This window comes from Urtica dioica, chromosome 6 (assembly GCF_054948205.1).
Source record: "Urtica dioica subsp. dioica isolate 48M chromosome 6, U.dioica_male_clone48M_v1_H2, whole genome shotgun sequence".
NCBI classification, from domain to species: Eukaryota; Viridiplantae; Streptophyta; class Magnoliopsida; order Rosales; family Urticaceae; genus Urtica; species Urtica dioica.
The window spans coordinates 4,069,482-4,140,402 of NC_142761.1; the positions used below are offsets into that span (position 1 = coordinate 4,069,482).

Sequence of the window (70,921 nt, forward strand, 5' to 3'; positions counted from 1 at the left end):
CCTAGAGAAAACTAGAAAAGTTTTATGCACTGCCTTACCGTCCAGTAATGCTTTATTATTATCATCGTACTACTTAAAAAAATACCAATAATAATTAGTGGTCAGAGCTAAGGATCGATTTCATCATCTTGGAGATTAAAGATTTCAATGAGTTTTTTTTAAAGAGACTTAGTATTTCCAATTACGAGTTTTTATTGTTTTTCTCAATTTTCTTGTTAATTTTCAAGACGGAAATTCTAATAAGTAGATGAGATTGTGAAATCCCAAATTTTAAGCTTAATTAAAACGCTAAAATATTTGTGTTCGAGTGACGTTAGTAATTTTTTCTAGTTAAGTTGTAGTGAATGATTTATTTACGTTGTAGTTTTTGAAGTCTTAGTTTTTATGTTTGCTTTGGCGTGTTTTTTAATTTTAATATACTCTTTAGCATACAAATTATGGATATATATTGTATATAAATTATATATTATAACTAAGTTATGTATATATATGTTATATACATATATATATATATATATTATATGATTATATATCCTTAATTAATTTATTTGTACGTATATATATGAGTAGAAGTAAGGTTAAGTTTGGGCTTTTAGGGTTTGTGCTTTTAGGCTTTAATATAACATTCAATTTTTTTTAACGCTTTCTCTCAGTCATCTCTCTTCCGTTTCTTTTTTTCTTTGAAAATTCGTATCCCTAGATAGACAACTCAATCCTTGAAAAAAAATAAGTATGTATTTCTTCTATCTAGTTCGGATTCAATAAAAATAACTTCTTAAAACGCTTATTGTGGTTTCAAAAATCGTTATTTTGCATTGATTCTTTTTGGAAAAGTTAAGTTTAAATGTCTTCTATCTAAATCATTAATCGAAAAATGTTTTTATGATACACTGAATATTTTACGATTCTTTTAAAATCAATGACCAGACCTGATTCGCTGGTCTGACCTATTTCCGATTTTCAGACTTTAAAACGTTTACTGTGGATTCAAAAATTATTATTTTGCGTTGATTCTTTTTTAAAACTCTCTAGTTTTACATGTCTTATTTTTAAAAAAGTCATCGAAAAATATTTTCATGCTATACATAATGTTTTTTTGATTATTTTACGATCGGTCCGTAGGCCAGTTTTTCACAAGTTTTTAAAGTAAGATGTTATACTTGTTTTATTATTAATAAATAGTTCTGATTTTCTTTTGGCCCTGGTGCCTTCACAAAAAGTTCTCAAAATCATGTTTTATAGTTACTGGAATTTTTACAAAAGTTATGCCAGAGTTTTAGTTTTTCCCTGAAACCCTAATAGCCAAGGTATTTTCGTAATTTCACTTCGAATCTCGTTCGAAAAATTTCCAGAACCTAAAGTATGTCTTGAATCCTTTCCTTAGCTGATCACCGATAGCATTTTATCCCAATTAGGTTCTGAGTCGTTTTGAGCGTCCATTTCCTTCGACGATCTATCCAAGTGAGAATAATCTCACTACAACACAGATTAGTTCAAAATTAAAATGATGATTTGTAATTCATGTTATAGTTTGTTTAAAGCTTTATATGTTTGGGTAGGTTTTTCTTTATTTGATTGTGCGATTGATTATAGTATTGAATTTATGTTTAGTCAACTATGCAGTGTTAAGTTAAAGTAGATTTGAGAATGTACATGTTTTATATTTTTTTTAGTCATGTATTGTTGAACATATGTTTGAAAGTTTCTATGTACATGTCAAATCAGTATGTAACGTAATTTTTAAAAGTGAAAAGATAAAGATAAGTAAGGGAGTCGTATCGCCTCGAGAGGTATTAAGGAGAAGTTTCCCGGGTCGAGGCTCAAATGGGGATATTTCTCGGGTCGAGGCCCTAATAAGTTAGAGATAAAGCGAAGTGTGAGACTTTATAACCCTCATGTCTTCGTATCTAAAGTATACATTGAAATTGGTACGACTACCCTAGGGGCACCCCGAACTAAATGTTGATAGAATCAAGAAAAGAAAGGTCAAGTCACCGATTAGTTTTAAAATACTAATAATCGGTTCATGCATTGCATTACTTTTTATTTTGTGAGCTTTATATTATTCTCGCTGAGCGTAAGCTCATTTCTTCGAGAAAAAAATATATGTCTGTGTTGTAGGTAACAACTTGCAAGGAACTGAGCATGGTGGACTAGCGGCGTCGATTGCGAGAGGGTTGGTTTATGTTTTTCATTTACAGAATAAGTCTTCCGCTACAAGTCTTTAAGAAATAAATTTTAAAGTTTTTATTTTTAATTATTTCAAAGTTACGAAGTTTCAAAGAGTTTTCTAATTTGGTTGAGATTTAGATTATGGATTATATTTTAGTATGTTTGCTGCTATGTTTTGTTTCAAATTTGTATTTTCAATTTTGGTTAAGTACTATCAAATGTTTGATATGCAATCTTCATATTTTTCTTAAATGCTTTTGTTTCTTTTTAAGATCTTTAAAATTTTGGTTCGTCTTGATTCGATGTGTTTTGAAAAAAAAAAATTCCTCCAAGTTTTCTAAAGAATTTTCTAAAATTTTAAAAAGTAAGATAAGTAAGACGGTCCGAAAAGTCGGGTCGTCACACCTAGAACAAAATTATGTTGTAATTCTACATTGATGAAGCTACGGTTTAGCCTTTCTAATTAAGGAAAAAGTGAAGTGAACAAGAAAAATACATGTATATTGATGTTGACATCACAGATCTGAGCCAAGTAAAATTCCTCAGTATCAACACATGCAAAGCACACCTCATTGATTTCACACATTACAATATCATTATAACATGTTACGTACACTGAGGAATAAAATATGGAAGATGGGTTCGTAGCGACATTTTGTTGAAAAATGAGAGTGCAAGAAGAGATCATAGCATGAAGCAATGGACTGAGGCAATCGACGGTGGTGAGAGTTCACGCAAGTGAAAAGGAGGCGAAGAAAGTCAACGTTGACATCAAAGTCTCGAAGGAGGACGAGGGACCAATCAGTGCAAAGCTTGGAACCGCGCGAGAAGGGAAACAAGCCCACACGCAAGTTGTGAAGCTCTGGCTGTGCTCAAACGCTTACGTCCACTCTTCTTCACTCCTCCGCCCCAATTTTTTTTTTTTTTTTTTGTAGTTGAATGAAGAAATAATGATAGGATTGTTCAGAAGAAATGAGATGAAGGTTCTAGGAAAAAAATTAAGGGTAAAATAGTCCTTTCACATGGGATTCACTAGTAAAAGTGTCCTAAATTATACTTCGATAGTTTTTGGTCAAAAACATCAAAAATACTATTAGATAAGGCTATTTCCCTTAGATATTCAAGTATATTAATGAAAGAATGTTAAAAAAAAAAAAAAAGTTATACCGTGTGATACAGTACCCACGCCAAATATAAGGGATACTGTATCACACGGTATAAATGCCGTGCACTATACAGTGTGGTTGGAGGAATATTCACACCATATTTGAAGTTATACCGTGCCATCGGAGATGATCTTAAAAAGTGCAAATTTCCAAAATTTGGTAGTTTAATTACTCAATTAATTGTTTATAAAAAGTGCAGTTTGGATGCTACGTAAGAGTCACGTCTAAACTTACTACTGAAAAAAATTAGAGGGCAATACATGAGCACAGTATATAAATATTTTTTAACATAAAAATTAAAAAATAAAATCACATCCTAAATTTAAAATTAAAAAAAAATTAATTTAAAAATCGAAATTTGCAGTCTAATGAGTAACAAAACATAACAAGCATCTAAAAAAACAAATCCGAACTCAAAACAACTACTCATAACAAGTCAAGAACTCAAAACTTGAACATATTATACCCAAAAAAAAAAAAAAATCAACATCAAACAATATATATAAAAAAAGCTATGAAAAACTCACCGCAGCGGTGGGAGGAGAAACCCGAGAAAACGGTTGAATGTGATAGAGCCCTAAACAATCCAAGCACACATTTCATCAACAAAACAAAATAAAATTTATTTACTAAATAAACAAAAATTGTCGGCAGAGATATTGAAGGTAACTAAATTAGTATATTGAGGTCTTGATTGAAAAAGATATCACTGTAATTAAGAACAAAAACTTCTGGTGACGCCTTACAGTGTCGGGGAAAGTCCTTATGTCGCCGCTGTTTCTTAGTCCAAATTATAAATCAACAGTGACCAATTTTGAAGTCGCAAAAACTGAATTTCATTATTTATATTTTATTTCCTAATTATTCCAATTTCATTTACCTACACTTTTGGTTTATTTATTAGGTATAATTACAAATGACACTAAAAAAGAAACTACTTGATTTTAAATGATTTGTATATACTATAACACATGAGTGTAGGTATTATTAGGTGATCTCCTAAGTAAGATTCATAAATTCTTGGCCTAATCAAACTTGGGGAAAAGAAAAAAAAAAGCAATAATCAAAGTGAATACATAACATTTAGGATTGGTTGGTGTATGATCATCATAGGGGGATATTTTATTGAACATATATTTAGTTATTGGTTCACTTTTATTTAGGTTATTGGTCATATTTTGGTGTCTTTTTTTTTCTTTTTCTTTTTTTTTTTTTTTGGAGAAACGTCAGATTAAGATATCATAAGTTTTCAGAAACATGATGTGATTTGTGTTATTAATTGAATGTGATTTGTAGATTCAACTAATTTTTTTTTTCTTCATAATAATAGCAGTAATCATAGGGTAAGAGATACATAATTTATTTTCTGAAGAGTCTCTGGTTTGAATCGTTGACTTGCACTAGGAGTTTGCTCTCAGCAACATGTGCCGAGTTAGAAGAAAAACGTTGACAGGTTATCGATTCCGTGATCTGTGTCACTGTGAACGATCCATATGTTATGAAAATGGATATGAATGGACACAGGTTCAATGGTCTCAAGTTCAGCCTTGAAATTTAGGATCAGCTGCTTTTTTTTTTTCTTTTTTTCCCCACTTATCACAATTCCCTATTTGGTGAAGAACATCGTGTGTTGATTCAAGGCTCGATTTTAGTTGTTGCGTTATTAGATTGAGTTTACGGGGATTTTGATGGGAGCTTCCACAAGGCTTTGGAATTGGATAAAGATCTCTCTGCTGCGTTACTCGGACCTCGATCCCAAAGGTATTGATTTTTTTCTTGGCTCTATATATATAATTTTTTTTTTCCTACTTAAGGTCAAAGAATGGGTTCCTATTTTCGTGTTTTTTATCGTTGCAGATGGTCGGCTTATGTGGTCGACGGGAAGATCAAAACTCTTAACGTCAAGGAATCACCGTCTGACTTTAAGATGACCGATGTCGATGTTATTTTGGGTCAGCTTGGCTTGTTTTTAGGGATTCTTTCTTCAGCTTTATCAGACTCATGAGTAAAGCCAATGGTTTTTCCCGGTTCTGATCGGTCTGATCCTAATTCAGTCAAGGCGTGAGAGGCCCTATTCGCGATCCACTATGAATAATCACCAACTCCGGTGAGAGTACACCAAACTCCGGTAACAAGATCAAGCTTTGAACAATCGCCGAGCAATAACAACTCCCAATCACTCTTTGTTCTCTTGTTTCTCTCTCTGATTGGGATTTACAATTCAGGAATAGGATAGATCAGTTAGAACGGCTCAAAGGCCCTTAAACACAAACTAAGGCTCTCCGATAAGACAACCTTGCTTACCGCAGCAAATGGGCGAGGTGCGAGTTGGTGGAAAATGGCGATTATCAAGCACATTGTGTCGATTTTTTTTTTTTTTAGAGGTTTAGCCTAATTATCAAGCTATGCACCATAAGGATTGTTATCACTCTAGTTGTCTTAAGAAACTGGGATGTGAAGTAGCTAGATGTTAATATCGCTTTCATGAATGCATTACTAACAGAAGATGTGTGCATGGCATTAACCTTGTTTAAGCGGCCTCAAATTTGGCATTACCTATGTGAGGTTTCAACTTTCAACAATTCCAAACTTGACACTTCCATTGTTTATCGAGGCTCTTCTAAAGTGGAGAGACCGTAGGCAACTTTCAAAGTTGCCCACTATTGAAGTTTTTTTTTTTTTTTTTTTTTGGGTTAAAAGTTGCTAACTAGTGATGTGGAGGGATATTTTATAAAATATGTGTCAAAGTGGGATATTTAGCATTGGAGTTCTTAGAATAAAGTCCACCTCAGCTAATAACTCAGCTAATGCAAAAGCAGACACCGGCTAACTAACCCTGATCGTACATTCTTACGCAGTTAGACTAATTCATCGTATTAAGCTAACCTGTAAGGTAAAAAAAAAACAACTCAGTCAATGAAAAATGATCCAGTGCGATTTTCTCTATGAAATCTCCCAAAACAATTTCGTTCGTCTTTCTACACTAAATGTGACACACTCAATAGTGTCTTTTATTCTTAGTTTTAATTTTTGGAAAATTTGTCAATTCTTTTACTTTTCCGAAAAGCTGTAAATTGTCGAAATAAATCTCTTTCGATATTTTTAATTTCTCTAAAGTTTTCGTCCAACGTTTCTATCCACTTCTGTCAAATGAACCAATTCGGTGGCTTTCATTTCAAATAACAAATAACCTGCGAAATTTCAAAAAATAAAATAAAAATAAACGGGATTTTAAATTTCTCTAAAATTTCTGTTTCCGTTTCTATCGACAACTTACAGGTCTGTAACCGATCATCGATAGTCAATATTTCAATCATGAATCAGAACAAACTAGTTAATACATCATTCCGTACATAAAAATATATCGGTAAATAAAGTATTAAATATCAAGGCTAGTAAAAGGCAAACACAATGCAGGACGCATGTAAAAAAAAAAACCAACCAGTGGATTGGCCTCTCCAAAAGTTACATCACTTGCATTGCACTCTATTTTACTCCGCACCGATCACTGTTCAATCTGAGCAAAAAAAAAAAAAACGGAAAGTTTAGGAAGTCCCTCGATTAATGTTTTCAGGGTTTAGGGTTTATGAGAACCTGTGGCCGAGAAACTTCGACTCTTCCCGGGATAGTAATCACGGAACCCACTTCGTGAACTTTCGCACCGTTCTTGCCGAGAGACTGGATGAGAGCCGCATCCAAGACTCCTTTCCCTTTCGAGGAAGAGAGGCTCGCTGAGACGGTCGGGTCGGTTTTCTTCGAGGCGAGATCGAGCCGCTCCATCATCCTCGCCACTCCAGCGCTCACCTCTTTGCTGAGCTCTTTGACGGAGCTGTTACGAGCGAGAATCTTCTCCTTCAGCCCTTTGGTGCCTTTCGAGAAGGACTCCTTGTATCTATCGACAAGAGAGCGAGAGAGAGAGAGAGAGAGAGAGAGAGAGAGAGAGAGACAGAGAAGAACAATGAGTCGTGACGCAAGAGGGTAACCGTTTTTTTAGAGTATTTATCGAGTGTTTCCTATACCTTGCTGAAGCGGAGGACCACTTCGATTTGATTGAGTCGGAGAAAGTGAGGATCTCAGACGATGGGTTTGACCTCTGTGAACCAGCAGACGGTGACTGACTGTACAGAACCCTAACAATAAAGCAATGAAAAGTTCAGTAAACTGTACAGCAACAAATCTCGCCTCTCGAAAAAAGCAGAACCAGTGTCTCTAGCATCCAAATAAAGACTAACACATAAGGTGGTTCTGAATACAAATTACCCGCAATTCAAGAGGTGGTCCAATCTCTCTGATTAAACCAGTTTATTAAAAATATATCTGACAACACTTCTCATAACCCTACTGACTTATTTTAATTAATAAAAATGAAATTTAATAACAAAAAATTAGGAAAATAGCCAACTTAAACGTTTGACATTGCTAAATAGTCAACGTTTGGTAAATCTTAGGTAAATAGCTGTAAATAATGACGTGGCCTAATATATGGAGGTGGCTATTTATCTAATATTTACGTCTGTAAATGCATGAAAATGGCATTTACCAAACGTTGGCTATTTAGTAATATCAAATGCTTAAATTGGCTATTTTCCCAATGGACTATATTAGTTACCCATCTGAGTCTAACACATAACCACTATGCATTGTACTGAAAAAAGGGTTCATATTTAAAGTCCTGATTTGGGCATGTACCTGGGCTTGAAAGCAACTCGACTCTCGACGTCAATCGTGGGGATCGCAGGAAGCGATGGCTCACCGTTGAGAGAGGGTGGCGAGCCAGAAGAGAATGGCCTGGGGCTTGAATCACGACACCCGTTTGGTGGGGTTTCGTAATCTTGCTCGTCGGAATTCGCAGGGGAAGAGTGCAATAATTCATCGGGACGAAACAATCCGGAATTGCGATGCCTCTCTCTCCCCCGAAGCCGAGCTATGCTCGCCGCTGAAGCCAGATGCTGCATTATGCGGTCGTCGAGAACAAATTCATCCAAGGAATCCTAAAAAAATATATCATTACTCGTTAGTGGTCGATCGAGCCACACCACACACGTGTATTCATTCACACACAAGGAAAAAAAAACTCTCACATTGTCAGAGTTCCCATTTTCTCGGTAATAATGGATGTTTGGGGCGGCCCCCGAATCGGTATTTCTTGACCTTGAGCGCCTCTCCTTTTCCACCGCAGCTAGAAGCTCTTGGCTACGAGTATTATTCCATTAAAAAAAAATAGTTCAATACAGATCGATATAAAGCACGAAGTTGAACATTTACGCACAAGAATAAAAATTGCATACCTAGCCGGATCATTTAACGAAAGTGACTGCCAGCATATCGGGCATTCTTTGCTTCTTTGAGACCTGTAAGGTACAATATCACCTTCGATTACAATATGAACTTTTAAGACACTTCAATTGAGAGAGAAAACAAAATTTACTAAAAAATTACAGAATGCTCACCATTCGAGAATACAATGAAGATGATAGTCGTGTTTACAGTTGGTGATCTGAAACAAAGGAAAGGCATACAATGTTCATTAATTTTTATTAATACTACCATTACTAGTTATACGTTACAATCAACTCAACCAGATACGACAGAGAAAAAAAGACATTTCATTTCATTATCAAGCATAAGTCTTCTTCTTCGACAAACGATTCAATCACCACAGAAAGAGACAAAATCCAGAACCAGAATTCACGATCCTCTCTACGCACAAAGCAGATCATGTGACGTCACTGTCGCTGCAACGCTTTAATCTTCGCCGGATGATCGGTAACAAAAGCATAAAGGATAGACAAATTTTAATTAAAAAAGACCTGAATTGCACGAAGCTCGTGAATTCAACTCGTAGCTCGGTTCAGTTACGGAAAGGCTAAAATAAAAACAATACGAGTCTAAAACCAAACCCCAATCGCTAATAATAAATCATATAAAAGAAGAAGAAGAATAATAATAATAAGACCATACAGTGGCTGGATCGTTGGAGTTGAAAAGCTCGAGGCAAATACTGCAACAGTCTTCTTGGAGGTCGTCGTCTCCGGAGGGAAACGCGATCGCCGTTGAAATCTCTGCAAAATCTGGTGTCGGAAGCGGTGATGATGATGAAGAAGAAGATGCGAAATTGGCCATTAGAGAGAGAGAGAGAGAGCAATGTGTATCTGTTAGAGATAAAGGGAATAGAGGAAGATACTTTGTGAAGATGAAGAAGAAGAAGAAAAGAACCCTAGGAAAAGTACAGAGAGGGAAAGATGAAGAAAGAAGAAGATGAAGAAGAAAGGTAAAGACAAGAGAGAGAGTTTCGTGTGAGTGTGTTAGAGAGAGAGAGAGAGAGAAGATTCTGTGTGAAAATGGTCAAAAGAAAGAAAAGGAGAGAAAAAATGAACTCACTAAAATTGTCCGATTCACACGCTCTTGTGACTTTGATAAAATCAACATCGATCTATTTTTCCTTTCTTTTTTTTTATCCACCAACAAAAAATAAAATGAAATCTTTGCAGATTTTCTTGCCCGTTGATTTCTTTTCCTGAAAAAAAAAACCCTAGGAAAATGTAGAATTTCCATTTTAATATATAAGAAAACGCTTTAATAGCATTTTTTTTTATAAAAAGAAATTCAATATGCATGGGATTTAATATGGATGAGAATCATTGGCTTTTATGTCATGAAACTTTACTCATAAGATTCAGGGACATTATGAAACAAAATAATTTATTTTTCTGATAAAAAAATAATTTATTTGAAAAAATAAAAGAGTGAAGATATTTAAATAGGGAAACTTGATAAATGAAGGTTAGCGAGAATCAAGGTTCTTTTATATATAGGAACTATCACGTTTGAAAATTAAAGTTCTTATTTTGCACTTAAGAAAAATCAAGGTTATAGATATTTGAAAGGTTCAAACCAAGGACTGAAATAACAATGGCAGATTTTGTATAAAAATTGAAAATTACGGTCATCGATGAAAATTGCGATAAAAAAATTGAAACATTGCGATAAAAATTGCGTTGATCAACGAAAATTAAGTTAAATCACGGAAATTACGAAAAAAATAACGTTACAATTTTTTTTTTCTTTTTATGTATAACAATTATGAGACATATTGTGTATTTTTCATTTTATAAAATATTGTTTTCGTTTTTTAATTTCTTAATCCCATGGTCAGCCTAAAAAAATGACATTTATGTTGGCTTTTATTCAGGGCAGTTCCCCACTTCCTTCATCTTCTAAAAAATGACACATATTAGAAGAAAAAAAAAATAGAAAAAACAAATTCTCGAAACAAAACACCGGACGAGAGAAATGGTGTTCCACGAATTTTCGAAGTTGTCACCGAAATATTATTTTTTTTGTACGAACATCGTCAACTTTCTGTCGGATCGGGTGATATGACGTAAAAACAACTCTCAATCCCTAATTTTAAAATCGAACTAAATTAACTAATAAATTCATACATCTCAAATTACGATTTTGATTCCTAGATTTCACGTTTGAATTAGTGATTTTTATTACTTTCGAATGTCAACTTTTAGCATTTCCTATGTCTGAGTTCTCTATGATGTTTGAAATTTCAGAGATTGTTATTTTTCATTTTAAATCAATTACATATGGGGGACTATAAAGCGCGAATAAATAAAAGTAAAATGAGGTTCACACACACACACATATATATATATATATATATATATATATATATAGTCGAAAAGTCAATAAAAAATATGTGTGGCACAATTATCTATTTTATAGTATAGTTTCGTCATTTTAATTAAACAAATGGTACAAAATAAAAAAAATTAAAATAAAAGTTAAACTCGACATTTCACTTAAACACATGGTATATATGTGTCATTTTCCCGCCCTTTAATGGGAGGCTTTAGAAAAACGACATAATTTATCATCTAATACTTGTCGTCTAAACCCTCCAAACGACAAGGCATTTTAGCAGGGGGTCCCAGGAGAAGTCCACAGTTATCTCTTCTGCTCTAATCTAACTTCCAAATCATCACTCACAGAAGCTTCATCAATGGCGGTTCTCTCACCTCCTCAGCTTCTCTCTCCTCTAACCTCCAAAACCCTAGTTATCCCTCTCCGCCTCCGACATCCCAACCTGAATCTCCTCTCCTCCACTCGCCGCCGTTCCCAGGCTCTCCGCTCCGCCCCCGAACTCTTGGCCTCTCCGCCGATCTCCGGCGACGAATCTGACCGCCGTAGCTCCGTCACTCTCCGGCGCCTCTGCCAAGACCACGTCCCCGAGCACATTTTGCAAAGGCAAGTCTCTTCTTTCTCAAGTAATTATAAAAAGCCAAATTTGTTCGGTTGAAGATTCGAATACGGTTGTTTCTGTTTTCAATCAGGATGGAAGAGATTGGGTTCACTATGCCGACGGATGTGCAGAAGGAAGCTTTGCCGACTCTGTTCTCTGGTCGCGATTGCGTTCTTCACGCTCAGGTCTAAAATCTCGCTGATTTTTCAAAGCTGAATTTGTTCTTCATTTCTGTTGAAATTATCAATCACGAACGTGTGTGAAAAAAAACCTTACTGAATTGTACCTCTAATTAGGCCTTTTGGTAAGAAAAACAAAATGCAATTTCCTTTGATATTTACTTGATGAATTTAGAGTAATGTCTAATTGAATTCATTGGTTGTGGTTTGTGTTGTAGACAGGTTCTGGGAAGACTCTGACATATTTGTTGCTGATATTTTCCGTTATTAACACTCAAAGGTCGACCGTTCAAGCTCTTATTGTGGTTCCCACTAGGGAACTTGGTATGCAAGTAAGAACATGAAGCCATTCTTGACTTATATTCCCACTTTTTGTCTATTCCTCAAGGTTTCTGAAAATTACATTCTTTAAAAGGGGAATATGCTTGTGGTTTAGGATAGTAACAGTGTAGTTTAAAGAATTTTTTTTTCCTTTTAGTTTGAGATTTGAAGTTTAGTGGGTGAATTTTATTCCTCTTATATGATAAGGTTACGAAAGTTGCTCGGACTTTGGCTGCGAAGCCGTCGGAAGGTGATTTGGAGCAGAAATCTTGTACGGTGATGGCTCTTTTAGACGGTGGAACGTTGAAAAGACATAAGAGCTGGCTAAAGGTTACATTCATGTTCTTGTTATTTCTTCTAATTTAGTTTTTGGTGGGTTTGAGAACGAAATGATTAACATGTGCTCTATCGTAATTTTCCATTTCAGGCAGAGCCTCCAACAATTTTGGTGGCGACCATCACTAGTCTGTGCCTAATGCTGAATAAGAAAATTTTCACTCTTGAATCACTGAAGATTCTTGTAATCGATGAGGTATGTAAAAATTGGATATGTTAAATATTATGGGACATTTCTGAGTTGTTCTTCAATTATCATAAGGTTGTGTACACTTCGTATATTCTATCCACTGATCAGGATCTGTAAAGAATATTTCGGGAGCTCTTTGATTGAACAAATGTAGATTTGGGTTAATCGAGACACCATTAGCTCTCCTGTTAAAATCCCGATCTAAATGCTCAATGCTTTTCTCTTATAGTCTCCCTATTCTATAGACTAATACAACTTCTAATTATTCTATATTTAGCCCTCAACTATTATTTTGTATCTAAGATCCTAACATATTCTTTTAAATAGATTCTAACAAACTATTTGTGCTTTAATTTTAAACAGGTTGATTTCATGTTCGGCTCTTCAAATCAAGTCAGCTCTCTCCGGAAGCTTCTGACATCCTACTCCACGATCGAAAATCGCCAGACAATTTTCGCTAGTGCGTCTATTCCTCATCACAGACGATTCGTACACGACTGTGCTCAGCAGAAATGGACCAAGGTTTGTATACTACATTTCTTAATTTAAAGTGTTTTGATATGACTTCAGGGAAACCAATAATTAATTTAGTTAACTGTTTAGGACCAGAATAAGTATGATTTAGAGGAGGAAATAAAATGATTTTGGTTTAGGTTTAGCCTTTAGGGAAAGTTAGGAGTCTACTGAATTTTCACTTGTCTTTTATTTTCGTATCGTTTACCCATGATTTATTAAGGTTTTTATCATATTTCCATTGAGATATTAGGGTTTCGTGTTTTAGGGTTTAGAATCTGGCTAAGGCTTTTGTTGCATATTGGGAGAGTTATGGGTCTCTCAAACACCTGGTTATCTTGTATTTTCTAATCGCGTATCGATGAAATTCGAAGTTTCTTATCATATGTCCATGAGGTATCAGAGTTTAGGGGTTAGACAGAGCTTGGTTAAGGCTTAGCCTTTGGGAGAGTTACAAGTCTCTCGAATACCTGGTCATCTTGTATTTTCTTGTCATTTATCAATCGAATCCGAAGGTCCTTATCATATTTCCATTGATATCAGATGGCAACAAATCTTAATATCTTACCTGTACATTTATGCCCTCTAGAGCGACGTTGTTCATGTCCATGTCAATCCGATTCAGCCGATGCCCTCATGCTTACATCATCGATTCGTTGTAAGTACTTACTCAAGTCTATGAATGAGAAGTTTCTTGAATGATTACTTCCTACCTATAGCTATACCCTTATTCATGTCGTCTTAACCAGGTATGCAACAAGAAAATGAGACACGAAACGTTGTTATCCTTATTACATTCCGATAATCCAGACTCGGGAATTATTTTTGTGGGCGAACAGGTTTGATTTCGATATTACCCTTGAGCTTTATCACTTAAGTTTTTCATTGTCCGAGTGGGCTGGCAATCTTTCTTAATGTTCAGTCCGAAAAGTCAAAAAAGGCCGGGAATGCACCGCCAACGACTCTGTTAATGGAGTTTTTGAAGGCCAACTATAATGGCGGTTCAGAAATCCTCCTCTTGGAAGAAGACATGAACTTCCATTCAAGGACGGCTTCGCTATCAGTAAGTAATCTACTATTGTGTTCTTTTTGTATATCAGTGCACTGATCCATTTCGATAGATCTCTTTAAAGATCTCTCGGGATAGAGTTATTGTAGTAATTAGTTGTTTGTCTAAGGGTGGTTTTATAATAATGATGGAATGCAAATTGTAAGAGAGTGATTGGATTTTAGGGTTGGGGCAATTGTAACAATTAGCGGATAGTTAATGGGTCGACATAAAATATTAGGGCTAAGTGGGTAAAAGTCCAATTTAAGGGTTGCTCTTAAATAAAATAGACACAGTCTTAAAACTTAAATAGATATCTAGTTTTTTTTTTTCGTTTAAAATTCGTATGCAGTTAATCTTCATCAACCACGGTTAATTTAAAGTATACCATGTATCAGAAATAGGTCTTCACCGCGGTGTCAAAATAATCTTCTCATCGAGATGATCGCATTGGTACCAAAAATTATTTAAAACTAGAGGTCTAGATCACAACTTATGTGTTTTCTCAGACTTTATGACGAGAAGGAATAGACATTTATTTTATTTATAAAAACTGTTGACTATTAACTTTAGAATGGGTTGATAATTGGACTTGTATCCAAATTTCTTCAAAATAATAATAAGTTGTATTAGTCTTTAACATAGAGTTACAAGCTTTTACTTGAAAGTTTTGAAATTTGTTCCATTTTTAATCGATACTCTATCGATACAAAAATCAGGAAATGAGACAAGGAGGCGGATATCTGCTGGTTTCGACGGACCTGGCCGCGAGAGGGGTTGACCTTCCGGAAACTACGCACATTTACAACTTTGACGTCCCGAGAACTGTCACGGATTATCTTCACCGAGCGGGTCGTACGGGAAGGAAGCCATTTTCGGACGAGAAATGTACGGTCACTAACATCATAGCCTCGGAGGAGAGGTTTGTTTTGCAAAGATTCGAGAACGAGTTGATGTTTGAGTGTGAAGAGTTAGCTATAGAGACGATTCAAGCTAAGTAAAATAAAGCTTTTTAGCACAAATAGTATTTGAACTGTATATGAGTGACATTTTGGTACTTAAATTAAATTTATGAGCTAAGATGGTCTTTAAAAAAAATTGGTTTTGTAGTATTTTAGTCATTTTCATAAATAATATACGATGCATTTAAAATGAAATCAAACAAACAATTTAAAGCATGTTAACAAACTCAAATAACCTGTTTATAATTTAAAAAAGTACCATTAACACACAATATTCCCAATGATCCAGAATAGTTAACTTCTATTTCGTGTTTTTAGAATTTAGATTTTGATTAGTTATTTAATAACAAATTCCTCAACTTGAAAAATATGTTTTAAGTTTTTAGGTGGTGGATTTCACAAACTTGTAGACGAAAATGCTAAAAAATTAATAGGTGTGAGAATTATTTTGCTTAAAAGATTAGTTTAGGGACCAAAATGTGTAATAGTTCTTTTTGACTATTTACACTAAACAGCCAAAAAAGTGAAACATTTGTAGAGCATAGTCGATGTTTTTTGGAATATAAATATGCAATTTTTTTGTTTGCATTATTGTTAATGTGACACATTCTGCAGCAATGTTATAGATATGAATTTTACAGATACAAAAATGGCAACTCTTTTCTTTCTTTTTCTTCCCTATACTATTCCTACCCAGAAAAGGAAGGGAACAAAAAGGTTTGTATTAGGATGGGAGAAATGCAATATATATATAATTAAATCACCATTCCATCTTGAATTATTGAGTTTTTTTGTATGACGGTTACACCTGATCTGATGTAGAAACCTTCTGCTGATCTATCACCTTCTTGCACTCCCTGGTATCAGAAGAAAAAAAAAGAGTTATTATGAAACAACAAACCATAAATATGTTTACACTCCAATTAAGATAGCTTTGTAAATAATATGTCTTACGTCTGCATTTGCAATCACAACATTCTTTCCAATTCTTGCATTTTTGTCAATGATGCACTCTCTGCAACATTATACAGTAAAAAAAACATCAAATTCAATTCACTAAGCTATTAAGAAGAGGGTAAAAATATATACATATATATATATATATATATAGAGAGAGAGAGAGAGAGAGAGAGAGGTATACCTGATCTTTGTATTTTCTCCAATGCCAATAGGAGGAACTTTCCCATCAGCCAACATTTTTGCCACCTCAGCATCCGTTTCATAGTAATCAGCACCAAGCATTACAGTGTCCTGCAATTACAATTATTATTATTAATTTTTGGCTCATTGTTAATTAAGCTGGAACGGAAAGAGAACAGAAATTCTCTTTAGTTCCAATAGAAAAATAGAATCGAAATTCTGTTCTGGTTCCAACCGGTATCGATAATTTCAGTTCTGCGGATAGTGACAGAATGAAATTTTGGTTCTGTCCGTGCTCTTGTTTTTTTTTTCTTTGTAAGTATTTTGGTTTTTGTTTTTCGAAAAAAAAAAACCTGAACGGAAGTTCCATTCCGTTTTGGTTGGTACCGGAATTTCAACTAGGACGAAACTAATTAATTATTCTGTCCATTTGTCTAGGATTATTGTCAGTTAACATTAAAAAGCAAAAAATCACTCTTTTTGACAAATAATTTTCCATTTGCTTATTATTATTACCTTCAAGTGAGCGTTAGAGTTTATCCGGGATCTGATTCCGACGACACTGTGCTCTACGAGACAGTTGTTCAAGAAACTACCGTGAGATATGATCGAATCAACTATCTGCATAACAATAAACAGTTGATGATCAGACAATCATTCTGTTTTTTTTTTTTTTCTGTCTTATCTTTAATTATTATTTTCCAGACTCGAAGCCTGACCTTGCTGTTGTCGATCTTGGAGGGAGGCAGGTTTCTTCTCGAAGTGTACATCGGCTTTGCTGCGTCGTAGAAACTAAACCTTGGTGGCTAATAAAAAAAAATAAAAAACTTCCATAAAGATCCTATCTTTTTGTGAAATGTCATTAATTTAGAACACGTTAACTTACAAACTCGGTAAGAGCAAGGTTGGCCTCGAAGAACGATCTGATAGTCCCTATGTCTTCCCAATAATCGTTGAACAAGTAGGCCTGCAATAACAGCGAGTCAAACTTCAAATGTAAGCTTGGATGAAAAAAAAAAAAAACCAAAAAACTCCGGGTTTTTGAGACAGACCTGTACGACAAATTCTTTGGCTGAGGCAGGGATTATCTCCGACCCGAAATCATTTGCCGTGGGAAAACGCCATCTGTGTCATAAATAAAAAATAAATAAAAAACCCACACGAGGTACGACATTACTTAGGTATGGAAATTTTTATAAAGAATATTAGTGTTTCGGGTCTTACCTTAAGAGGTTGAGAAGTATCTCTTTTTTGAAGACATAAACTCCCATGGAAGCGATATACGGATTCTTCGCGGCCTCTTCCTTTGAAAGTCCCAAAACTGTTGTGTCTACTTGCTAATTAATGATAAAAATGAGAATACGATGAATTCAAGTTATAGCGATTATAATATTTTTTTTTCTTTTTTTGGTAATGTTACCATTGCCCTCAAATCGGCTCCTTTAGGCTTCTCGCTGAAAGAGAGGACTCTTCCTTTGTCGTCTATCTTCATCAGACCAAAATCCGAAGCTCGGCTATATCAAGAGAATAAAAAATTATGAATAAAATCTTGTAATTTAGTTTCTGAATAGTTTGATTGTGAGACTCTATCAACCTGTCATCCATTGGCAAGCAAGAAAGTGTAATGTCTGCGCCGCTCTGCCGATGATTCTACAAATTGGGTGTACGGATTTTTACTCAGACTTGATCTTCAAGCAATCTCTTCAGCCGAAAATTAGGAAATAAAAAATTCATTGAAGAAAGATTTGCTTACATCAACAAAATCCATGTAGTCCATTCTATACAAGTGGTCTCCAGATAGAATGAGAACATCCTCAATATCCTTACTTCTCGCATCCTACAAAAGAAAACTCAATAGCTTCATGAGCAAGAAACAAAAAAAAAACAAAAAAACAAAAAAAACCTTCGAAAAAACTTATACTGTTATTTATTAAACATACCTCGAAGAGCCAATGGAATTGTCTCACGGCGTCTGCGGTTCCCTGGAACCACTTCTTCCCAAGCTCTCCTGGAGTTTGCGTCGCCGCCAGAACCTGATATATATATATATATATATATATATATATATATATATATATAATATATATATATATTTTAAAAAATCGAAACAATGTATTTAATTTATTACAAATAAAATTAAATAATGTCGCACCTCAACAAAACCGTCTCCAAAATTAACACCGCTGCCATAATTGTAGGCGCGAGCGAGGTGTCTGTTGAGAGAGGCCGAGTTGAACTGAGTGAGAATGTACACTTTGTTGAGACCGCTATTTATACAGTTGCTCATCGGAACATCAATAAGCCTGTACGACCCACCTATAGGAACCTATAAAGGAAAAAGAAATCATGTAAAAATTAATTATATATATAGATATAAATAGAATCTTGCATAAGAATATTAGGGTTTTTTTTTTTTTTTTTTTTGCTTACAGCGGGCTTGGCACGACGCTTGGTCAGAGGGTAAAGACGAGTACCTGCTCCGCCTCCCAAGATAATCGCGACTACCGACTTTGGGTCGGCTTTTTCCATTTCTGTGTTCTTCATCTGAATTGAAAAAGAAAAATCACAGTAGAAATTATTATGCCATGATTGGGAAATGTTCCATGTAATTTTTGGTTTTGTTAGTCAAATGGTGACAATGCTTAACTAGATCTATAACTTTGGGCTGCAAATGGAGTGTTGAAATGGCATTATTTTTTGGGAATTTGACTTGAATATTGTTATCTTGAAAAAAAAAATAGAACAAAATCAACTACAATTGTGTTTTTTTTTTTTCTAATCCGTTATTAAATTTGTCACAAAGCCCTGTAAAATTGTCACAAAATACTGGATTTTGTGACAAGTTTAGTAATAAATGTGAAAAAAAAATAATTTTGATAAAATAATCAACATCTACGATAATGATATTCATGTCTAATTCAGGTATAATATCCTATTGAAATTTAAGAAATTGATGTGATGGTTGGATTGTCTATGTGATATGGTATGGATCATCATGGTATTGTGTGCTTGATTGATAGTAGTAACAGTAAGTAGTAGATGCTCTCAAATACAAAATTAATTATATGGCTTCAAATAATGTCAAAGCATTCCTCACATTAATTATTAACTGTCGCTAGGTTATGATTGACTTTTGTATCCATTCTATGAAAAATACTAATTATCAAGTTGTCGATGAAAATGCCAATCAAAATTCTATAGAAAGTTACGATGAAATATCATCATTAATGTAATACAAAATATCTAAGGATTTCACCATAATTTTGAATTCCCGATGAATTTTTGACGAAATTATCAAAATTTCAAATTATTTGTATTCTGATTATCGGTACCCACCCAAAAAAAAAAAAAAAAAAAAAAAAAAAAAAAAAAAAAAAAAAAACTTACCAATAAAATTGAGTACCATCTCAAGAATGACATTACACTGCACTTACCCAAATTCAATTATTGTTTCATTTAAGGATGTTTATTTATTAGGGACATGCATGCCTTGATTAACTTTTTAATCTTTACATTATGATAATAAACTCAAAATCCACCAAGCTAACCCTCTCTTGTCAATAATTACTTTATTTAAGCATGCAAATATAGTTAATTTTTTTTATTAATTTTTTATAACTTACATTGTTGTGCAAATGGAGTCATAAGCCATAGGCCATAGTCCATACTTCACTAATAGAACTAATAATCTTCAAAAGTTCAATAATAACTTTTTACTCGTCTTAATAAAAATACATACACATAATAGTGAGATACACAATAATGATATATATATATATATATATATATATATATATCTTACCTTGGCCAGTGTTACATCAGCAGTGAGAGACATGCAAATAGGCTTCTTATTAGTATTATTATAAGTTGCACTTATTTGGACTATTGGCTTTCTAAGCCAAGTCTGTTCTAGCTTCGTTCCCATTGCCTCTCCATTCCCATAACTCACCAGCCTCCGATTCTTCCCGGCCGACCCGCTGAGCTGTCCGGTGGCCGGAGCAGAAATCCGGCAACCGCCAGAGACAACCATTTTATTTTATTTATTTTATTTGTATGGGGGAGAGATAATATATGGTAGGAATATAAATGTTAACAATATTTTACTAATAATGAACGTTGTTGTTTCTATTGTATATTGTGGTGTAGTAACAAAATAAATAAATTAAAGGGAAATATGAGAAGAGCAATGAAAGGCCTTAACGTGGAAACGCTACGTTATCCGAAACGGATTGCATCCACTAGTTTTGTGGTTTCGGGGTTTTGTCTTTGGCGTCGTATAAAATGTAGGTTTAGAATTACTTGTACATCCTCGTCTTTGGCTTCAATTTACGATTCCATACTCTCGTTGATACGGTATAATGCTTTATGCTGTTTTAGCGGTGATATTTCTATTTTGTATAGCAGTCAAACAAATAAGATATTTTGACAATATTTGATACATTGTAAATCACAACGATGTAACGGTTTGCTTTTTGAAAGCTTATTAGTCGGCTTAATTGTTGCCGATTTAGGTATTGCCATATATATACACACATATAGGAAAATAGCTAATTTAAATATTTGATATTGCTAAATAACTAACGTTTGTTAAATCTTAAGTAAATAGTCATTTTCATGTATTTACAGATAAATAGTCACTCCCATATATTATGCCACATCATTATTTACGGATGTACCTAATATGTACCAAACATTAGCTATTTAGCGGTCAAACGTTTAAGTTGATTAATTTTTTTGATATATATATATATATATATATATATATATATATATATATATATATATATATTAAAGTATGTGAGGAGCTTCTATTAAAAATTAGTTAACAAAATTCGAGATTAAAGACACCTACCGATTTTTGATATGGTACAACTGCAAATAGATTTTAGATTGCAACGTATTTTAACATTAAGATCCAATGAAGATCAGCAATGTACTAGTCTAATTGAGATGACAATAACATTGGAAACTTAATTTTGAGAACATGCTCAATTATTTTGAGTTACTCTCATCGACCGAAAAAATTAAACAACCGAGATCCACCAATCAAGCAAAAGATCGTACATCTTATATAGAGAACTTCTAAATAGTCTTTTCTTATTGGAAGCTTGGAAGATAGATAATCATATCCATTCACAAATAGAAAATAAAATACGAACGTAATCGAAACAAACATGAAAATGTTGAAAAACCAAAAAGTCAACCACGGCCCTATGAGAAAACTCGAAGCCCATCGCCGAGCCCCAAAAGCCACCACTGAAGACGCCGCTCCTCCAATGAGGTCTAAAATACAAGGAATGTAGTGTCAATATTTCAAGGTTCACGTCTCTCTATGTGTTGGATCACAGAGTCACCAAACTTGAACATCCTAGTTCGTGAAGACACCAACATTAGTCTTGGGTGGGTGACTAGCATGGTTCGTATTAGAACCCCGCCCGTCAAGACCCACTCATCCTTTCTTTGTACTGTATCCCATATGACTCAATCACTACATATCCCTTATGATTAAGCATAACGCGTCTAAAGGTAGCTTTTTAAATCGTGGTCAAATCCCAAGGCTCAACCCTAGACGGATGCTGGAAATAACCAAGTTGGAGTATAGTAGGGTAGATGGAAGTTATGATAAAGAGATGAAATGCATAGAGATCTTAAATAATTCATAAACCACCACCTCATTTGCCTATAATCTTTTCTCAGTCAAACCCTTGTCAGCTCGCTTTCGATACACCCTCGTCTAACCTACAACCACTCAACATCCACCGCCCCATTTGAGCTGACCATGTCCCACCTCTTTGTGACATCTGCCGCGATAAACCATCGTTGACTTGCTAGACGAATTCCCCTCGCTCAAACTTTGACTACCCAACATTTGTCATTTCTTGATAAGTACATACTTTCATACATAATATATATTATCTTTCATTTATTTCATTTTTCTTGCATCAATGAACATCCTCGTCGCAGTGTTAAACTATTATATGGCGGGCAGGCCCGACCCAACCTTAAGAGTTGTAAATCATTTTTTAGGCCCACCAAAAATTTAAACTAGCAGCACAATATCAAAATAAAAAGCCAAAAAGAAATCATAACATGTAAAACACTAAAAAGCCGATTTGCTCTATTTAATGGGTATTCATTCATTTATGTATTCCATATAGATTGATGTAGTGCTATCAATTGGTCTGACCGTTAGTGAGTTAACAAGCTTGACCTTTTTCAAAAAAGAGTCGAGCCAAACCGAGCCCATTGAAGGACTTGGGTGGGCCTAGGGTGTAGACCCATAAGTCCGGCCTGGCCCGGACCCTCAAAGAATTTCAATATGGGCCCGGTTCGGGCCTTTATTAAATATAATTTGGGCCCAACTCTATTTATATTAAAATATACTTTATTTTTTGTTTAAAACTTGTGTCTTTATGTGCAATTGTGTTTTTCAAAGGACGGAAAAAAAAGCATATTATTTCATCACAACGAATGAAACAAAAGCAAAAAGATTATGTATGCATAATTATAATTCTCATGCTCAGGATCAATCTTATTTTTTCACTTATTTGTGTTGTTTTCTTTTTATATTTAAATTATTTTTATGTGTTTGAATTTTTTTAATTGTTGGGCAGTGTCATTATTTTTTTGTTAGAATATAAGTAAAGAATAATTATGTCGAGTAAAATATATCAATTAGGGTATGGTAAAACTAATATTAAAATTATACGTAAAAAAATTTGATTTAATCTAAAAGTTACTCTTGTTTGTTTTATAAAAACAAATTATTTTTTTTATAAATATCTTATTTTAAATTTCATTTTAGGCTTCAAAATATGTTAAGCCTGCCATGTGTGAGGGTTGTAGTCAAGGGTTGCCCAAGCTATTATGTGATCTCAGGTAAGAGTAAAAATAAATTAGATTTTTTAAACATATATTAAAAAAATTAGGCATTATAACTTAATTTTCCTAAAATTTAAAGTATTTTTCCCTAAAATTTGAGGCCTTTTTTTATGTTTTTTTTTTTTTTCACAAAAAATTCATGGCTTTAAGTTTAAACCATTGCCTAAGTGACTTAAGCCTTGGACCGCCTGCTGTAATTGTTTGTAGCGACTTTTTCATCATAGATTACTTTTGTGGTCGTCAAACCTTCAGCGACACGGCAATTAAATCTACGACGATGATAATTATTAGAGATCAAGTTTTTCATATGCGTCGTTTATGTCTAATAAGCGATAAGTTGAACAAGTTGTATTTTTCTTTATTTGTTTCATTGTATTTTCCTTTATTTTCCTTATGTTTCTTCATGGCTATATAAAGTCATTTAGTTGTACTTTTCTCATGAGTTTTGGAATAAACATTTTCACTCTCAATCATTCAAGATGAAAATTAGTTTTCCCAATTCTCAAATCCAATCTATCCTAACCTAGAAATGTAATATGGTATCAGAGCGAATTTCCGCATTCGATTTTCTAGGTTAGAGAAATCCACTTCGTCCTCCCCGATTTCCTCGACGATCGGAAAAGATCTCCGACGCGAGCCCGGTGGAATTTCACGAAGGTCAATTTTCTTTTACCTCCGAGTATTCCGGTTATTTGGCACCTCTTTTTCTCGATTTCAAGTTCTTCTTACCATCGCTTATTCATCGACGGAAGAAGCTTCATCGACGGAGCGCATTGGAAGTTCGGAGTGTTTTTATCAAGATTCTAGTCCGGCGAATTTCAAGCTGTTTTTATCAAGAATCTATTTCCGGCGATTTTCCGCTTTGTCAAGACTTCAAGATCTTTTTCTTTCGGCGATTCAACGTCGTATCAACGGGTTCAAGATCCCTATCCGGCGAGTCCCGCCGTGTCAACAGTCAAGATCTTCTCCGGCGAGTCCCGCCGTGTCAAAGTTTCAAGATCTTTTTCCGGCGAGTCCCGCCGTGTCATAGCCATCAAGGTTCTCTTCCGGCGAATCCAGCCGTATCGAGCCCGTAAGAATCTTCCTCCGGCGAGTCCCGCCATGCCAATATGATCAAGATTATTCTCCGGTGAGTCCCCGCCGTGTCACAGCCGTCAACAGCTCCTCCGATCTCTCTCTGCGAGCCATCCGTGGCCAACGAAACGAAATCTGCCTCTGGCTCGAGTTTCAAGAGAAGAAAAAAAAAAGTGGCGAGCGACGGGCTGTTCCTCCGACATGGTGACGGCGATCGCGACGCCGATCGACAACTCCGACATGATCGTCTCGGCGTCCAGAGACAAGTCTCTCACCCAAATCAATGGCCTCCAGCGATGCTCCGATCTCCTCCGACAACGAGAGGTACGGGTTTCAGCGGTTGGAGACGAACTCCGCCACCCTCGTCGGCACCGTCGGCGCGTACGGGCGCCACGTGTTCCTCTGCTACAATACTCCCGAGGCCTGGCTTTCTGACGTTGAGTCCTCCGACGCTGATCCGCTTCCCAAGCTCCTCGCATCCGCTCCCAACTCTCGCAAGAACGATATCGCCGTCATGACGAAACTGACGATCTGCGAGGGATGCGAAGGAACAGAATTTTTGGACAGAGATTTTCTCGACGCAGCAATGGGTTTTCGCTGATTCAGTCTCGCCGTTTCGGAGAGAAAGTCGCGAGCGATTCGCAGTCGGACAGAGATCTTCTCGCGCTGCATTGGGTTTCTTCTTCGTCAAGACCTGTGTTGTTGCTTCTTCTGGGATTGCTTTCAGCGGAGGTTTTGGGAGTTACCTTTTTGGAATGAGTGAGAAAATCGCCAAGACATCCTCAAACACTACCGATTTCAAGAACCCATCGCTGACGTGGATTATTGGGTTCCTCTTCATTGTCAGCTTTGTTATGCAATTTTGTTCTTCTCAGCGCACTCAAGGTGTTCGACAAAATGCCTCTGAGAGATTTTTTTCTCAAAACAAGACCGGTTCTTCACAAAGTCAATTTTTTCTTCATTCATTCGGTCGAGGTATTCTTCGGATTGTCTTCTCCGATATTCAAGTTCAATCCAAGATGAACTTTCGGGAAAGTTCATCTTGCGGGGGTGTATTAGAGATCAAGTTTTTCATATGCGTCGTTTATGTCTAATAAACGATAAGTTGAACAAGTTGTATTTTTCTTTATTTGTTTCATTGTATTTTCCTTTATTTTCCTTATGTTTCTTCATGGCTATATAAAGTCATTTAGTTGTACTTTTCTCATGAGTTTTGGAATAAACATTTTCACTCTCAATCATTCAAGATGAGAGTTAGTTTTCCCAATTCTCAAATCCAATCTATCCTAACCTAGAAATGTAATAATAATCTCTCTCTCTCTCTCTCTCTCTCTCTCTCTCTCTCTCTCTCTCTCTCTCTCTCTCTCTCTCTCTCTCTCTCTCTCTCTCTCTCTCCGGAATTCTGTGTCGGAGTGTCCACACTGAAAATGTTTTGGTGCGCCTGATAGCAATTACTATTTTATTGTCACCGCTTTCTCAAGGTAAAAAGAATGATCTAATTAAGAGTTTATGTCCAAACCTCATTCTCATGAAGCAACCTGTATTTTCAGTGCTATAGAAATGACAACATCAACAAGGGACCCCATCAATAATCATCAATAAAATAAAATAAATATTAAGACTTTGGAGAACGTACGGGTTGCTACTTCTAGACGATTGTTTGCGTAATAATATAGTTCTTGAGCAAGATTAGAAGTTTCAAGTTTGTACGATTGACTAGTCAAACAGTTTGTGAACTCGGAAAATCTTGAGCATATAGAAGAAGAGTAATGCTTTCTTGTGTCAATTGTCTAACAAATATAAATGATATTAATGAAAAGTTAAGTCCTTTACCGCGTAGAGACTATTTAATAGAAAAAGGTGACATTTCGTTGCAAAACTTGTGGTTTGGGTTTGGCCAAGCAAAGTCTACAATAAATAATTGCCATGGGTTTCATCAAGTCGCTATGTTTTTCAATATTTTAGCTTTGTTTTTACGAAAATAATATGCATTTTTATTATTATTATTATGAGAACAATTAACAAGCAAGTTTGAAACCCCCGTGAGTCAGAAGATCTAAACTTATCCGCTTTGGACCTGAAAAAAGGTTGAGAAAAAAGTCATTGGGCGACTTCATTTGTGGGCCCAAAAAGAGTCGTTTGAAGACAGACACAACAAACGGAAACGACGGTCAATTCTCTCGTACGGTACATAAAGAAACTACAATTTGAAATAGGACACATCATGTCATGTTTTTCCAATGTTATATCTTATGTTATCACTTATGAGGTGCTATTTCGTGCTAGATCCAACAACATCATAGAAAAAATCCAACAATATTGATATAAATCTTTGTATACTATTGTTTCGCTATATTGGCGGCAAAGAGCAAGCAAATGAGAAGACAGAGAAAAAAGATGAAATAATATCGTGGCGTGTATCTGAATAATGCAAAGGATATAGATTGGATCAAGGTCCAAATAAATTGTACGAAATTTTCAACGACCAATACAACACTCAATAGCTATGCCATTGTTGTCAAAGATCCAACTAATCTATATCTCAACATAAAGAAAACGAAGATGGTTTTTCTTATCATGCATAGATTAAATGCTCCTTTGAAATTTAGCACTTTGCATGAATCACTTGCGTCTTTTTCTTCTTCCCTTTATTGTCATTTTTCAAACAGCTAAAGACTATAAAAATTTGACAATTTCGTATGCAAATATTATATATATATATATATATATATATATATGTATATATCGTTATTTAATATATATGTAATCTTTTTAAAAATCGGTATTGATTTAGAATCACAATAGTATAAAATTAAGATTAAAAGATTAATCACACTTAATAAACCGTACTAAACCATAAATTAAATTACATTTCAGCCAATTTGTTCCCTCTTTTGATTAATAGCCCCGTAACAAACATACTTGAAGTTTTTTTTTTTTTTTTTTAATTCCAATTTTATCCTTTAAATTAATATTCGAACTCACGTTATTGCATGATAAATTGATTGAAGAATATCGAGAGCCGAAAAAGACATGTATCATGTAATTTAGGTACAAAATCAACACATGAACCTTCTTGTAATGTATTATCTTTTTTCGTTCAAGGGTGGATTGCGATATTAGCGGTGTATAATCTCTTACGTGTCTCGACGCCATAACTCAAATTTGTCTCCTCATCTGAGCGTCGGGGGTGCGAAACATATATGTTTCTTTTTCAAACAACATATATATATACCTCATTATATAGTTTCGTCCCATTTTCTCATAAACATCAGAAATCATAGCAAGCATCATAGAAATATGGAAAATCATAATTATTAGAAAACATAACAAAAAAAAACACATAAAAGTTTTCAGAAAATATTGATTCAATGTGTGGATACCATTTATTTGAAATATGTAATAAATTGGTTGAAACGACTACCATAACTAGCATAAGCTTTAAAAAAAATCCATGTTGACACAAAGTCCGTGACATCCAAGAAGAGCTTTGAAGTAACTATAGTATAGTCGTGAGGTAATTTGTTATCCAAGGTATAGAACACTATGTTGAACAATTTATCATTACTGCTTGTGCACCGTAAAATAAGGCAAATAGCAAGATAGGGTGGGAAGTAAGTAAATCAACACAAACATGTTGATAACCCAGCTCGGTGATAAAACATAGTACACAGGGCAGTGTGCTTGATGGTGGAAAATTATTCGCTAATCAATAAGACATAATACACTTCGGACTTAGATTCTAAAACTTCCTCTTAGAGCGCGTTTTTCTCAACTCCGATTAAACTGCAACCAAAACTTTCTCTTAGGAATGAGATCCCCTCACTTCTACATATTCTTCTTCCGAAGACTCTTCAACAATGAGCACACAAATTAGACTAAAAAATCTTATGCCGGTACGAGACACGCAAAGATTACAATGCTCTCAAACACATTGAGGAAAACTCAGGCAAGAATGGTAGAGAGATCGAAATTGGAGGACAAAAGATACAATCGATCTAGAATAAACTGTTATGAGTATAAAGCTTGAATAAAAAGATCTTGCTTAAATTGCACAAGATCGAAAAATCAAACCCGATCAAATCTCTAATGAATTCGGAACTAAGAGTTAAACAGGCTAAATAATTTTATATAAAGAAAGATCTTGATCGTGAAGTTTTCATATGTTAATGTATAATATGTTGTTTTGCCAAAACACGAAATATTCCCAAGAGGAATAAAATAAAACTCAAAATAAACCTCATTTCACTGGGTCAAATTGAGAATGTAAACGTGATTAAACTTTATTTCATAAGCTACAACTTCAAATGTGGGTAAGAAATATGAAACTTGATGTCTTGAAAACTAAGGTTTTTGGTTGAAAAAAAAGTGTATATAATTCTTCAATTACCGATAAATAAATAAAAACTAATTTTTTGTCGTAGCATTGCGCATAATAAAAAGGAGAGCTATGCATATGGTTACTTTAGCTTTACTACGTCAAAGTTTTAGCCTAAATACTTCATAATTAAAAAAATAGCGCAAACTTACACAAATTGCATGACTATATAAAACATAGACATGGGTTAATTACTTAATATTTGAATAGCTGACTATAATTTTAATTGAGCCTGGTCATTCGACTATTTGATATAATTTCTTCCACAAATCTATCACACATCTCTTGTTTTATTTATTTATTATTATTTTAAATTATTGGTAATAGAACTTTATAAAGAACTTTTTTCTAGACAACACATCTGAATTCTATTATATAATTGTTTGTTAAGCCATTGCCCTTCAGACATGTTGCGAATTCTATAGTTGTGACTTGAGACTTGTGACTTGTGACTTGTGAATCCATATCTTCATTTCTCTTAATTGTCATTAATAATTTAAGACGAAGCACAAGAAAGTCAAGCCTGATTAGCTACGTAGTTTGACGGCAAAAGGTACGGTTCAAAAACGACGTCGTAATAACTGATTAGCCAAACTGTCTTTGTCAGCTGTGTTGCTATATAAAGCTTGTTCTTAAGCAACAAATATCACGAAATCACTAAAAACAAACAGAAAAAAAATAAAGAGAAAGACACTCAGTTCCTCGACTTCACATTGTTGATTTTTTTATGCGATCTCTCTTGTGATCTTTCAAATTAATTTATAAATTTTCTGTGCCTGTGCTAAGTTTTCAGCAGCAATGGCGTCTTCGTTGAGCAGAGCTCTTATCCCGATTTGCATTGTTTCGATTTTCTTGCTCAGCCACTCAGTCAAATGTGACATTGGTAAAGTTTTTATTTTTTATTTATTTATTTTATTCATGTGCACATCCATAAATATAGTTTTGAATTATGATATGATATGATATATAAGACAGGAATGGCAATTTTCTTTCTAAAATAAGTGAAAGGCTCTGCGATGTCACATTTGGGGATTATAATTTTAACTGAAGGAGATTTGTATCTTTAGAATAATATCTTTGAGAAATATATCTGGTGAGAGAGAGAGAGAGATCTGAGTAGGAATACTGAACTGACTTTTGCTTATTTGATCATTAGGGTTTTTTCATGGAGAAATGTCGTTTAGAAGCTGATAATGTAGATCTAGTTCTTGCGAGAAAATAAGTTTTTTACCACCGTGGGTTAAAAGACCTTGCAGTTGATTTTGTAAATGAGTGCTTTTTGAAAGGGAGAAAAAAAAAGCCGAAGAAGTTGGTCGAAATTCTAAATTGACCAACTACACTTTAATTAATGAGCTAACCATTCCGAGACACGTCTATGGCTAGATCTATATCTGGTGTTTTTCAGATTTAGTCCTTTTAAGTTCATCCATGATAATCAAACCCCTTTATAGTATTAATATATTGCAGTGGTTTTAGATTGTGAAACCCAATATCACTGCTGCAATTTTCAATTTTTTTTTTTATTTGGGTTGAAGAAGTAGACAACGTGATTTTTTTTTTCTGTCATTTGTCAGCATGAACCATATTGAAATGAACTGTTTTCAGTGATCATTCATCGAGGATTAATATTCATCAAACTTAAGATGTGCATTTGATGAGATATCTTTAGGAGATACAAAAAAAAAAAGAGAGGTTCCGTTAGGAAAATAGTCAACTTAAACGTTTGACATTGTTAAATAGCGAACGTTTGGTAAATTTTAGGTAAATGACAACTTTCAGACGTAAATCTTTAGTAAATAGCCACTTTCATATACCAAACGTTTTGACCATTTACATAAGATTTACGTTTAAAATTGGTTATTTACCTAAAATTTACCAAACGTTTATAATCTGTTCAATCGAAATCGAAATCCAAACCCGTATTTCCGTATCATTTGGATCGTTGCAGACGAGGAAGACTCGCTCCTGCAGAGCATCAACAGCTACCGCGCGTCGCTGAACCTGACGGCTCTGACGAAGAACAAGAACGCGGAGTGCCTCGCCGACGAGGTCGCCGAGCAGTTCCAGCGCCAGCCGTGCACGAACTCGACCGGCGCCAACACGGTCCCCGGGACCGAGCCCTCGTTCCCGAACTACCCGACCCTCTTGACCAAGTGCCGCCTCAACATCACCAACACCAAGGCCGGCCAGATCCTCCCGGCCTGCGTCCCCAACCTCGAGGCCACCCTCGTCGTCTCCAACTTCACCAAGTCCCAATACTCCGGCTTCCTCAACGACACCAAGTTCACCGGGATCGGGATCGGCCACGAGGACAACTGGATCGTCGTCGTCCTCACCACCGCCACCCCCGAGGGCAGTTTCGTCAATGCCGTCAACACCGGTATAGGCAATGCCAACATCCTCGCCCCCGATACTTTTCACTCTCTCCTTTTCGTTGCGATGATTGTTATCGCTTCCGTTCTCGTGTTGTGATTGTCCGTGTGCTTTTTGATCTCGTTTTCTGTTTTTCATCAGGCGTAAAAAGACCGCGACAAGCCTTTGTGTTTGAAAACGTGCTTTATTTATTTATTTGTTTATTTTCATGAGACTAACAAGTTTTATAAGTTTCTTAGGTGCTACTGCGTAGAGGTAGAGGGCATATTATCGCTTCCGTTTTTGTGTTATGATCGTCGAAGATCACCCTTTTTTTCCGTGTGCTTTGATTATTGCCGTTTTTCATCAGGCGTAAAGACCGTGACAAACCTCGTGTTTGAACTTTGAACATGCTTTATTTATTTATTTGTTGATTTTTATGAGACTAACAAGTTTTATAAGTTTCTTAGGTGCTACTACATAATCTAGATACGGCATATAATGACGTCCGTTTTTGTGTTATGATCATCGAAGATCACCCTTTTTTTCTGTGTGCTTTGATTATTTCCGTTTTTCATAAGGTCTAAAGACCGCGACAAACCCCGTGTTTGAACATGCTTTATTTATTTATTTGTTGATTTTTATGAGACTAACAAGGCTTTTAAGTTGGCAAATAAGTTTCTAAGGTGAAAAAAAAAAAAAATTTTGAAAAAATGATTATACTCCTACATAAACAATAGGTCGAGGGCATATGCCCCCCTCAATTTTTTTTAAAAATTATTTTACATATATTTCTTTGCATTTTGGTCCAAAAAAACAGCGACAAACCTCGTTTTTGAAGTAACAAGGTTTTTAAGTTGACAAATATGTTTTATGTTTCTTAGGTTGAGGGGTTTTTAAGTTGGCAAATATGTTTTATGTTTCTTAGGTTGAGGGCATATGCCTTCCCTCAAAAAAAAAATCATAAATATTTTACATACAAGATTTTTGCATTTTACTCCAAAAAGTTGTAGTCCTTTGCTTTTTGCCCCTCCTCATCACAAAGCATGGCTCCGCCCGTGTTGAGGGCTATTTTAGAGTAAAATGCCACTCGCGTAATAGTTCAGAGCCTTTATTATTCGAATGTATAGTCAAACGGGAAAATTTTTCACGCAGGCGACCACGACGACGACTTCGATGATCGCGACGACCACAACGACAACGACGACATTCACAACGATCGCAAAGATCGCGACGACCACAACGACCACAATGACATCGACGAGGAAGACGTCCTTCTCCAAAGCATCAACGCTCTCCGCGCCGACGCCAAGGTGTCGGCTCTGGCGAAGATCGAGGCCGTGGACTGCTTCGCGGACGACTTCGCCGATCGGTTCCAGGACCAGCTCTGCTCGAACACCACCGGCTCTCTGGCGGGCCCGGCCTCGACAGACATCTCGAGCTACCCGGACTTGATGCTCCGGTGCGGCCTCAACGCCTCCGGCGGGATCGTCCTCCCGGCTTGCTCCCCCGGCCCGTCCCCGACGAGCGTTCTCTCGGCCCTCAAGGCCTCAAAATACGCGACGTCTCTCACTGACCCCAAGTTCACTGGGGTCGGGGTCGGCTCGGAGGACAACTGGTTGGTCGTCGTTATGACCTCGAACACTCCTCTCGGGCCCACGGGCGGCTCGAACACGCCCAACACTCCGAACCCATTCAACACTGGCAACGCCGTCGATGGAGTGAATGGAATAAACGCCGGTTTCGTCTCCCGAATCAGCTTCCTTCACTACTTGCTTTTGTTGGCGGCTTCATCGGCTCTTCTCATATGAAACTGATTTCCATAAACAGCTACTTAATATAAATATATACACATTAGTTTACAGTTATTTTTGTGCATGTAGGTAATAATTATGGTAATAAAAGGGCCAGCTCTCATGACAAGTTAGGCATTACTTTCGGAGGTTAGACATTTAAGGGCTTTGAATGAGCGATGGTGTGAGTGTTGAGATTATGTATTTTTGTGTGATATTGGTGAGTGAGAGAGTAGAATTATCATAGCGTAATAGATATCTACATACCATGTTCCATATGTATTTGTTGATTTTTTTTTATTATTATTAATGAAGTTTTTATTTATTTATTTGTGAAGAAGGCCAGTTTTTTCTTCCTTCAATGCCCGACATGACAAAATGCATCACTCATCACGCAAATTGGGCAATAAATTATGCTCCTTTCAAAAAAAGAAAAAAAAATCCCCTTTTTTTTCTTTTCAATGATTGAATCAACGGTCATCTTTATATACATTCTTTTTTTTTTTTTTATACTTCTAACATCACACAGAAAAATTTATTCATGCCATGTGTTGTGTCAATAATAAAACAAGTTTATGTAGCGAAACTGAAATAAGCTTATTTCAAAGACTCCGTAATATCCGAAATTAACAGAAGAGAAAACAGATTTGTTATAAACTTGGGTCAAGTCAACTCATCTTTAACCTGACGCGGTTCGCCGAAAAGTAGCTCCGGACAGCAAGGAGCAAAACCCAAGTGGCCTTTGCAATCTTCTCCTTGATCATCAAATGCAAAGCCGAGCTCAACACCGTCTTTAGTATCTGTGCCTGAAGGCCTTTGAAGAAGCCCAACGGGCCTTCCCTTCTCCAAATGCCAAGAAGCGCACCGTGGATCGACCTCCTCTCGGGTCCAATGGCCGCTTCTTCGTGATCTTCTTCTTCCGCGGCTTGAATCATCACCTTAGTCCTGCACAATCGTTCGGGTAAAAAAAGAAAAACGTTTATGCCTTTTGTGTCAAGAATTTTTTTTTAGAAATTTTGGCGCAAATAATCCCCAACCTTTTATGATAGTTGCGTTTTGGTCCCTAAACTTTTTTTTTGAAGCATTTTGGTCCTTTGTAGCATATTGATCCTTTATTTTAAAAAATGATAATTTTTTTTATAAAATTCAACACCAAATCAACTTAAAACATATTTACAAACTAAATAACTTGTTTATAATTTTAAAAAGTTAAAAAAAGTAACATATATAATGCTATTAAAATATAATATTGTATAATTTTCTTAGTGCTTTTAGGCTCAAAATATGACGTAATAAATTTATTTTGTAAAATTAACAATTTAATTTAGTATATAAACATGTTTTAAGTTTATAAAGTATATAATTTCATAAAAATAATTTTTTTTTATTTTAAAAAGGGCCAAAATGCTACAAAATCAATAGGTTAGGAACCAAAATGCTTCAAAAAAAGAGTTTAAAGGCTAAAATGTCACTATCATAAAAGTTAGGAACTGTTTGAGCCAAAAATCTTTTTTTTTAACAGAAATTTAGCGATATAAACCTCATAAACATAAGCGTTTGCGTTTTAGCCAACATTTTGTAAATTTTTCGTAAATAACCAAAAAATTTTGTAAATATTTCGTAAATAGTCATATTTACTAGAAATTCACTCTGGGTTTTTGGTTATTTTGATAGCGTAAATAGATTTACGTGACTATTTACAAAAAATTAACGAAACGTTGGCTATTTCAAAATTTCTAACGTTTCATATGGCTAAATAGTCACTGAACCCTTTTTTTAATTTAAGTCGTTGAACTCGAAATCTGTGACGGTTTTGACCTGATTGCCGGGTATGTCAGAACAGTTGCCACGCATTTTGAGACGGCGCCGAGAACGAAGGCAGAAGAGGCGGAGAGAGCTTTTGGGGATGATGATGATTCGCCGGTTTTTGCGGTTGAATTCGTGTTCAGCGCTCTCTGTTTCAGCTGATCAAACACCGTGTACTGTGCGGCAAGTCAAAGGAGTTTTCAATTCTTAGTAACCGGTAACAAAGATTTTATACGATCACGTGTTACTTCTTTTTATTATGAATCGATTTTTTACATTAGTTGATATCAAAGTTGGTAAAGGTCTCGCGTCAAGGTTATGAGTTCTTCATCTCGTTGTTGGTTTCGAGATTGAACCCTATGACACCTACTTAACATGGTATCAGAGCCCACAAAACTCAAACGAGCACCAAAATGAAAGCTTTACTTGTTCCCATGTGTCGGTCGGTTTGAGATTTTTAATCTCGGAAGTACCATTTTGACTGCGACAAATTTATAATATCTCGCCGTTAAGTGATGACACGTGATAATTAGAGTGAAAGCTCTACACCAGAGACAAGGTTTGTAAGGAACCTGAATATTCCATTACTCACAAAATAAGATAATACAACGATATTTACAAGCTTTCGAGAAGCTTGTTCTCTCTCTCTCTCTAAGAAAAACATCTCAATTTTTCACTCAATTCCTGATTCCCTTTTCCTTCCACTCTCTTCTTAATTATATATCAAGTAACTGCTTAACTAACTATTTATTTATAAATTTATAATTATGATGCTACCCTTAAGGTCCTAACCGTTTCTTTTCCAGTGTCACTTCTATATGGTAAGTGTTCCACTAATACCCGTTATGCTCGTATATAAACTCATGAATTACTCATCTGATTGTCAATTAGTTTTGAGATGGAACCGCATAATACTGAATACAAAACATCGAAAAAAAGAGTGACATAACGTTTCGAAAAGTCACCTGGATCGATGGATTGGACGTCAAGAGGAGAGAAATCCCGAGGCCGCCAAAAGCCTCTCTCCAACTACTCTCCGAAAGGGTCTTCAAAAGCCCCTTCGACTTCCCAAACTCGGTCGTTTGCATCTTCGAAGACGCCGTGTCCAAAGGCTACACAAATGTAAGTAAAAATTACAACAATGCAGGCAAAATAATTATAAAAAAAAAAAAAAAAAAAAAAAAAAAAAAAAAAAAAAAAGAGAGAGAGATTGTGTGACGACCTGAGTGACGACGACCATGCAGGCTCCGGCGGCGGCGGCGATGAGCAAGTTGGCCTTGGTGTCGATGGCTTTGTTTCCGGTCTTTCTAAGGTACAGCCTCTTGAAGAAGCTGTACCCGTAGAAGTAGATGAACTGAGATATGAAGCTCTGGATATTCTTTGTTCCCAGGCCTTGGTACAACGACAAAACTCTTCCCTTTGAAATAGCTTCCCATAGAACATCTGAAACATTCCTGCCCCAACACCAAAAAAAAACAAAAACAAAAAAAAATTAAATAAACTATGGAGCAAAGAAATTGTCTTTAAAATTGAGTGTAAAATAGAAACCTGTATTTTTGGTGATTGAGAGCTCTGAGCTCAGCTTGGTATTTGGTTTTGCAAGTGTCAAGTGGGTATAGAATTGTGGTGCTGACTAGAGCTCCAACGGCTCCTGAAGTGGCCTCCGAAACAGATTCCAGATCAAACCCCATTTCTATAAATTTACGGGTATAACTGCTTTTGAAAAGGGAAGAAAAATTTGGTTACTCCTGGGAGTTTAGCCTTTTTTTTTTTTGGCCGATCTGGGGTATTGATCTAATGGATGATTAATTGAGGTTTGCGTTCGCAGGCAAAATGAAAGTGACGCGTACAAATGATAAGAGTTTCCCATTTCAACCCATCTTTTTTTGGAAGACGTAAAGATTTTTGTAGGAAAAATTGTACAAAACCATTTGAAACATATTGATTGACAAAATAGCCAAAGTTTAAACTTTTCAACAAAGTAGTCAGTTTTACGTTTTCAAATTTTTTTTGACAACCAATATTAAATTTTTTTACGATTATTATAAGCAATTTATCACTTTAAAAAAAATTAATCTTAGAGTCAAATTTTTTTTGAAACCAGATTACTGTACATTTTGGCTATTTCACTAAATTAAGACAAACCTTAACTATTTTGCAAATTCATAATTTTAAATTGTTTATTTAGTTACATCACCCATTTTTGTACTTTATTTATTTATTTAATTTTTTTAAGAGTGCCACTTTAGATCTCTATATTAGAATTGTAGTGTAATTATATAAGAGATAAACATGTACTTGATAAATTTTAATATTCGAGTAATTGGTTTATAATTTTAATTGAAGATAGTGATTTCACTATTCGATATAATTTTCTGTTTGATTTTATATATAAATAATTTGTTTAAATTAAATTTTTCATTAATAATTAGAACTGACTTCGATCATACACAGATCTCAGAAGAGGCTGAAACCTCATTCAAACAAATAAATGTCTTGAAAAGAAAATGAGAAACAAAATATAGACAACGCAAACAAATGAGACAATGCTCAATTTTGTCCGAAATGTCAAATTTACTCCCTTCGGCCCTTCAACGTAGATTTTATGCAACTTTTAAAGTGAGCAAGAACACTGTCAAGAACAGGCATGCCTATGTCAACCTCGAAACTTCGAGGGACTCCAAACTTGACACGCGACTTAACGAAATTTTTCTTCCAACTACAACATATCTTTCTTTTTTTGTAGGACCGGAGATACAACAAATCTAAACCAGCTAAGACACAGATACAAAATAGAGAAAGGTCGTTGTTTGCTGAATTAGTTGGATTCTAGAACATATGTAATGAAGAGTAATCACAGTTAGAGATCAACAACGTAGTGATATAACATGTAATTACTAATTTTTTTTGGGTTATTAAGCTATATAGCCATAGCGCTATAGTGGTTTTCTAAAATAGCTCACCTTTCGTTAATATGTTGTAAATAACCAGAGTCACTTATTTACAATAGATGAAAAGACACTTATATCACAACCGTTTCCCGCCCGATATTATTAGCTCATTAATTAAAAAAGGAAATCAAATTTCGGCCTTAACTGCTCACGCGGAAATCAAAGGATATTCATTTACACCAGAAATAAACCATCACACGTAACCCGAATCTCTACAAAAAAAGAAAAAAAAATGGAGACAAACCCTAAGCGGCGATTCGATATCAAAGGAAAAATCTGACCGGTGTTTGAAGATCTAAGACCGAGTTCAAACCAGACGGCTCAGAATAAGGTATACATGAACGATTTACTTACATGCGACAACAATTTTTAAGAATTTTGGTGGTTCTGAGATTTTTTATCATCGGAAAATCATTTGCTTTATTTCAAGAAGTGGGTAGTTTTGGGTTACGATTGTTTGGGGACGAAAAAGAAAATAGAAATGGCTGTCGTTTAAAGTGAAAATGGGTTTCAAGTGAAAGATTAAAATGAGTTTATACATTTTGTTTCGGTATGAGTTTGTAATTCTTAACTGTTAATAAATTGTGAATTGACAGGCCCTTGACAAGCCCGAAGTTGATCATACTCTGCCAAAAAATATATATCAAAGAAGGTGCCGATTCCACACACCGTGAAAAGATCGGCCGACACGAGCGTGTAGGATAATTTTTGGATGCATAGATTAATCTGTATGTAGGAATGGTGTAATTTTTGTTGGTTGAAATATGACATTATGCTCAGTAAATCTATTATTTACATAACAACTTGCAATCGTTATGACTGGATAGATGTAAATCAGGAAATTATAGCAATTAACAAGAATGCTCAACATATACTCCCTCTAATAATGATACTTTATAGTAAAATTATTGTAAATAAGTCGTAAAATAAGTTGTAAATAAGTTGTAAATACGTCGTAAATAAGTCGTAAAATAAGTTGTAAATAAGTTGTAAATACGTCGTAAATAAGTCGTAAAATAAAGTGGATCATTTTGGACGTCCTAAAATTCTGGAATTTTAGGAAGAACGTTGAAAAGAATTCAATTTGAATTTCAAAAGGTATCAATAAATATTTCGAAAATAAATAACAGATTGCTAATAAATAGAAAAATATTCGGGAACTCAATTTACTGTTAATTTTCCAAAAATAGAAACTAATTCAAATTAAGCAAGCGGTTAAATTTTTGAATATCGCTGGTTATTCAAATTGAAACTTCCTAAACGGTTTCATATTTGATTCAATTTTTTTTTTTAAAAACGGCCTAATAAAATACAGGCAGTCGAAATTAATAAGGGTAAAAATGTAAAAATTAAACAGTTAATAATCTGCCACGTATGCATAGTGGCTATTTACGGAGTATTTACTAAAGATTGACTAATTCACAATTCCTACCGCTTAGGTAGCTTATATAGCTAATTTTTTGTTTTTTTTTCCCATAAGAAGTATTACACTGATGAATAAAAAATAGAATCACATCGACAATCACCCAAATTAGGCTCGGTGTGACTTGTTAAAACAAAATCCTCTCAACAGATTAATATATCTTAAATGTAGGATAGATAAATAAAGGGTTATTTAGTTATATAGCCACACGGATATAGTGGATTGAGATATAGCCCACCTTTGGTTAATTTCTTGTAAATAGCCAAGTAAACTTATTAACAAATTAAGAAAAGCCTTATTTAACACAACCAAACATATATTTTAGGTAGTTAATAGGCTGCCACGTATGCAAGTTGGCTATTTACAAATTATTTACCAAAGGTTGACTAATTTACAATTCATATAGTTTAGGTGGCTTACGTAGCCAATTTTTTTATAAATAAATGTACTCGACAGTTGCACCAGTTTGGTGTAAAAGTTAAAACAATTTTAGTGTTATAAGTTGGAGATGGTTTAAATGAAATTTTCAGAGAAATAAAATAAAATAGTGAATGACAAATAATATGGAACTTCACAAGATGACAAGACAATAAGAAAAATACTTTTGGGAATTTGACAGGGAATCAGTCCTCATATTAAAACTTAAATAGTTCAAGGGTCACATATGCAAATAAAATGACTTAGATTTTTTTTTATTTTATTTTATAATTATTTTATTCAGAGGTTTGAATTCAGATCCCACCTCTTCTCTTTTCCCTCTCATTTCAAAACTTTAATTTCTCCCCCAATCAACACTGAAACTCTCGATAACACAATCCTAAAACCCTTGTTCGTCCATTTCAATCATCAATCGAAATCTCCGACGAACTCGAATCTCTACTCTCTCCGGCGATGCAGGACATCCTCGGATCGGTTCGCCGGTCACTGGTGTTCCGGACCTCTCACGCCGGTGGCGGCGGCGGAGACGATGGCGGGAGTTTTGGCGGATTCGTCGAGAAGATCGGCTCAAGTATTCGGAAATCGAGAATCGGACTGTTCACGAAGTCGCCGTCGGGGGTCCGGGCGCTTCCTCCGCCGCCGCCGATGCCGGCAATTCGGTGGCGGAGAGGCGATTTGATCGGCGCCGGAGCGTTTGGACGCGTGTACATGGGGATGAACCTTGACTCCGGAGAGCTTCTCGCCGTGAAACAGGTTTTCTTTTTATTTTTAAAATTAGGTTTTCAGTACATTAAATTTAATATATGTATATATATTTATTGTTATATTTGCTCTTTGTTTTGAAGGTTTTGATTGCGGCAAAAAGTGCTTCGAAGGAGAAAACACAGGTATGTGTAGCTCTAATAAAAGCTTGGTTAGATGTTTTAAATTGAACTTACGGGTAATAGAAACGTTTCTGCATGTTTTATGGATATAGCTTTGTTAACAGTTTTTACTTCAGATTAAATAACTAAAGAAAGTATCAATTTTGATTTAGATATCTTTTGAGTTAAAGCTTTAGCTGCATTTTAGTGAAAAATCATGGTAAGAATACAGAATTAGCAAGTGTTATGAGAAATTGACTTTTCTTTTTCATTATGGGAACATGCAAATTTCTATTAATGGATTATTGCAAGTAGGGGAATTGTAACTAACTAACTAACCAACTAAGTACTTTGGTAATCAAAATCTTTGTTGATTATAGTTCTTCATCATCTAATGTTTAGTATTATCCTAGTAGATTATTTGGTATCCTTAGAATGGCTGTTCTAAAGTAATTTACTGTCATTTAATTAGCAATCAGATATTGTAGCGTAGTTGGAAAATGAATGTTTTTATGTTGAAATGTCTACTGACGAAATAGGCTCACATTCGAGAGCTGGAAGAGGAGGTGAACCTTTTGAAGAATCTTTCGCATCCAAACATAGTTGTGAGTATCATTTCTTTTTTTGTTTGTGGAATTGGTTTGTGAGTTCTTTCCTTCTGATAGCATTTTTGTTTGTTCTACAGAGGTATTTAGGAACTGCCAGAGAGGATGAATCATTGAATATCTTATTGGAGTTTGTCCCAGGTGGATCTATATCATCTTTGTTGGGGAAATTTGGATCATTTCCCGAGTCGGTAAGTTATTTTCAAGTGGGTTTGAACGATGTATACTTTTCGGTTTGAAATTTGGGTAAAGATCATTTCCATGAATTCCTAACTAAACAGGTCATAAGAATGTATACAAAACAATTGTTATTGGGTCTTGAGTACCTTCACAAGAATGGAATCATGCACAGGGATATTAAGGTAACTTCTCCTCGACTTTGTCCGACCATTTTGCAGATTCTATGTATAAAGTTTCTGTCATTGAATACTGGGTGTGGTCATGTCAGGGCGCAAACATACTTGTCGACAACAAAGGATGCATCAAACTTGCAGACTTTGGAGCATCCAAAAAAGTTGTTGAACTGGTATGATTGTTTAGCATTTATCTCCACATATGGGTTTGCTATATTTTCTCACACACTAAACGATTATTTGCTTCTGTTCATTTCAGGCTACTTTAAATGGGGCCAAGTCAATGAAAGGTACACCATTTTGGATGGCACCTGAAGTTATTCGCCAAACTGGCCATAGTTTGTAAGCATTCAACTTTTTTATACTGCGTAAATTTAATATTTGCACTCTCTCTCGCCAACAAGATTTGGCAAAAATGATTATTTCTCACGAGTACTTGTAGTTGTTTCTTTAGGCAGTTCATGTTAGGCTTACTTTAAACAAGTATTGATTATCAAAAAGAGTAGAGTGATTAAGTAATGACTACAACCTCTTGAAACTTCTCTATGTTTCTCCGTTCAGAACCCCTCTTTGTTTAGAATTATGAGCTGGATTTTTAGAGCATACTTGATTAAAAAAAAATAACCAAAAATAACTATGATAAAGATTTCTCAAGCACACACCAATCTGTGATCAGTAATTTTGAATTACATGAAGATTCTTTACGTTTTTTAAATTCTCAATTGATATACTCTTGCTCCTCTGCAATGAATTTCGTCTCTTGCTCGAGTATGATATGACAGAGTGCAATATATATTACTCCGTAGTTATGTCCATTGCACTCACAATACATTAAAATGTTACAGTTCGGCCGATATATGGAGTGTTGGATGTACTATGATTGAGATGGCTACAGGAAAACCACCATGGAGTCAGCAATACCAAGAGGTATACACATTTCAACTTTTATATTCTCCCTTTTTACAATTTTTTTCTTCTCTCTTCTATGTTGGATTGACTAGAATATTATAGCTCATTTTCCCTTCAAGAATTGTGGACTAAGATTAGATGTTTCTTTCAGGTTCAAGCTCTTTTTTATATTGGAACAACAAAATCACACCCACCCATCCCTGAACATCTCTCACCTGATGCAAAGGACTTTCTGCTGAAATGTTTGCACAAGTATGATTCATTATTTCGTCATATTTTTTTCCCCTTGGGTAGACTAAAAGTCGCTCATTTTTCATCTTTGGATTTAATTATTAAACATATAAAAGCAATGTATATCTTACTATGTGCTTTCAGGGAACCTGATTTAAGGCCAGATGCATCAGAGTTGTTGCAGGTAACATTCAACTGCATATATTCCTTTATTCCCATAGGCCGTGTAGTATTGAAACTAAGCATTAAAGTACATTACAGACAATCTTATCTTTTATGGATCTAGGTGACTTATATTTTCAGTGACATATATTTAGACCTTACATGAGCTCACTTTTTTGTTCTATTGGTAATGGTAATCCATTCTTATGGTATTTTATTTTACTTGTAAACTAACTTACGGAAATTATCTGCAGCATCCATTTGTCACTAGGGAGTATCAGGAACCTCACCCAGTATTCCGCACTTCAATTATGGTCGGTACATTTGCTGTGAGAATGTAATTATTTTTTTTTACTACACTGTTCCTATCTTCTCAGAATTTTATTTTGTTTTGGTAACTTCACCTCCACCAGGATTCTGGAAACGTAAATGTAACACCGGGTGGAAATCTTAGAAGCTCGTAAGTATCTTGTAACTTAATGGCATTTTTATATGCTCTATGCAATCTTGACTCTTGAAGTTACACTGATGCTGCTACTGCTACTGCGTGAACTTTCTAATCAGAAGGTCCTGTGGAGGCTTGAAAGATATATTCGACATGGGTAGTGTGAGATGCTCAACCATATACCCCGATAACTTCTCCGTAAATGGATCGCAATGGAGGCAAAACAATTCTGATGACGAGATGTGTCAGATCGACGACAAAGACGATCTTGTGGGTAGTTCGATGCTCAAGTTCGGATCCGTCTTAGAATCGAATGATTTAAATAAGGTAACGGACATTTTTTTTCCCTCCCACTTTCTAGACACTTAACGCTAAATTATTGACGTAGTGGGTTCTTTTGAATAGAGCTTTAATCCGATGTGTGAACCAACGGATGATTGGCCGTCTAAGTTTGATAAAAGCCTTGAATTGGATGGGAGCGGATTGAATCTATCTCCAAATCGAACAGTTCAAACGCCGGATGTTAGCCCTGGAATAAATGGCGTGGAGAGCGAGTTCAAATTTTGCAACGGCTCGCTTGCCGCTGAGGATGACGAGGAAGTAACGGAGTCGAAGATCAGAGCCTTCTTGGACGAGAAGGTGTAATTTATTGTCCTCTCGGATACCCTCATTAAGGAAAAACGAACTATCTTGATAAAAAAAAAATCCTTATTTTGTCAGGCACTTGATCTAAGGAAACTACAGACACCCCTCGAAGAGTTCTACAATAGAACCATGAACGCAGCTAGTCATCATCCAAGGGTGATGGGAATCCAGGACGGTGAAAACGTTCCTTGCAACTTTAATTTACCTCCGAAAAGCAAGTCACCGAGCCGAATGCCTAGCAGAAGATTCTCTGCTATGGTTGACGCGGTCAAAATGGCCAGCCCTGGGACCAAGAGTCATACAAAAAATGTATCGAATTCCAACGGTGTACATATACGAGCTCTGCAAGAAATCCAGTCACCCCGGCTTAGTGAACGTAAAGATATTGATGCTGTCGTGGAAGGGTCGTTCAGTCAGAGGTTCGGTTTCGTCGCATAATTTTTGTACGCTGTGTAGTTTATTCCCGTGATTTTCTAGCAATCTAAAACGGGTTTTGTTTGAAACAGAAACGATAGGGAAAGGAAATGGACGGAGGAGCTAGTTGAAGAGATTGAGAGGACACGAGGCATGTTTCTTATGTTTCATCATACCTCTTCGAAAATTACAGTTTTATTCTTAGTATCAAATTCGATTAGCTCTCACATGTCATTTTAACAAACACAGCTTATAAATGTGTGGTTTGTTGTAACGAGTAACGCTATATTATCTTAGTTTATGAATTTTTGACGGAAGAAACATTGTGCAGAAATGATGCGCCAGGCGGGTACAGGATCGAAAACATCGTCCCCAAAGGATCCGATTTTAACCCGACAGAGGGACAAAAGGGCCGGGATTTTTTCCCCCGGAAAATGAAACTGTATGTACCCTCAAATTGTATTTTTTATATACATATTTCTCGTACGGAAAGTAAGTTATAGCGTTTTCCGTTATGGGGGTGATCATCATCATGTGTGCATTTCATTTCCTTTGGTGAGAAAAATGGTGTCCAATCGTAAATTGGTCACCTTGTCATGCCTGTAATTTTTTTTTATTTGTATTATTATTTGTCTTCATTATATAAGAATGTCTTGTTTTGGGGATATGAGTCATGGAGTACTTTACTTTGTATCAATGATATATATATTTACCTATATGGAATGGAACCAGTGTTGCATGATTATGTAACATTTTAGCTGATGTTTCTTTATTTTCCAATAAAATTTGATCTGTTGAAAATGATCATTAGATTTTGTACATTTACATTGTTAAAAAAAATGCATTGACTTTCTTGCTTATTTCAGTGATAGACCTGTTAGTTCATTACAAATGTATATATACCGTTATTGTGGATTGCCATCATCAGCAGACTTGTAGTTGTAGATCTCTGGATCGTTTCGCGCCACAGTACTTATGCTTTTTTGGGGTCACATATGTTTTTTATGCGATGGCCTAAAAAAGGAAAGAAAAAAAAAAAAGATTGCTCATCATCTCAAATAATGAAACGTTATTTCCTTGTCACGAAAAAAAAAAAAAAAAGAAGAAGAAAACAAAATAGGAATAGTTTTGTTTGAGCATGACATATTGATGCCGTATTCCTTACCAAAAAAGGAATGAAACACAATACAATTTTTTTTTTTTTAATGCTAATACACACACACCCTAGCTGCTACATAATTTGTCTGCCACACCTAGCTGCTATTATATATATATATATATATATATTTCTTCTTCTAGTCTTAAATTTTGTCCCCGTGTTCTATGACCAGTTAGTCACTAACCAGCACTATTGTTAGGTGTGGCTTTAACCCATCTCTTTCACTGTGTTTGGTGAGGTGTAAAAGATGAAGAAAATAAATAATAAAAATTAATTTCGGGATACGAAAGGAATAATCTCATCTTGGTAATATAGAAATTATGATTGAAGAAAAAAAATGAAAAAAATAAAATATGGGATGTTTACTAAATTTATTTTCAAGTGTAACTATTAGAGACTAATGGATTTGAAAGTTAGACTAATTTAGCCAAAAAAAATTTGACCAATCAATAAATTTCAACAAAATAGGTGAGGTGTATCTAGAATTAGCATAATTATAAACCCCAAACTTGATTAAATCCAATGGTAAATAATTTAAATACGTCGTATACAAATTTGTAATACGGTAAATATTTTGATTTTATTAAAAATTAAGGAAAATGGACATAAAAGTATAGAAATATGACAAAGAAATATAAATAACAAAAACTATTTAAAATTAAAAATAAAAATGAGTGATAAAGACATCAAAATGAAAATCAATTAGAACTAATCACACTGTAAGTATTCCTCTTACAATGTCAATATTTTGTATACAATGTTAAACCTTGATTATTTGCTTAAAACTTAAAATATTGGTAATTTTTATAATCATTTATTTAAAAAAAGACGATTTTTATCAAATTATATAAACGTCTCAAATTAGTTTTTCATTAATAACAATTATATATAGTAGTTATTAGTGAAAAAAAAAAACAGTTACTCGATATGACACGTACTATTTTTATTATACGAATCAATAAATATATTTATTTTCTTTCTTATATAATTTTATTTCTTTCTTCCAATCATAGGCTAGAACGATTTATACATTTATATTGATCGGAATTTATCTAAAGGTGTATCATCATGCGCTTGGCAAATTTATATATCCTAAACTTTTGCTTTGATGGATATTGATTCATAGACCATTCCGCAAAAGAAAATAAAACAAAATATTGCCTCTTCCAAAGCTATCTTTATAGAGTTTTCATCAGCCCAAAATTTCTTCTCACCTAGTTTTAATTTTTTTTTTTTTTTTTTTTTTTTGTCGTGTGTATTTATTCTTGTCTTTGATTGTTGTTGGTGGGTCATATTGAAAATATAATAAAAAAATAAAAAGCTTTATAAGACGAAAAAATATCCTGATAATAATGCGGGTATTTTTATAAATATATATTGTCAGGCATGAGTACGTAGGTGTGAAAATTATAATTAGTGTGTGTAATAGAGAAACATGAGCCGTTCTAATTCATTAAAATGTTGGCTTTATGAGCCGCCTCTAATAATTATCAATGTTTCCTAATCCATTTACACAATGGACCATTATGCTTTTTCTTACCGTAATTTCTTATCAGATGAAGGAAAGGGGAAAAAAAAAGAGAAATTGTAAAATTTAGGCCACTTAAAACTGTCAATTGAGAAATAGCCAATGTTTCAGTTTTAGCTAATAACTAGCCATTCTAACTATTTTAGGCAGTTATATTATCTTTGCATTTAACTATTTTATCCCTGCTTTGTTATATTTTTTTTGTATTGGAAAACTATTATTTTGACAACAAAAAAATTGGCAGGGTTTATTTTTATTCCTTTTTAAGCAAAGATTTCCGCAGATTTTATCTGATTCACTTTTACTTCAGTTATATTTACATTTTTGTGAACGAGTAATCAATGCATTTATTTTAGATAAATTTGTGTTAATGGTGTTTAGCTTTATTAGTTGTAGTTATATTTGTAGCTATGGCAAGCAGTGATGATATTACGAATTCATATCTAACCATCCAGAGATGAAAATAATTAAATGATATCATGTAAGATAACAATTGTCTATTTTTAGTTGTTCTTGAATAATTTAAGTTGTTTTGTTTGACAATATTATTTTGACAACAAGTTTTTTTTTTTTAATAAACATTGCTTATCGTTAGCATTATCAAATTTAAAAATGCTTACCATTTGTTTATTATAGATTATAAACAAACATAGTTTTTTTTTTTTTTTTTTTTTTTTTTTGTAATTGTTGTATTCACACATGTATTTGAATTTTAAACTTGTATGTTTGTAAATAAACTGAATTTTGTTTGTTATTTTATAATAATATGTTATATGTAAGCTTGCCATTTAGAAACGTTGATATGGTTTGTTATTTAATAAGCGATAAAATATATTTGATACTTCACATGAGAGAGGATGAGAACTAATGTACAGTAGAGGGATAATTATTTCAAAATTTGAATATAAGATAGAACAAATAGCATAAAATGAGGAGATGATATAAACGTGACTTTGTCAAGATATTTTGTTACTTTTTATATTTTAATCAATGCTATGTGAATTCATTTATCGATTTGGCACCCTTTCCTATTTACTTAGTCAATCTCATTAAATCTGTTTGAATATTATTTGTTAATTGTCTTGTTAATTATTAATATTTAAATTTAATACCAGCTTTAGGAAGGGCAAATTAGTAATCTATTCTACACTTAATAAGCCCAGTGGCTATTTATTAAAAAAATTAGGGAACCGTGGCTATTTTGCAATAGCTCAAACTTAAGAAGGCTACCATGCTTCGTTTCCCAAAAAAAAAAAAAAAAAAAAAAAAAAAAAAATCATCAGAGATCTATCACAGTGGTTACTTTGAGCAAAAGTTAGAAAAGTTCATTGAATTATTTATATGAGCCAAGTACTGAAAAATACTTGGTCAGGTCAAAATTACAAAAAGCAATAACTTTTGCTCTCTAAATTTATTTCAAATATACACAGTGTACATGTCTATATGTGGTTGAAACTTGAAAGTTATTTTGGAGCAAGAGAGCGTTTTGAAATGAAAAGGCAAAAAAAAGTATTGAATTATGAGCTTAGCTTGTGAATGATTGGAAAAGACAAGAAGGCAAGAAAAGATGTTTTGTGTGGGATGATTTTTTTTTTTTTTTTTTTTTTTTTTTTTTGGCAGTGAGAGCAACTTTTATGACGTGAGACCTGGATTGTGGGAGATTAAAGAGGTGATTAACCAAAACAAAATATAATTGAGTAATAAACTAATTATAATATGATATACTATTCAAACAAAGTTGCATTAAAAAGATGAAAAGTAATGGGACATGAAATCTATTTGGGGATTGATCATGCACTCACGATAGATGATAGTTACCAAAAGAAGTAAAAGACATATCTTATAGTGATTAACTTGTCTGAAGAAAAATAAGTACAAAAAAAAAAGAGAAGATTAATTTTTATCACATGCAAGGCAAAGTTGTAAATGAAAAGCTTAGTTCAATTATTAAAAAAAAAAATGGAACGTCAAATGTGTAAAATCTTTAGCCGACCTTATTGTCATGTACAGCATGAGTCCCGGAAGGCTAATCAGAAATTAATTTTACTTCTTTCTTTTTTTTCTTAGTGAGGCATAATGATTTTGACCATATTATTATGGTCTTTGATTTTGTTGGGAAATCTGGATTCGTGCAAATCAACTCGCAATATATTGGTGGACCATTCTTTTCGGACAAGAGAATATTTTTCATGATATGCAATTATGCATGAATATTCTTGCTTTAGTAGTAGAGGTAGGTATCTCTCTCTCTCTCTCATAGTGGGATAAATTAGTCTCATTTTGAATCACGAAAGCTATTTTATTTGCTCCACTTCCCATCACATTTTTTCTCTTTCAAGAATTACAATATTTTAGGTAATTGTGTTTCATGTCTTTCAGACTTGTCACATTAAAATAAATTATATAATAACCAAATATGTGCATGTTTAGAAAATGAGGAGAAAAAATGAAGGGAAAATATCAGGAGTATCCCTCGTGTTTAATCGAAATGCGAGATTTATCTCTTTTATATTTAGAAATATCAGACATATCTCTTCAGTTTAATATAAATGACATATACCTCTCCTAAAATATCAGACATATCTCTTCAGTTTAATATAAATGACATATACCTCTCCTAAAAAAATGTTATATTACAAATATCACCCTTTTCGTTTATTTTTTACAAAAAAATAATTTGAACTCCTCAAAATACCCTTAATAGAATAAATATTTATTTACTATTTTATTAAAAAAATCAAAATCTCTCTTTATAAAAAAAATCATTAACTTTTTATAAAGAAATTTTTTGTATATAGAATAGAAAATAAAAAAAAATTATTTCATTAAGGGTATTTTGGGGAGTTCAAATTATTTTTTGTAAAAAATAAACGAAAAATGGTGATATTTGTAATATAACATTTTTTTAAATGATGTATATACCATTTATATTAAACTGAAGAGATATGTCTGATATTTATAAAAATAAAGGGGATAAGTCTTGCATTTCGATTAAGGACGAGTGATTTTCATGATATTTTCCCAAAAAGGAAAGAGAGAGAGAGAGAGAGAGAGAGAGAGAGAGAGAGAGAGAGAGAGAGAGAGAAGAAACAAAAAGAACTGGGATAAGATTGAAGAATTTCGTGTGGCTGTAATTTAAAACCAATCCTTTTATTTAGGAATAAAAAAAAAAAACCTTTACCATGTATTATTGTTTTGGACATAAGTAATATATAACTTAATCTTACTTATTGAATAGGCGTCGTGACTTTATTATTATAGCTTTTTATTCCAATAAATAATGGTGCAAAATCTAAATGGTTGATACTTGACATAGTGATAATTGCCAGACAAATTATTTTGGTTCAATTTTTTTTTACATAATATTAATTAATTTTATTGGTGTAGTCTTTTAGCGGATAATGATAAGACATCATAAATTTTATTCGAATTTAATCCGAATACCACAACTATATTACATATATATATATATATATATATATATATATATATATATATATATATATTTAATCCATATTAATGATAGAAACCGGAATTCCATGAAAAGGACAATGCTAAATGCCGGAGAATGTGGAAGGGAAAATATTCATACGTGGACGGAATTAAAACCCAAAATTACACTTACGTATTTTTTATTATATGACAATATCACATGCATATTATATATACCACATAAAATGTGATTTCGACCTTAAAGTTCGAACAATAAAGTTGAGATTTAATGTTATGCTTGTTTATTATGTGTTTGCAGACGTGTCTCCACATGAATACCGACCGTAAGCTTCGAAATGTGTATAAAGATTAGGTCGCTTCTTAGGTGTCATTTTTAAGACGTAACATGCATATTCTTATCCATTTGCATGGAAAGAACATTGAGAGCAAAGGTTCCGAAATTTTGATTACGTCACGTATTTTTATAACAAATTATTAGTTATATGAGTCACATTACATACATTATTATTCTATTTTTCTACTTTTTTACCTTTTAAAATTTCATTATAAAATAGTGAAAATCCGGTAAAGAAATTAGGACACTTCGTTGTTGATGGGAAAATTGTTCATTAGTGAAAGAGCAACTGTTTTATCCATAATAAATTTTGTTAGAGATAATTAAGTCCATTTTTGCCCACTAATTTTTCTTCTTTTTTTTGGGTCCATTTTTGGGTTCTTGTTTTTTCTTTGTTCAAGGTGGATATGGTGGTGGGGTATTAAGATGGGTAAGAGGTACCTCTTTAAGACAAAAGTGGTTTCTTTTGTTGGTGACGCCTTAACTAAATAGACCCACCAACATTAAGATTGAGAGAGAGCTCATTTTTTTTTACTTCTAATAAGCAAGAGCTCAAAAAAATTCTCTACTTCTCTCAAAAAAAAAAAAAAAAAAAAACTCTACTTTGACCTAGCTGTCTTATGTTTTTTTAACAAAATATATAGGAATTCATTAAGCATTTAATATGTATCATTTGCAATCCGTACAATATAGCTGGCAATAATTGAATTTTATGTCATTTGTTAGGATAATTTGTGGCATATTATATGTATTTTGTGCTTTTGTTCCACTTTCTTTGTTCGCAAATGATACATATTTCTTTGTCATTATGTATTAAACTAGGCTACGTCTTTTTTCTTTAAATTTATTTAGGGGTTTTTAGTATTTATATAACCAAAAAGGATAAATGTTAACGCACTGATGCCACTAACGCACTTTTAAGGGGAGAGACACACATATGAGTCCGGTGATTGTTGCGATAATTCACACACGCAAACGTACGTGTCGTCCAAGTATACGTGTAGAAGTATGAGCGTCGAACTCACGAGAAATAGAAATTCAACTATTTACTTTAGTTTGTTACGAATTGATTCCAAATAAACGGGAGATGGTTTTGAATAGATTAACGAAATTAAATATATAAAAAAATAATAATAATCATGAGTTCTCAATAAAGGGAAAATAGGGATCATGACTTCAATGAAAGAAAAGAAAAAAGAAGAACAATTAGATTCGAGTTCAAGAGACTCGTCGGATGCATCGATTCCATCGAAAAACATTTTTTCTCTCTTCAAAAAGCTCTCCAAAGTAGCCAAACAATATAATAAAAACTAAAACAAAGGGAAATATGTGTTTTTGAGGATACGAGGTCGAAAACATTTTTTCTCTCTTCAAAAAGCTCTCGAAATTGCATTTTTTTTTCTTGTAGCTGATAATGTATCATCGTGAATTATTGACTCCGCTGCTACAAACCATAATTGCTGCTCCTTGACTGGTTTTAGGAAAAGCAAAAGCTTAGAGGATGACAACTTCTGCTTCAAGTGGGGTGATGGGAGCGTAGTGTCTATGAAGGCTGTGGGATTCGTGACGCTGTCTTTTGAAGACAACACTTTAAATTTGAATAATGTTTATTATGTTCCTTCCTTTGGGAAAAACCTAATATCTGTTGCTCAACTTTTCGAGCAAGATTATTGTTTGAAGTTTATAAAGAATGGAGTTCGTATTTCTCTTTCAAATTCTTTTGTCACTGATGCATGCATGCATGTAGGGCTTTAGTGGAAAAGCAAACTGGCAAACAGATCAAAACTCTTCGATCCGATCGAGGTGGTGAGTATATGTCTTGAGAGTTCGATGACTTTCTTAAAGAAGAAAGTATTGCTTCTCAGCCTACCGCACCTGGCACACCTCAACAAAACGAAGTGTCAGGGAGAAGAAACCGAACTCTCATTGAGATGGTCAGATCAATGATGAGTTACTCATCATATGGCGATAGTCTACTCACAACTTTTTCAAGTTTCATTAACAAACCAGGTTTTATCAAATTAAGTTTCATTCTCCTCTCTCCCCATGAGTTAACCGTGTCACAAAACCAGGTAATTCATTCACAAAGTCTCATCGGCAATATAGAAAGTTTCAAACAATATAGAAAGTTTCAAATCAGGTAATTCATTCACTTAAACAATATAGAAATTTTAAACAACCAATCGACAAGAGATGAGTAATTGAACCTGATTGATTTCACGATGTTCAATCCGCAAGAGAAGATGTTCAATCGTGAGGAGATCTGATTTTGATTTCACGATGTTCAATTGGCAAGAAAAGATCTGATTTGGGCACCAGAGGTCGGAGGCGGAATTAAGCTTAGTCTGTTTAAAGCTCTTCTCTTCTCCCCATAATCAGAGGGAAAAAGATTCGGGAAAAATAAATTGGAGAAAAAAACTTAGGTCAGAGGGAAAATATTTGGGAAAATATAGTTACATAGATCGAAGACGAAGAGAATTAAGAAGTAGGGCTTACCTCGGATTGGGTCGGTGTGGCCTGTGGTGTTGGTGACGAGAACCGAAACTGTTCGACTAACGCCTTCGGTGCGGTTTGGGTTGAACCGAAGATCATCGGGTCTGAATGGGTGGGTTTGTTCGGACAAATGGGTCGGATTGGGTTGTCGGATTTTTCGGATCGGCTGACCCGATGTACATGCCTAAATAAAATTATAAAATTTTTGAAAAAGTTGCATAGATCTTAAACAGTTAAAAAAAATTCGTCTTGTCTCTATGCCTTTTTTTTTTTACTTTTCTAACCGGGTTTTATACCGCATACTTTTACGTCTATGATTTACATAATTGGTCCATTTTTTTATTTAGCGGAAGAAAAAATGTTTTTAAGAGCTCAAAGTTCATGTCATTTCTATAATTTAGTTAGCTGATTTTTAGACTTATATTAAAGAGATTAACCTAATCCAAGAATATCAGTATACAACTTAAAATATACTATTTTCGCGATAGAAAGTTTAGACGCTTTATTTTGCGATTACTTTCAAAATAACATGTGATTTCTACTTGCTCCCTCCTGCCTTTTGAGTTATTAAAAAGAAAAACTATTTGATATGGTTGACGATGAATATATATAATTAATTTCATAAAAATTAAACATATATTGAATTATAATTGTATGAACTCACAGCATATTTGTTACACCTGAATTGAATCAATATTGACTTGTAATAAAATTAGATTGATATTCAAAGAAAAAATTGAAAAATAACCTGTTCGATCAAGTAATTAAAAGGAAGGAATATATCATACTTTGAACATTTACAAAACACCCAACAAAAAAGTAAGTCAACAGATCGAACTCGTACGTTATTCAATATTTATGTATCTATTCTTAAATAGGGGTTTTTTTTTTTTTTTTTTCAGAACTCTGTAGCTTAAGAGTTAATCTTTAAATTACGGTCTAAGTTGCCAGACAACTTATTTAATAATAGTACAATAAACCTTCCGATCTCCTCTGACCTCTCCTAGTTTTTTTCAAGATTAAATTCTGTAAACAAAATTTTATATTTTAATATATACATGTATGTATACAAACAATACTAGCCATCTCTTAGTGACAAGTTTATTCTTCATATTATATCATTGTCTATCTCATTCCTAAATATGATCTGATTAATTTCTAGATCGGGACTTTAGACAGTTCATGAGTTTTCTTATATGTTTTCATTGTCCAAAGTTTTGGTTGGCGTAGTTGGAATGAGAGAAGGTGCGAAATATGAGAAGCGCTATGATTATGACATGGAAGAAGAGAAGTATCGATGGAGACGAATAAGCGCTAGTAAAACCAACGAAAGGATCTAATCGACCTCACTAGAGTTTCCATCATCGCCACTCGCACATAGGATACGCTCATTTTCTCCGATCGACCACCACTGTCGCGTTGGTGGCGCTCCTAGTATATTTGAAATAGCCTAGGAGATAAGTTTAGTGTGAGATAGAGAAGCTTATTAATTGGTGATCGTTAAAGTGCTTGCTCTAAAGGTGTTAGAGATGTGGACGGTCTGGTCCGGTCTAAAACCGTCTTAATAAGTGGAAAAGACCGTTGTAAAGTTTTTAAATTTTTGGACCGTACCAGGCCATGTAATAAAATTAAACTAAACCAAACCGCTTGAAACTAGTTCTGTGTGGTTTAATATGATTCGAGTATTTTTTTTAATTATTGGTGTGATTTCAAAACTATGGCCATTAGAAACTTTTTAAACGAAATTCATTAGAAACTTTGACCATGACATAAGAGTGATTATTTTTATGGTAGCAAAATTGTTGGAAATTAATCATGTTTCACTAATGCGGAAAATAGAATCCTAAACGATTTAGATATAATGAAAATACAAATAACAGGTTTAGTTTCTATTTTAATTAAACATATTGATGAGCTACTAAAAAAAAAAAAAAAAAAAAAAACCCTAATAAGAACTATTCTAAGTGTGGAATGCCCTGTGTTGGTCGAAAAGTCCACTACCCCAAACCCCTTATTTAAAGCCTTCTAGTTTACCCAAATAGAATATGTACTTTCCTGATTTGATTTAATCTTATTCTATTTAATATGAAATATTTATTCTATGATTAATATAAAACAAATGTCTTCAAGATACATTAATAAATAAAATATTCCGATCATATTTAATATTTATTTATTTCTTGTATTAGAATATATTATTCAGGTAACTGAATAATATATAATATCTCCATCATATTCTCAGTAAATAATATAATTAATATATTATTTGTTTATCACAATAAGATATAGTAGAGAATGTCTTCATGATGCTCACATAAATAATTAGTATATTAAATATTCACTCAATTGGATCATATTCAATATACAATATTTATTTCTTATTTGAGAAAAACTTCAATTTGATCAAACAAATTTAAGGCCCACGTACAGTGATGTACACGCCTACCACAAGCCTCATTGTGTCTTGTGGGCTGATTTAAATTGTTCTTTTTAGGCTCATTTAAATCTTAGTGATATTCCGAAGTTAACTTATTCGTAAAGTATCTTATTACGAATGCGGAAGATGTTGCAACTAAATTGTGGTACTGAGCTTGTAGTCAAATCACATATTTACTACAAGAGTATCCTTGTCCATCTCGTCAGAGCCGACTGGGGCACGATGGACCTAATAACTCAAAGCTAGATGAACACGAACGAGAGTGTAGGCACTATTACCTTTCTTATTTTCGTTTCATCAAATCTTGGTGATATTCCACTATAATAATAAGACTAAACCTCTCAAAGTTATCAGAATTATATATACTCTATCATTTATATAAAGTGTCCATTGATATAACCAGTACATATAGTCTACCCTCCAAGTTCAGCTTGTGACACGAAAGGGTCAAATATACCATTATACCCTCGAGTCACTTATGTGCCCTGAGTGTCACCGATTCCCCTGGTAAAGATTCCTTTGTCACGCATAGTGCAAATGTGCGCTCAATCTAACGGTTCTGGAATCGAGTATTAGGTTAGCGAACATTGACTCTCTTTATTAAGAGTTGGATTCCACTTTTTATGTTTTCATTCCATCATTGATTATATCCTGGTCTCCTAAAATATAACTATACAAGCATCTATGTAGCTGTGGACGAATGAATGAAAGAGTCGAGTGTATAACCCCGACTTCCAAGAGCACCTCAAGATTTAAGTGGATCTATATTATGATCATCAGTTGTGATTGCGATACGTGTCATCGTAACGGTCACTTATTAAACGATGTACTTAATTGCAACATGTTCAGGTCATGTAAAGAGAACTTATACAGAATGCTCTCACTCAGTGAACCGCATATGTGATATCAAATCTAACTAGTTAGGTATAGATCTATCACTGACCAGTTTAAGCGTTCCACCCGAGACTTATATTTTTCACATAAGATCTAAAGATATAAATTATACAAGATATATTACATCTAGTCAAGTGATAAAAATGAATATTTATTTTATTAAATTCAACCGATAAATGTTTATCAGATGCTCTTCTATTAGGCAACAATCCTAACAATACTTTTCATCACACGCACACACACACACGCACACGCACGCGCACACACGCACACACGCACACACGCACACACGGGTCAATTTTAGCTCTTCATATTTATTTGTGGTTCCATTTTAGCTCTTCATATTTATTTGTGTGTCCATTTTAACTCTTCATACACACACACACACACACTTAGGTTCTTCAAAGATTGGGTCAATTTTAGCTCTTCATATTTATTTGTGGATCCATTTTAGCTCTTCATATTTATTTGTGGGTCCATTTTAGCTCTTCATATTTATTTGTTCTTTATATTGATTTCTTTCTTCATTTTTTTTAATGTTTAGGGTTTAAGATTTATATTAAATAATATGTTTTATGTGAAATCAAGTGGAATTGAAGTTTAAAATATGATTTCCATGTTTTTTTTTTTTTTAAGTTTTTACAAATTTGTGAATTTTTGTAGGTAAAGATTTATTGGCAACAATCCTAACAAAAATACCTTTCATCATTAGTCCTCTCTCTCTCTCTCTCAATTAGGTTCTTCAAAGATTGAGTCCACTTTAGCTCTTGATATTTATAATGATATTAACTTTTGTTTGACATGCTTAGGGTTTGAAGTTCGAACGTTAGGGTTCTTTGAATTTAGAAGAAAATATATTTAAGAATCTTTCAAATGTAAATTATTTTTTTAATTTATTAATGTTTTATATACCAAATTTAGATTTTTTTTAATTTATTATATTTTTTTTTGGGATTTGAATTTGATATTGTGGTACGTAGTTACACTACTACAAAAATAGGATTCTACAACGCTTAAAAAACGTTGTAGAATGATTCTACAACGCTTCTTAAGCGTTGTAGAATCCTGCGTTGTAGAAGCTTCTACAACGCTTAAAAATCCGTTGTAGAATCCAACAGCTTTCTACAACGCTTAATTATCCGTTGTAGAAACTACGCTTCTACAACGGAATCTTAAGCGTTGTAGAAGCTTCTACAACGGTCTAATTCCATTGTGTAATTTTAAAATATTTTCACACATGTCGCCGCGGCGACGTATATTTTTCGCCGCGGCGACGTGCTTCTACAATGGATTGATTTTCCGTTGTAGAAGGACCTCGCCGCGGCGAGAATTATACGTCGCCGCGGCGAGTTATTTGCCGCGGCGAGGTACGTTCCGAGCCGCGGCGAGAACATTCTACAACGGATTTTCAATCCGTTGTAGAAGCACGTCGCCGCGGCGAAAAATATACTTCGCCGCGGCGAGAAATTCGCCGCGGCGACGTCAAATCTTAGCCGTGGCGAGATGATTCTACAACGGATATAATGCGTTGTAGGAAGGCGATGAATTTTTTTTTTAAAACTCGCCGCGGCGAAGAAAAAATCTCGCCGCGGCGAGACTAAGATTTCTAATTTGCTTGCTCTCGGTATCTTGTCTCGCCGCGGCGAGAAGTATAGTTCGCCGCGGCGAGAATCATTTATTTTCAATCCACAATTTGTTTTTTACACGATACTAGCACCTGAAAATAATCTTCAATACAAAAAATATCTAATATATACATTCATCTCAAATATCCTCATCTTTAAAACATTCAAAATCTAATATATACATCTTCGAAAAAACTAGCTAATCGTCACAGTTAATAAATGTTTGTACATAAGTTACCCATTCTTCCCTAACTCTCTCTAAATCCTCTTTTGTATAGGATTTCTTATTTTCTAATTTTCCTACACCTCCTACGACTATATCACGCATATAAGAAATGACAAAATACCCGCATTCCGTGTTTCCCGTTTGTCTCGGAGCGTCCCAAGCCTTGATGTACGTTGATTGCCCGTTACTATTGGCGTTTTGATGCTCGAGCTTGAAATCAACAAGAACCCTATATAACACGGAGATTATAAGAGAAAAAACATCTAGAACGGTTTATAATAAAAATTATTTAAGAAATCAAAATATTACCTTTTTATCAATCGATTTAAATCTGTTGGGATTTTATTTCTCAACGGGTCAAAGAACATAGCGCTATTTCTCCAAAGGTCGAGGACAACGAGCATCCAATGCGCACCTTTGTTATACGGCATCAAAACTAGTTCACCAAATTTGCAATGTCGTACCACGTTTCCAACGTCCTTGACTCGTTTTGACAAATAAGCCTCCTCGTCGTCATTTTGTATATACGAACTTAAGCTCGGATTTATAAAACAAAAATTTCGAGTCTTCTTCGCCTTTTCTAGCCTCGATCGTAGATAGCTATGACAAACAAATATTTAGTTGATCAAAACACTAAATATTGAATATTGATATTAAAAAACGCATATAAAGAAAACTCTTACTCCATATAAACCGTTATGCTCCCCGCGCCAATTTCCAAGTATTGCAAAAAATCGGAAATGTCTTCAAATGACACCGGAATCGGGATAGCCGCGAGACTTGGACTAACATTGACCATAATCGCATCCCCTTCCGGTAACATTACTTTGTTGGCATGTTGAGCGAGCAATCGATACTTTGGATTAATCACCTTGTACGGAATCTTCTTAGCATCATCGATGCTAGCTTCACTCTCAAAACCGAGCTTTGAGAGTTGTTTGACAACCGGACCGCGACTCTCTATTCCCGAGTCCATTTCCATGAGTCTCTTCGGCCACGAGACAAACCCGCCTATAGCATCTTCAACGGTTTGAGCTTCTTCGGTGGGAATTGGCAATTTTGCTTTTTTAATCAAAACCCCCAAAACGGCCACGCGTAAATTTCCTTCCTCCAAAGGTGAGAAATGAACTACGCCTCCATTCATGTACGCTCGCCCATTTGCAACATGAATTGTGCCTCCGAACTCGGTGTCATCAATGAAAAGAAGACACTCGACGCTTTCATCCGAACTCGGTGTCACCGGCGTGGTTGGATTCAAAGAGCAACTAGCACGGACACTATTTGGTTTTTCCACAACAATAGGATCGATCTTCGGACGATCATCAACAATGATAGGATCGATCTTCGGACGATCATCAACATCGTCGTGTTCTAAGCGAATCAAGAATTTTATCAATAACTTAATACCAAAACATTTATCTTTAATAAATAGATAAAAAAAAAAATTGAACATACCTAAAGAGACCGCTTCATTGACGTGTTCTTCAACATTTGCCATCTCTTTATCATCAACAACCTTCGCGTTGAGATTCTCTTTCACTTGCTCGACACTAGGCGACTCGACATTAATGCTACCATTTCCACCGAATGCCTTCATCACCAAAGACTTTAACTCGCTCATTTCCCGACGCATCTTCATTACTTCTTCGTTGGGCGTTGGAGGAACAAAGTACTTAAAACGCGACGTGTGTTTGGATTGACCGCAAACTCGCGACGTTCCCAAAGCTTCTTGCAAAACACTCTTTCCCGATTCCGGCAACCATGTCCCTTGCGATGCTTGTTGTGATAACGTTTTCTACACATAAAATTATTTGAAAATAAAATTACAAGGTTAATTGTTATAACAAAGGTAAAGAACTTACGATTTTTTCTCCCATCAATTTGTCTTTCTCATCCTTGTAGTTATCTACGTCTTTCATTCGCGAGTCAATCCAAAGTTCCTCTTTCGTAGGCCATTCCCCCGTTTAGTCATGCTAGTAAGAAGTAATCATATAATAAATTAAAAAATAATTGCAACATTTGAAATAACTAAAAGAAAAAAATGAATCTAACCTTTTCTTGATCAAGCTTTCGATATCCATTTCGGCCCGTTCGAGATTTGTACACACTTTTTCCGATATTTGATTTCCCATGTTCCGATGTTTGTTTGAACATTTCGGTTCGTCTATACTCAACAAATGCTATCCAATCTTCTTCGGTGATACTTGTATAGTATTTCAAAATACAAGCCGGTCTCTTTAAGGCGATTGGTTCGTTGATTATGTCTTTGAGTAGATCGTTGTATATCTCATGACGAAATAACCTTGCGGCTTCTCCGACTCTCATAAGGCAATCGTGTTTTTGTTCGATAGGAATCGTAAATCCTTCTTGCATTTCGTTCCAAATCCGTTCTTTAATTTGGGCGTTGTCTTTACATCTCCAATCACGCATTGAAAGTGGAACGTGTTCTCTTGCTAACACGCCAAAGTAACTCGACAACTCATCACCCTCTTTACCGATTGGTTGCCCTTTATCATCAAATTGTACCGGGATTTTTTTACCAAGTGTTTTAGCCTTATTAACCCGACCCATAAGAGTGTTTCTTCGTTTTCCTTGTTCATCGGAGTTAAGCGCTAGTTGTCTTCTAATTTTTCTTTTACCACTACCGCTAGAAGTAGTAGTAGTGGACGACATTGAATCTAATAAACAAAATTCAAATCATAATTCAATTTTCAACTCAAATGTTATCACAATTTCAACTCAAATGTAACAAAAATCAAATATAAACTCAACTCTAATCACAATATAAACTCAAATCCAATCCGATTCTAAACAAAAACACAATTTCAATCTCAATTCAATCTACTATCAAATATATTTCTCAAATCAAATCAATATCAAACTTCAATTCAATAAACTCAAATCCAATACAATATCTCCTAATTTCAAATCAATATCGAATTCACACTAAATAAGTCCATGTAAAAATGTTCAAAAACATTACCCGGAGTTGGACGAGCACAAGGGCGGCGAAGAAAAAAGGTGGTGAGGCGAGGTGAGGGCGCGCGGCGAGGGAGGGCGGCGTGGGCGCACGGCGAGGTGAGGGAGGGGGCTCAGCGAGAGGGCGGCGTGGGCGCGGCGCACGGCGAGGAGAGGGAGGTGAGGGTCGGAGAGAGGGAGAGAACGCGCGGGGCGAGGGCGCGGTGGCTCAGCGAGGTGAGGGACGGAGAGAGAGAGAGGGGCCGAGAGAGAGAGCGTGGTGGCCGGAGAGAGGGGCGGGGCGGCAAGAGAGTGGCGGAGAGAGAGAGGGACGAGAGAGATGTGAGTAATGGAGATGAGAAGAAATGAGAATGAGAAATGAGAGGGAAAAAAACGCTAAGTATAGATATGAATGGGCGCGGGTAGTTAAAAAAATTTGAAACTTTCAGATTTTTTAACGCTCCTACAACGCTTATTCTAAGCGTTGTAGGAGCTCGCCGCGGCGAAGTGTATTTCTCGCCGCGGCGAGATGATTCTACAACGCTTAGAATAAGCGTTGTAGGAGCCTCGCCGCGGCGAAACCAAATTCTCGCTGCGTCGAGAGTTACCCAGAAACGTCTCGCCGCGGCGAAAATGTGTCATCGCCGCGGCGAGGTAACCCTAGATGTCCTCGCCGCGGCTGTATACAATTTCCGCCGCGGCGAGACCTTTCTACAACGCTTAAGCAAGCGTTGTAGAAGCCTCGCCGCGGCGAAGGCTAATTCCCGCCGCGGCGAGGAATACATTCGCCGCGGCGGGAATTGTATGATGCCGCGGCGAGAGTATATGTCTGGAACATGGTGCTCTCGGTAAGTTTTTCGCCGCGGCGACGACTTGTTCCCGCCGCGGCGCAGGACTCCTGCCGCGGCGGGATTTGTACCTCGCCGCGGCGTGATATGTCGCCGCGGCGAACGCATATTTTTGCCGCGGCGAGGACATTCTACAACGCTTATGGTAAGCGTTGTAGAATGTCTCGCCGCGGCGAAGTAGAAAGTTCGCCGCGGCGAGTGACACGAGACTGGTGATATAAATTCTCATTTATGGTCTTTTTCACTTTGAACTCTCTCATAACCTCACTCGAAAAAATATTTCCAGTACCTTTTCTACTCATTCTAGAGCGTCCTCGTTTACTAGTCTCATCTACACATTCAAATCTTGTAAGTTCTTCTTTAACTTCTTCTAATTGTTGTTCTCTTGATAGTTTATACTAATTAGAATTGGTAATTTTTTGTATAATTAGGGTTTTTCTATGAATATGAGGAAGTGGATGTGGGAGAATAGATTGAATGAGATATATCGGAAAGGTGTAGATGAGTTTTGTGATTTTGCTAGAGAGAACATGGTAGATTTGAAATCTATTCGTTGTCCTTGTATTAAATGTGGAAATCATAGACATTTTTCGATTGATGTTGTTCGGACCCATTTGTTTGCATATGGAATAATGACCTCGTATCAAAGATGGTTCTACCATGGTGAGGTTTTTCGTTCTACGGCAAATGAGGATGATGTTGAAGATGATATTGATGATATGTGCGGCATGATGAATGATTTGGAGGACGATTTTGTTGAGCGACCGGAATTGTTTGAGTCCATGATGAATGATGCGGAGACACCATTATATGAAGGGTGTACAAGCTATTCGAAGTTGTCATTTTTAGTTACATTATTTCATTTGAAGGCGTCGGGGGGTTGGACTAACACTAGTTTTACTCTATTGTTGGAAACACTGAAAGAAGCATTTCCGAAAGACAATAAAGTACCTTTAAGTATGTATGAAGCAAGGAAGACTTTGGGTACATTAGGCATGAAGTACGAGAAATTCCATGCGTGCCCAAATGATTGTGTTTTATATAGACACGAGTATGAAGATCTAGATGAATGTCCGACGTGCAAAGAGTCACGGTGGAAGAAGGGTAAAATTCCATGTAACGGGGTTAAAGGAGTTCCAGTTAAGGTACGTACATTTTCATCACTTGATTAGGAAATACATGTAGCTCATATTCATTATTTATTACTGATTTTCGTTAAATATATTTCAGTCGTTATGGTACATTCCTCCAATGCCGCGCTTTCGTCGAATGTTTAATAGTGTCAAACACGCGAAGAACATGGTTTGGCACTCCGAAAAGCGTATCGATGATGGTATGTTGAGACATCCTGCTGATGCTGCACAGTGGAAATCATTCGATTTAGAGTATAAGGATTTCAGTGTTGATACTCGAAATTTGCGCCTTGGTCTAGCTTCTGATGGAATGAACCCGTTCAGCATGATGAGCAGTAAATACAGTGTTTGGCCAGTTATACTTGTGAACTACAATCTCCCTCCAAAGCTATGTATGAAGAGAAAGTTCTTGATGTTAACGCTTTTGATTTCAGGACCGAATCAACCAGGAAATGATATTGATGTCTATTTGGCACCGTTGGTCGATGATTTGAAGATGTTATGGGAGAAAGGGATGGAAGTCAAAGACGCTTACCGTGGAGATTCGTTCAACTTAAGGGCAATGTTAATGTGGACTATTAACGATTTTCCGGCCTATGGAAACTTGTCAGGATACTCTGTGAAATGCTCGATTGGTTGTCCGATTTGCATGAAAGACACATCTTCCATCCGTTTGAAGCATGGTAAGAAAACTGTTTTTCTGGGTCATAGAAGATTCTTACCAAGAGATCACTCGTATAGAAGATTGAAACAAGCGTTTGATGGAAATTCAGAAGAACGACCCCCTCCTAGAATTTTGTCTGGTGAAGATGTCTATGAGATGGTTAAAAACGTCAATGAAGTGCTTGGGAAAAGAAAGCGGAGTGCTAGTACTAAAGAATCGTTCAAAGAGAATCCTTGGAAGAAGAAATCGATTTTCTACGACCTTCCTTATTGGAAGACACACTACGTCCGGCATTGTCTGGATGTTATGCACATCGAGAAAAATGTTTGCGAATCGCTTATTGGTACACTTCTTGATGATCCAAATAAATCGAAAGACGGAATACAATCTCGATTGGATCTCAAAGAGATGAATATAAGAAGCATTTTGCATCCCGAGGAGGGGGGTGGGAAAAAAACAAAATTACCACCGGCAAAGTACACTCTAGATCGAAAGGAGAAAAAGAAATTGTGTAACTGGTTTGCTTCTATTAAAGTCCCCGAAGGTCATTCGTCAAACTATAAGAGGTTCGTGTCTTTGAAAGATTTGAGACTTACTGGAATGAAGACGCACGACTGTCATGTGCTGCTACAACAAATGTTGCCTCTTGCTTTACGAGGAATTGTGCCAAAAGATGTGAGGTTTGCAATATCAAAGATATGTGTATTCTTTAACTCGATTTGCTCGAAGGTCATCGATCCAACTCGATTGGATTTAATGCAGTCAGAATTGGTGAAAACTCTGTGCTTGCTCGAAAAGATCTTTCCACCTTCGTTTTTCGACATAATGATCCACTTAACCGTCCACTTGGTACGTGAAGTGAAATTAGGAGGGCCCGTGTTTTTACGGTGGATGTATCCAATCGAACGTTATATGAAAGTGTTGAAAAGCTACGTGAAGAACTACAATAGGCCGGAAGGGAGCATAGTTGAAAATTACATAGCAGAAGAGTCGGTTGAGTTTTGTTCTGAGTATTTAGCTAAAACAGACGAAATTGGGTTACCCAAGAATACCAATTTTGATTCAAAAGCTCTATCTAAAGGTATTTTTTTTTAACACTTTATTTGTTTATTTAAATTATATATGAACATTATTTTTAAGTATTTGTTTCATTATATATAGGTAGTTATTCGATCGTCAACCGAAAAGAATGGGAGCAAGCAAGTCTCCATGTGCTACACAACGTTTCCGAGGTCAAGCCATTTGTGGATATTCATTTGAATGAGTTGAGAGTGAATAATCCAAAGAAGGGTAGAAATGAAAAATGGTTGCAAGAAGAGCACAACCGTTTGTTTCAGAACTGGCTTGGAAAACGCATATTTATAGAGGCAGGACATTCATCTACGTTGAGTAAACTATCTGGCGGGCCGTCCTCAATGGTTACAAGGTACACTGCTTGGTCTGTTAATGGTTTTACATTTTACACAAGGGAACGAGACAACAAGCATCCCGTACAAAATAGCGGTGTTACATTGTTTGCTGAAGCTTTACATGTTTCGTCGGCAAAAGATAAGAATCCAAAACATGCTTTTATGAAGTATTACGGATACATTGAAGATATTTGGGAACTTGATTATTGCGGGTTGCGAGTCGCATTATTCAAGTGCAAATGGGCAGACAATAATCACGTTAAAGTTGATAATGAAGGAGTTACAATTGTCGACTTTAGACGGATTGGCTACGAGAATGATTCATTTATTTTGACTTCGCAAGCAAGTCAAGTGTTTTATGTTTCCGATCCAGCAAATCCTGAGTTATCGTTAGTGGTTCATATGAAAGCGAGAAACGGTAACGAAGAAGAAGACGAAGACATGTCTAGCATTCCTCCGTTCACATCAGGATTACCGCCAATTGATCAAGAGGTGGATGATTTTAATGATGACGATGTTTCACATCTACTTCGTAAGGATATAGATCCTATTTTTGTTTGATATTGAACATTTAGATAATGTATTTTCATTTTGGATTTTATGTTATTCTCCTGTGGACAACGTTATTTTTCATTCAAAATTTCTCTATACAATGTCATTTACATTTCTCCAACATCGCCGCGGCTGAGTACATCTCTCGCGGTGGCAGGATAATCTCGCCGCGGCGAAATACAAATCCTGCCGCGGCGAGGGACCTTCTACAACGCTTTAACAAGCGTTGTAGAAACCTCGCCGCGGCAACGTATATTCCATGCCGCGGCGAGGTCATTACGCCGCGGCTGGAATATCACCACGCCGCGGCGAGACAAGTTCTTAAAAAACACAGACTCTCGGTATAAAAATATCAAACTCTCGCCGCGGCGAGATACAAATCCTGCCGCGGCGAGGACCCTTCTACAACGCTTAAAAAAGCGTTGTAGAAACCTCGCTGCGGCAACGTATATTCCATGCCGCGGCGAGGTCATTACGCCACGGCGGGAATATCACCACGCCGCGGCGAGACAAGTTCTTAAAAAACACAGACTCTCGGTATAAAAATATCAAACTCTCGCCGCGGCGAGATACAAATCCTGCCGCGGCGAGGACCCTTCTACAACGCTTAAAAAAGCGTTGTAGAAACCTCGCCGCGGCAACGTATATTCCATGCCGCGGCGAGGTCATTACGCCGCGGCGGGAATATCAACTCGCCGCGGCGAGGATATGTTCCCAAATATGAAGGCTCTCGGTAAGTTTCTCGCCGCGGCTATAGCTTATTTGCGCCGCGGCGACACGTTTTCGCCGCAGCGAGAAAACTACGCCGCCGCGGCGAGATTCTGTTTTAAAAAACGCATGCTCTCGGTAAGTTTCTCGCTGCGGCGACGTGTAAGTTTCGCTGCGGCGACGACTTTCTACAACGCTTTGGAAAGCGTTGTAGAATGTCTCGCCGTGGCGAGGTAGAAAACAGGCCGCGGCGAGAGTTATACGCCGCGGCGAAATGTCTAAGTCGCCGCGGCGAGATTAGAATAGAATCACCTCACCCTACACATTTTTACTTTCTTTCCCATTTTAAACTTGGTTTTCAACAGAAAAATTATCATTCAAGTAAAAAACCATCACACATTCAGATTTCATAATTTTTAAATATTAATCAAGTCTCAAACACACATTAACTAAAACACGAGTCTTAAACATAAACAAACCATGCGAGTCTTAATTTAAATTTAAAATGAAGCTTAAACAAACCAAACGAGTCTTGAATTTAAAATTTAAAGTTGGTGTTGTTGGTTTAGTCGTCATTCGGTGGTGGTGGTGGTGGTGAGTGCGCCGGATATTGAGGAGGTGCCATATGCGGTGGCCACTGTGGTGGTGGGTACGGATAATCGGAGTATTGAGGATATGGAAGAAATAACACCTGGTTCTCTTGGTTGATGTCCCACCGAGAGTAGAGATCGTTCAGTTGGTTGATGTGAGAGGCGTCATACTCCGCTTGTTGGTGCATGTACTGTTGCGTGTGTTGGAACCCGCCGACGAGATAGTTGGAGCATTGAGCTATGTAGTCGATGGTGGCGGGGTCGACTACCGGAGGTGCTGGTAAGAACAATCGAGGCTCGTTGACTGGTGGTCCCTCTTCCCCTTCCTCCTCCTCATCCTCCGCTTCCTCCTCTTGTGGTTCCTCCCTAATCTTGTAGCGATCGATGATGTTATTCGTAATAGGCCCCATAGGACCCTTGATCGTATCCCTTTTCGAGCGTCCTACCCCCGCATTTGTACAAAGGCCGGTAATGATCGACGGATATGGCAAACCGTGGCGTTCATTAGTATAGTCTAGACTCTTCATCCAATTGTAGATGAATCGACCGACGTTGATAGAATGACCTTTTATGATGCAGAACAACACCTGGATACGGCCCTCGTCAAGAGTGGTGAAGTGCTTGATCGGATAGAGGCGAGCGCAAACAAAGTAAATCCAAGCTTTAGCAATCCTGGTGAGTTGGTCACGCTTGAGTACCCTTTTCCCTTTTTCAAGGACCCAATCCTCTCTTGGAATGCACAACAACCTCGCCATCTCCTCGTGGTTGCAAGTTCTCAACCATTCCCGATAGCCTTCATTCTCGAAAGGCACATCTGGGGTCCCAAGCAAATCGTTGATCGCTTCGATGCTCACATCGACTTTTTACCTCGGACCGTCACAACATCTCCATTGTGATCCGGTAAGTTTGCGTAGAATTCGTACACGAAGTTTAAGTTCGTCTCGAACTCGGGAACGGCACAATACTCCACCCATTCATGACCAAGAATACTGTTGCGTATTGACACTCCTATCTCGGTGTTAGAGCTCACATTGAATCCCCGCTCAGGGATCACACTGCGCGACGAGATTTTGTCGTAACGATCCTCCGCGGCCTTGCTGGTGAAGATATTCGTGTTATAATCTGCTTCAGGAGACGATTGACGAGCTCGCTTACTTTTACTTTTACTAGGACCTTTGGAAGTGCTCGGAGCCGTGGCGCCCGCTGGATTTTTTGTTCGAACCATTTTTCACCTTCACAAAGCATAATCATAAAAAATTCAATCTCGACATCTACAATCAACATAACCATTTTAAATACTAACAATGTCACAACAATCACAAATTCTATATCAATTCCAACTTCATTTAAACATAACAATATCAAATTCATAAACAATTCCATTCTAACACAAATTCTAACTCAAATTCATTCTAACACAAATTCTAACTCTAATTCATTCTAACACAAATTCTAACACAAATTCTAACGTCTCAAATTCATTCTAACACAAATTCTAACTCAAATTCATTCTAACACAAATTCTAACTCAAATTCATTCATAATAAAATAACAAACCCTAATTTTGTTAAATCAATAACCACCTTAAATCAATAACCCTAATTTTGTTAAATCAATAACCACAACATGCAACTCGGGGAAATAACATGAAATCCATATTCAAAAACACGAAATCCATATTCAACAACACGAAATTAAATCAATAACCACCTTAAAAACTTAGAAAATCATACCTTTAAAAAGAGAGTGAGAGGCGGTGAGAGAGAGAGAGGCGCGAGAGAGTTGGGCGGCGAGGACGTGGCGAGCGAGAATGGCGGCGAGGATGTGGCGAGCGAGAATGGCGGCGAGGACAAGGCGACGGCGAGAAATCGGGGCGGCGAGGACGTGGCGAGGGATTTTGGAAGAGAAAATGAAGACAGAGTCGGCCGAAATAGTTTGTCTCGCGTTTGTATTTTGAGGAAAATGAGAAAAAAAACTGAAAACTGGTTTATATAGTGAAAACCTAAAAACCTCGCCGCGGCGAGAATATGTCTTCGCCGCGGCGAGAGGATCCTACAACGGATTTTCTAACCGTTGTAGGATCATCTCGCCGCGGCGGGAGTCCTACATCGCCGCGGCGAGGAAGTTTCATAGAAAACTGCTAGGCCACGGTATCCTTCTCGCCGCGGCGGAGTATATTTCCAGCCGCGGCGACATAATCTCGCCGCGGCGAGGGAGGACCATCGCCGCGGCGACTCTATTCTACAACCCTTTAAAGAAACCGTTGTAGAATTTGTCGCCGCGGCGAGGTTTAAATCGTGCCGCGGCGAGGTCTATCCTTCTACAACGCTTTGAACTTGCGTTGTAGAAAGTTTTCGCCGCGGCAAAAATCACATGGTGCCGCGGCGAAGGTTCTACAACGGGTTGTTGTAACGTTGTGGGAAATCTGAAATTTAAGTTCTTCTACAACGCTTTTGTAAAGCGTTGTAGAATCACCCAGATTCTACAACGCTTATCCATAAGCGTTGTAGAAACACCCAGATTCTACAACGCTTTTCCATAAGCGTTGTAGAATCACCCAGATTCTACAACGCTTATGTAAAGCGTTGTAGAATCCTTAGTTTCTACAACGCTTATGTTAAGCGTTGTAGAAAGTCCGTTGTAGAATCTCATATTTGTAGTAGTGTTAGTCAATTATTTTTCATTAGGTTTTCTTTTGTAATAATTTATTAGTGAAAGGTATATATGTCATTTCAAATTTTATAGTAGTTTATGGATATTTAACAATATAAATGAAACGGTCAGCATGTAGTAAATTTTATAATTTAATTTGACTACTTACTAAACCGGTCATTTTTATACCTTTATATCACCTTAATATTAACGTAGGATTTTGGTGGAGATAGCCTAAGCACGTGTAGCAAATAACTCTTTATTTAATTATAAAAATACTACGCATGATATCAATATAATAAGAAGCCGTAAAAGTTTTCCGGGACACAATATGGTCAAAAGCTATAAATCATCAATTAAGTGGGAAAATGTCCATAATCATGTTGTTTCTTTCTGTACATGTAAGAAAGCTTTTCTTTTTTATATTAATAAAGTAAATTAAGAACAACTATAAAACTTAAGTAACAAAATCATTGGCTAAACAAAATTTGAAAGACATTAAATCTACTTTTAATTTTAAATAGATCAAAAAAGTGAACTACAAATTTTCAAAAATTGACTAGAAAGGCTACTGTTTTAATACGTACTCGAATCTTGATATGCTTTCTCTAAAATAAATTTTCTTTGAAAAATTCACGATACGACGAATCTGATTTTGACGCACTTAGTTGTGGGTATCAAGATTGAGCCGAAAAAAGTGTCGGGGCTTCTTCATTTTTTGAATTTTGTTGCGTCAATTTTTTTGTGCATATACCCGAATTATAACTTATATTTTCATATAACGAAAACCCTCTTTCTTACTTATGATTTTTTTTCTCATCTTGGATTTTGCACATCAAATTTTTGTATTCTGTTATTTTTTTTTTCTATATACAGATTGATAGGTTTTCTCTTTTAACTAGAGATGTCTCATTGGGTTCACTGATTTTTTTTTTTTTTTTATGAACACTGATTTTTATTATAAACAGGAGAATTATGCTTAATTTTACATAACTCACAGAAAAACTTACACCCTGAAACCCTAGATGATTTAGGAGGGGATCTCTTCTTCTTTTTTTTTCACTGGAAGATATAGGAGGGAATTAATGTGTGTAAAATTCTCAAAATATTTTTATATGTGACTGAGGTCTCTTCCCAAAGAAGACCGCAAATTAGGTTATTGATTAAAGCTCGCTCGCGCAAGTTTTTATAATATGTCAATTTAACCTATACCACATTCATGTATTCAAATATGAAATCAAGCTATTAATTAA

General features: G+C 35.5%; 6 protein-coding genes across 8 annotated transcripts; 3 read left to right on the forward strand and 3 right to left on the reverse strand.

Annotated features, from left to right (window-relative positions):
- Positions 1-6,479: 6,479 nt before the first annotated feature.
- On the reverse strand, positions 6,480-9,690 carry LOC149393010 (E3 ubiquitin-protein ligase RHF1A-like). The gene is made up of 8 exons (XM_089618416.1): positions 9,300-9,690; positions 8,789-8,835; positions 8,627-8,689; positions 8,420-8,531; positions 8,028-8,329; positions 7,358-7,468; positions 6,933-7,230; positions 6,480-6,855 (listed from the first exon to the last, which is right to left on the reverse strand). Exons 1-8 carry the CDS (start codon positions 9,459-9,461, stop codon positions 6,844-6,846), a joined length of 1,107 nt encoding a protein of 368 aa, XP_089474542.1. The 5' UTR covers positions 9,462-9,690; the 3' UTR covers positions 6,480-6,843.
- A 1,646-nt stretch (positions 9,691-11,336) lies between these two features.
- Positions 11,337-15,326, forward strand: LOC149393011 (P-loop containing nucleoside triphosphate hydrolases superfamily protein). Of its 2 annotated transcripts, none has more exons than XM_089616308.1 (10): positions 11,337-11,597; positions 11,684-11,777; positions 11,990-12,103; positions 12,300-12,422; positions 12,520-12,624; positions 12,982-13,140; positions 13,721-13,789; positions 13,881-13,970; positions 14,054-14,194; positions 14,899-15,326. In XM_089616308.1, the coding sequence occupies exons 1-10, from the start codon at positions 11,353-11,355 to the stop codon at positions 15,178-15,180; spliced, it is 1,422 nt and encodes a 473-aa protein (XP_089472434.1). In that variant the 5' UTR covers positions 11,337-11,352; the 3' UTR covers positions 15,181-15,326. The 2 variants fall into 2 exon arrangements, with proteins under 2 accessions (XP_089472434.1, XP_089472435.1); XM_089616309.1 differs by having other exon boundaries at positions 11,580-11,597; positions 11,994-12,103.
- Positions 15,327-15,640: 314 nt separating this feature from the next.
- On the reverse strand, positions 15,641-20,407 carry APL1 (ADP glucose pyrophosphorylase large subunit 1). The gene is made up of 15 exons (XM_089616730.1): positions 20,084-20,407; positions 18,712-18,825; positions 18,434-18,607; positions 18,222-18,314; positions 18,035-18,118; positions 17,876-17,931; positions 17,702-17,795; positions 17,506-17,618; positions 17,334-17,406; positions 17,168-17,248; positions 17,001-17,087; positions 16,798-16,902; positions 16,283-16,392; positions 16,096-16,156; positions 15,641-15,998 (listed from the first exon to the last, which is right to left on the reverse strand). The coding sequence occupies exons 1-15, from the start codon at positions 20,309-20,311 to the stop codon at positions 15,897-15,899; spliced, it is 1,575 nt and encodes a 524-aa protein (XP_089472856.1). The 5' UTR covers positions 20,312-20,407; the 3' UTR covers positions 15,641-15,896.
- An 8,835-nt stretch (positions 20,408-29,242) lies between these two features.
- On the forward strand, positions 29,243-33,089 carry LOC149393013 (uncharacterized). The gene is made up of 3 exons (XM_089616554.1): positions 29,243-29,498; positions 30,564-30,995; positions 32,123-33,089. Exons 1-3 carry the CDS (start codon positions 29,414-29,416, stop codon positions 32,776-32,778), a joined length of 1,173 nt encoding a protein of 390 aa, XP_089472680.1. The 5' UTR covers positions 29,243-29,413; the 3' UTR covers positions 32,779-33,089.
- Positions 33,090-33,096: 7 nt separating this feature from the next.
- On the reverse strand, positions 33,097-36,447 carry LOC149393014 (peroxisomal adenine nucleotide carrier 1-like). Its single transcript, XM_089616555.1, has 5 exons — positions 36,115-36,447; positions 35,789-36,020; positions 35,532-35,678; positions 34,579-34,742; positions 33,097-33,705 (listed from the first exon to the last, which is right to left on the reverse strand). Exons 1-5 carry the CDS (start codon positions 36,255-36,257, stop codon positions 33,429-33,431), a joined length of 963 nt encoding a protein of 320 aa, XP_089472681.1. The 5' UTR covers positions 36,258-36,447; the 3' UTR covers positions 33,097-33,428.
- A 3,253-nt stretch (positions 36,448-39,700) lies between these two features.
- NP3 (NPK1-related protein kinase 3) lies at positions 39,701-44,762 on the forward strand. 2 transcript variants are annotated; one of them, XM_089617413.1, is made up of 17 exons: positions 39,701-40,131; positions 40,224-40,265; positions 40,781-40,846; positions 40,927-41,037; positions 41,128-41,208; positions 41,295-41,372; positions 41,459-41,541; positions 42,045-42,126; positions 42,260-42,360; positions 42,484-42,523; positions 42,756-42,815; positions 42,915-42,961; positions 43,066-43,273; positions 43,352-43,585; positions 43,667-44,010; positions 44,098-44,156; positions 44,337-44,762. In XM_089617413.1, the coding sequence occupies exons 1-17, from the start codon at positions 39,832-39,834 to the stop codon at positions 44,441-44,443; spliced, it is 2,043 nt and encodes a 680-aa protein (XP_089473539.1). In that variant the 5' UTR covers positions 39,701-39,831; the 3' UTR covers positions 44,444-44,762. The 2 variants fall into 2 exon arrangements, with proteins under 2 accessions (XP_089473539.1, XP_089473540.1); XM_089617414.1 differs by having other exon boundaries at positions 43,069-43,273.
- The last annotated feature ends 26,159 nt before the right edge of the window (positions 44,763-70,921 follow it).

Coding starts and splice junctions, on each gene's coding strand:
- LOC149393010 (XM_089618416.1), bottom strand. CDS start 9,461: ATGGCCAATTTCGCATCTTCTTCTTCATCATCATCACCGCTTCCGACA. Junction 8,836..9,299: donor ACTCCAACGATCCAGCCACT/GTATGGTCTTAT, acceptor CCTTTGTTTCAG/ATCACCAACTGTAAACACGA. Junction 7,231..7,357: donor TGGTCCTCCGCTTCAGCAAG/GTATAGGAAACA, acceptor TCTTGTCGATAG/ATACAAGGAGTCCTTCTCGA.
- LOC149393011 (XM_089616308.1), top strand. CDS start 11,353: ATGGCGGTTCTCTCACCTCCTCAGCTTCTCTCTCCTCTAACCTCCAAA. Junction 11,778..11,989: donor ATTGCGTTCTTCACGCTCAG/GTCTAAAATCTC, acceptor TTTGTGTTGTAG/ACAGGTTCTGGGAAGACTCT. Junction 12,104..12,299: donor CTAGGGAACTTGGTATGCAA/GTAAGAACATGA, acceptor TTATATGATAAG/GTTACGAAAGTTGCTCGGAC.
- APL1 (XM_089616730.1), bottom strand. CDS start 20,311: ATGGTTGTCTCTGGCGGTTGCCGGATTTCTGCTCCGGCCACCGGACAG. Junction 18,608..18,711: donor AGCGTCGTGCCAAGCCCGCT/GTAAGCAAAAAA, acceptor TTTCCTTTATAG/GTTCCTATAGGTGGGTCGTA. Junction 17,619..17,701: donor GAGCCGATTTGAGGGCAATG/GTAACATTACCA, acceptor ATCATTAATTAG/CAAGTAGACACAACAGTTTT.
- LOC149393013 (XM_089616554.1), top strand. CDS start 29,414: ATGGCGTCTTCGTTGAGCAGAGCTCTTATCCCGATTTGCATTGTTTCG. Junction 29,499..30,563: donor CTCAGTCAAATGTGACATTG/GTAAAGTTTTTA, acceptor GGATCGTTGCAG/ACGAGGAAGACTCGCTCCTG. Junction 30,996..32,122: donor CGTCAATGCCGTCAACACCG/GTATAGGCAATG, acceptor TTTTTCACGCAG/GCGACCACGACGACGACTTC.
- LOC149393014 (XM_089616555.1), bottom strand. CDS start 36,257: ATGGGGTTTGATCTGGAATCTGTTTCGGAGGCCACTTCAGGAGCCGTT. Junction 36,021..36,114: donor CTCAATCACCAAAAATACAG/GTTTCTATTTTA, acceptor GTGTTGGGGCAG/GAATGTTTCAGATGTTCTAT. Junction 35,679..35,788: donor GCATGGTCGTCGTCACTCAG/GTCGTCACACAA, acceptor ACATTTGTGTAG/CCTTTGGACACGGCGTCTTC.
- NP3 (XM_089617413.1), top strand. CDS start 39,832: ATGCAGGACATCCTCGGATCGGTTCGCCGGTCACTGGTGTTCCGGACC. Junction 43,274..43,351: donor AATCGAATGATTTAAATAAG/GTAACGGACATT, acceptor TCTTTTGAATAG/AGCTTTAATCCGATGTGTGA. Junction 44,157..44,336: donor AGAGATTGAGAGGACACGAG/GCATGTTTCTTA, acceptor AACATTGTGCAG/AAATGATGCGCCAGGCGGGT.